Source organism: Dermacentor albipictus, chromosome 1 (genome assembly GCF_038994185.2).
Source record: "Dermacentor albipictus isolate Rhodes 1998 colony chromosome 1, USDA_Dalb.pri_finalv2, whole genome shotgun sequence".
In the NCBI taxonomy this organism is placed as follows: domain Eukaryota; kingdom Metazoa; phylum Arthropoda; class Arachnida; order Ixodida; family Ixodidae; genus Dermacentor; species Dermacentor albipictus.
In genome coordinates, this window is record NC_091821.1 from 349,511,826 (window position 1) to 349,583,914 (window position 72,089).

Here is a 72,089-nt window from a genome sequence, read left to right on the forward strand (position 1 = left end):
ATGATGAATAAAAGTGAAAGACCAAGGTGCACAGAGAGGACAGTTACTTCAAGTTTCCAAAAGGGGCAACTACATCTTACATTTTGAGGCAGCATACTTTTGTTGGCATGTCGTGAGCTAGAGCAATACAGTTCTATATATATATATATATATATATATATATATATATATATATATATATATATATATATATATATATATATATATATATATATATGTATAGAACTATATTTCTCTCGCTTAGCTATGATCAAATGATCATTCTCAAAAACGGGGCAATGTTGAAGTGTTTCCAAAATCATTCTTGTTGAGTGGTAGCTTCCTTGCCTTCTCATAGAATTCGTCTCTCTTTTGACGCCGGGTAAACAGAACGACAATGCTATTGGGCTCTGTTTTAGACGGAACGCGGTGACAAGCCTCTATGTCCTGAGGCATTACAGGTACACCAGAAAGCGCTCCAAGCTTGCCGACAATGTCACTAACATTTTCATTGGGTTTTCCTTCAATTCGGTCGATTTCAACATTCTTATTACGCGAATACTGTTGCGAAAGCTCTAACCGAGACTCTGTATTGGCGAGACGTTTCCGCATTGCCTCTATCTCGGCCGACAACGCATTGTTTTCATCTTTCAGACTTGCATTTTCGGCTTTGATAGTGACGTGGACTTTTCCCATTCCATCGAACAAACCATTGAATACTTCTAATGCGCTGTCCCATCAACTCGTTGATGTGCTTTTGAGGTGTACCTGTCAGCCAAAATTATATGTTCCTCATTTATGTAAGAATATTTTTTTTTGTTGCATAGAACACCAGTGCAAGTGAAAGATATCGCCTAATAACTTTTCAATTTTAGGATTGAAACAATGCATGGGTATGATGCACAAAAATGTCTCATTTCTTCGAATGAAATGCGTGCTCTATAATATCACATCTGAATATACGTTCTGATGTATGTCCAAAGATGAAAAAAAAGAAAAGAAGACGAAAGTGTATTGATAAAAGAAGCTCTCAAAGAGAAATCGCTTCCAACTGCGACTTCGCAGGCGTGCATGTCGTACTAGTATTTAGTTCGCTATTCTCGTATTTGATTAAAGCTTTCCCCTCGGAATAGACTACAAAATCCGATTTCAACATTACCAGGCTGACATTGCTGAACAACATTGCTGAACAACATTGCTGAAATCGGAACCTTAACAATAGATCAGAAGATGCAAATAACCTAATGCATACGCGGATGTGCACGTATACGGAAACGCCTCCACTTGTCATAATGCGCGCCTTACTCGTACTCGGTGTCCTCTAGCGCATGCCCTCCCGAAGGACACCGTTCGTCGAGTTCTCTGGACGAGCACTACACAAGAAAGGTCGCACAATAAAGTGGAATTCAGTGCTGCAGCAAGAACTCGTCCTCCCTTCTGCCTTGAGGAATCATTATGCACACAATACACTACACGTATGGCAAAAAGAACACCAGGCCCTCTTTCTGAGATATATTCACTCACGTTATAATAAATATATGGCCAACGGACAAATTGACAAAGAGCGAAAACTCCGAGCGACGTTTATTAGCGACCGCCCAAGTTCAGAAAGCCAAGATGGCTTCCACGCCCGGTGGAACGCCCGTACCCGTTCCGCAGCACGAAGCTGGTCGTCTTTTCTGAGAAAGAAGGCGGGAAATTCAAATGTTGCCTCATTTCCTGCATGCATAATCGCGGCAGCTGTGCATTTCGCCCCCCCCCCTGCACTTTTCGATCTTCTTGCACTTCCTTTGCCAGACAATTTTCAGTAAAATTTGGCTAAAACTCACGGCTTATTCATGGCTTAAGTGATGAATAAACAGTGAATAATGCAATAGCAGTGCAAGCAGTTTAAACAACTTCAACGTTGATTGCGCGAGCTGCAGAGAATCAAAAACAAATAGAAAGTTTGTTACGGTATAGTCTACCCGGCAATCCCCCCCGCACCTGTCAGGTATACTTTGCACTCTTTAGTTGTAGTCCTCGGTTGTTGGAAAGTGGCCAAGTCGGGGACTTCGCTACAATAAAGAGCATGTATAGCCATCCTGCGGAATACAGGCCTCAATGATATTCTGTAGATAACTTTGGTGCTGGTTTGTAAGTGTATCGGCACCACATTGTTTGTCAGCATACAAGGGTTACGTAAACTTCCATTCTGCGGACTCACGTAACCTTCGTACATGTAACCACAAAGATATCCGCCGTGACACTGACCAACCCAGCTGCCAGAAACCTCACCAAACCCGCGAGGGAAGGCAAAAGAAAGCTGGGAAGGGGGCATCGAGTTCTTCACTAACAAAAAAAAAAAGAAAGAACAGGGACGTGCAACAATGGCAAACGACCCCGGTTACTTTGAATCAGCCTGCGATGAAATACAATCTTTTCTGAATGCCAAGTTCGTTCGGGGAAGTTGGTTATCGTCACGGTTTTACTGCATTTATATACCGATTTCATTTTTAAATTATAATAACAAAGATGGCAGCGCGAACGATGGTTCGACTACGTGACCACTTCCTCAAAAACAAAAGCTCTGCTGCCATATAGTCAGTTGCCTTGCCAGCAGGTTTCGTTGTACGTTACTTTCTTCATTATCATTGTTAACTCTCAGCTGGAGAGCACAGTTTGCACAGTTTAGGTCTGGAGCCCCATTAGATTAAAAAAAAAATCTTGCTTTAGCACAAGAAAGATACCACGCTTTTCTTTGAAGCTGAAAAATGTGCAGGACGACTGAATAAATACGGCCGACCCGACATCGATGAAAAAACAACTTTAGGCAACGACGGGAATTCATTATAATTGTAAATTTATCTGCATATATCTGTGATCGCGCGAGGCCTGCGAACGAGAATAAAGAAAACAAATGATTCAGTCGAACTTTGACTTATCCTGTCTTTCGTTTGCATTTCTGGATTTCCAAATTTCGCAATTCCTCGTGAAAACAAAGAGGGGGATTATTAGAGCTTTTAATATTTTCGCGAGCTGACATCCTTTTTGAATACCCATCCTTTTTGGATGGGTATTCTTTTCAATGCTTTCTTTCTTTTTTTCTTGTGTGTGTGTGCTAGCAGGGGTTTTAAATTTAAATTATTTCTGGTTGGCTTGTTACTGCATCTTTTCCTTCGTTTTCCTTTTTTGATGATGAAAAACGTTTGCCTGCGCAATATTACCGAATTGTTGGCAATAAGTTGCTTGGCGTGAGAATAAGGGGACCTCGACGACTAAAAACTTGAAACAATTTGTTTATCTAGTCTTGAATACCTGTCCCGATTTCCGGCTGTCACAATCAGGCGTGCTCAAAACCAAAGCATGTGGGCTAGTATGGCCAGAACTAAGTTGAGCACCCAAGTTTCTGTTATATAGAGGATAAAAATAAACGAAAAGAAAGCGTATTAGCAAATAAAAGCAAGGTAAACCATATTAGAGCAAAATCACTGCTTTCGAGCCCATCTGATTGTCCGCTGCTGCTTGTTCATATAGTCACGTACGCTCGCTGAAAGCGGTAAATTTTTTCTGGCCATTTTTTATTACGGTTTACTGCTATTTGTAGAGGTCTTATTTAGGATGCGATGGTTTAAACAAGAGTAGTTGATTAAAATATATATATGCCCAAACATTTTAGTTATATGAAAGCCTTATACAAGCCCGAACGCCACCGATTTTGACGCATTCACACTAATATATATTTTTCATGCCAGTTGCGCTCTAAAGAGACCAAGTTCTTCTGGCGGATAAATGATATCGACACTCTTCAGGCCTTGTTTTTCAGAGTTTAGTTTAATAGCAACAGTATGTTACAAGTCACGCAAGGCGAAATCGTTCACAAACTGGGGAATGCGATAATAGCAGTTGTCTATACTCCGTTCCATACATAGGGGTCAACGCTGTGGGAGCTACGCAAGTAGTTCGGTCAAGAAACGGTATCGCTCCGCGCGTTTCGTCCACGCTTCGCTGCGCGCTAAAGCGTTCGCTCGCTTGAGCATGCACGGGAGGCTTCCTCGCGACGGGCTGCAAATAATAAAAAAACGAGACGAACAATAAGAATAAGAATGATCTAAAGCAATGCATTAGTAGCAGTATACCACAGTGCGTTTGTTTCTAAGGATTAAAACTTGTTTCATTCAACACTGAGCCTAGATTAAAGAAGCAGCGGCGCACAATAAAGAGTGGTCAAAAACATCGAGCTATATCAAAGTGCGAACGAAGCAATTGAAAGAAGTCTCTCTAGCCTCCACAGCGTTGACTGCTATGTAAGGAACGGAGTATAAATATCTCGCTCCACAAGCGGAGAGTTTAGCGCCAGGCTAAGATAGCTAAGCTATAGTGTTGAATAGGAACCTTTTAAAGCGCCTTACAACATAATGAACATATATGAGTAGTTCTAATTTCATTACACTCCGCATCAAAAACAAAACGGCTTTCCCGCGCACTATTTAAGCTTGACTGTTACATATGTCTGGCTATGCCATATTGAGAAGAGCGAGAACAGAGTGGTGGCATCTCATTGCCCATCCCAGGACTGCACCAGTCAGGAAATTTGTAAATTTTGTGCGTCATAATTCACAGGGTTCGACTCTGTCGCATTCGGCATCGATTTAAAGCTGCAAAAACATATATACATTTTTTCAGTACTTACAGAAAATGGGCATCCCACCTGTTCCCACAGCCAAAACTATGACCTCGGTGTACGATTCCAGCGTGGGTAAGTTCCGTGGCCAAGGTGATTTCGTCACCTTGTTCATTATGGGTTGTCATTGATTTCGAGAACCGGTGTTTTATTGTTTTGTTTGTTTGCCATGTGAAGCAATCAGCTCTTTCGGCAAGTATCGCTGACCTCGTACGTCGGTTCGCCATCCGCACCGCGAAATACGCCACATTGAAAGAAAGAGGATGGCTGAACGTATATAGGGACCAACTGGCCTGGCTCTATTCGCCGCAGGCCACTTTCTTGGAAACGAGGCAGCTGTGCGTAAATATAAATAAGCTCGCTAGTCTGTCCGAGCATGGAAGGGGTGGCTACGGTCCCTACAGGAAGCCGATTCTCAGTAGCAAAGTGGTAGGTCGGGCCCCTTTGAACTCCTATTCGCGTTTTCCGCGGAAATTAGGGTTGTATTATTTGCTATGATTGTATCATTTGCTTATTTTGCTATGACCGCGGAAATTAGGGTTGTATTATTTGCTATGGTTGTATCATTTGCTTATTTTGCTATGACCGCGGAAATTAGGGTTGTATTATTTGCTATGGTTGTATTATTTGCTTATTTTGCTATGACCGCGGAAATTAGGGTTGTATTATTTAGTATGCTTGTATTTGCTTATTTTGCTATGATCGTGCCACGCGACCTTGTTCGTCCTGGTTACGCCGACACTCTTACCTTTTTGCACTTTAATGTTCAGTCTGTCCGGAATAAACACGATCAGATAGAAGCATTTTTTTACGAATTCACGATCAGGTTTGCCATAATAATGATAAGTGAGAGATGGTACAGCTCAGCAGATGATGTCATTTCCTTTCCCGGATACGAAAGCTTCTTTCTAAATAGGCTGTAACCGCCATGGCGGAGGTGTGATGCAGATGGTGCCAGAAAGGCTTTCATACATGTGACTTGAATGCAGATCTCTCAAAAACGACATCAGACTGCGAAACGCTTACAGTACAATGTGGATCCTATGTTCTCGCTATTTTGTATCGACCACCTGATGGTAATAGCGAAAGCCTTCTAGTCTTTTTAGAAAAATTACTATGTTATGCTTACCAGAATAGACTGTGCATAAACATAGGCGGTGACTGTAATATAAACTTACTGCAATCGAATTCAGGTTCCCGCAACCTGATCTTACTCCTTGATTCTTTCGGTTGTGCAAACGTGACAAAAACACCAACTCGAATCACATGCCTTTCTGAATCCCTTATCGACTTATTTATTACGAACAGCCCAATGAAAGATATCAATGCTGGTATCATTGTCGCCGATCTAGGTGTTCACTTGCCGATATACATGTTTTCTAAATGAAATAACACACTTAAAGCGAGGCGAAACCAATGTAAATTTTTCGCCATGCAGGAAATAAATCCAAGAACAATGAATGACTTTCGAAACCAACTTAGAAGTGTAAAGTGGACACTTGTATTTGAGTGTAACGATGCTGATGCGGCTTACGATACTATCATAAAAAATACGTACACTAGTTGTTTCAAATTAAAAAAGGTAAATACATCTAGAAAGATACGCAAACCTTGGTTAACAAATTAGTGTTTAAAGCTAATCCAAAAAAAAATCAATTATCCTCTCACTTTGTGCAGTCTAGAAGCCCGGATGATCTTTTTGCATTTAGGAAATACAGAAACTTTGTAACTAAGTTTCTTCAAGATACAAAAAAGAATGTCTGGAAAAGCTACTTAGTAATGCGGATACCGAAGGCGACCTAGTTTGGCGTGAGCCTAATAAGCTCCTAAATCGCGACAGAAGTCGTTATGAAGAGCTCGAGATTACAGAGAAAGGGAAGCAGCTAAAGGGTATAGAATTAGCAAATGGTCTCAATGAACACTTTACAAATTTAGTGATTAGCGCTGACAATATAGATGCTCTCACTCTTTTTGGTGTGCTCAGCGTAAATACAGCGTTTTTTGAGCCTACGACACCTGACGAGGTTAACTCAGCTTTTATATACTTAAACAACAGTAAGGCACGTGACATCGATGGTCTCCAGATTAAGCCAATTACATCTGCAATAGACTTGTTAGTACCCGCCTTCACCCATGCAGTCAATGTTTGCTTGTCTACTGGCGTTTTCCCTACAAAACTGCAACAGGCAAAGGTAACTGCTCTGTTCAATTTAGGGGACAGAAATGACATGTCAAATTATCGGCTGGTGTCAGTGCTCCCTGTCATATCAAAAGACTTAGAGTAGCTTATATGTAAAAGGGTTGTGTCGTTTTGTGAAAAATATTATCTCCGCATCAATTTGGGTTCCGTAGGGGCCTATCGACTGAATTAATTCTATTAACACAGAAGGATTTAATCTTGAACGGTTATGAAGAAAAATAATTAACATTAGGCGTATTCATCGATTTTTCCAAAGCCTTTGACAGGATCAATCAGATTACCCTACTAAAAAAACTCGAACATTACGGATACCATGGATTACCCCTGGACATTCTAAAGTCTACTGAACCCATAGGAAACAATGCGTTTACATCTCAGGAGAATACTCAGAGCCCCTGAATTTAGAAGCCGGTGCTCCCCTAGGGAGCATATTAGACCCTATACTGTTCAACATCTATATAAATGATCTAACAAACATCAGTAACTTACCACACTATTTAGTATACGCAGATGACACCAGTCTTTTTTTCTAATCATGTAATGCTAATAACTTATCCCAACTAGCAAACACCGTCCTTGATCAATTATATTGGTGGAGCAAAGCAAATTCTTTACAGATCAACTCTCAGGGCTTACCCGGAATACTGTTTCCAAAATAAAAGTTTATTCCTCATCCTCTTGTTTTTGCAGCCGCCCAAAACATGTAAATCATAATCTAAACATATTATATCGATCAGAACGAATTGACCTCACCACGGACGTGAGAACACTGGGAGGGATTTTTGATCAGCATTTAAGGTGGGACAAACACGTAGAACGCGTGGTAACAAGTATGGCAAAAGCATGCAGTGCGCTTTGTAGGCTTCGAGGTGTTCTTCCGTTAAAACTGCGGCTATTGCTGTATAACATCATATCTATTTCTCATGCAAATTATTGCAGTCTTGTTTGGGGGACAAGGTCACAAAAATATTCAGACGTCATCTCGTTAAGAAAAAAGCATTGCGCCATGTTGCTTGTATTTCTTACGGCAGTCATACAAGTACATTCTTTTCTAAGTTTCATGTTCTCCCATTTCCTTATAATTATCAGTTTAATCTTGCTATGAAATATAAAGAAAGCGTAAAACGAGGCCACACGCGATTTACTGATCTTTTTTAATCTAAGCAAACCTCATCACCTCAAATACGACATTCGGGAGCGATAAACTTGGGCCGTGCTTTTTTCACGACCTAATCATGGAAAGGACAAACTACCGTGTTGTATATCGGTATTACTGAACAGTCTTGAAAAAGAAAAGATGGATCGTAAGACTGTTTTACGTCGAATTCTGAAGGAATATTTCATTAGCCGTGCGACTGCATGTGATTAGTCTATGTTGTATTTTTGCGCTTCCTTTTCTTGCTTGTAACTTAAGTATGGAATTATTTTGTATTTGTCTTGTATATGAAAGTGCTTTTATATATTGTTATGTGCCTGGAAGAATGTATTGCTTATCCATTTTACATAAATCTGCAGTTTTCTGTTAGGAGAAGGCGGTGTATTGCTGGTAAAAAGAAATGTTGGTTATATTGTATGTTTTAAAAAAACGCATGTTATCATGCCATTAGAAATGTTTTTCTAAATATATTTTATGTATCGGTGTATTGTTGCGTGAAAAGAGTTCACAGACTGTCTGCTGCCAAATACTGTATGGGCAGGCGCCTTTGTCAAGCGCACTGATAAAAGCTCTCAAAGAGAAATCGCTTCCAACTGCGACTTCGCAGCCGTAAATGTCACCATAGCGTTTAGTTTGCTAATCCCGTATTTCATTAAAGCTTTCCCCTCGGAATAGACTGCAAAATCCGATTTCAACATTACCAGGCAAGCTGCACTGCTGAAATCGGAACCTTAACAATAGAACAGAAGATGCAAATGACCGAATACATACATGGATGTGCACATATGTACGGGAACGCTCCCACTTGCCATAATGCACGCCTTCACTCCGTGTCCTCTATCGGCATCCCCTCCCAAAGGACCACGTTTGTCGAGTTCCCTGGACATGTACTACACACGAGAGGTCGCAACATAAAGTGGAATTCAGCACTGCTGCAAGAATTCGTCTTCCCTTCTGCCTTGAGGAATCATTATGCACGCAAAACACTACACGTATGGTAAAGAGAACGCGAGGTGCTCTTTTTGAGATATATTAACTCAAGTTATAGCAAATATAGGGCCAACGGACAAATTGACAAAGAGCCAAAACTCTCGACGACATTTATTAGCGGCCGCCCGAGTTCAGAAAGCAAAGATGGCTTCTAAGCCTGGTCGAACGCCCGTACCCGCTCCGCAGCACGAAGCTGATCTTTTCTCAAGAACAATGGCGGGAATTTCAAAAGTTGCCTGAGTTACTCCGCGCATAATCGCAGCAACTGAGCATGTCGCTCTTTGTGATCAAGGACGCACCTCTTCTCCCCCTCCCCCGCCCCCACTCATGCATCCTTCTAATAGCACTCCCTTCCCTAGACAATATTTAGTCAAAGTCATGACTGTACGGTGAATAATGCAACAGCAGTGGAGGCAGTTTATCGCACTTGAAAGTTGACCACCCGAGCTGCAGATAATAAATAAATAAATAAATAAATAAATAAATAAATAAATAAATAAATAAATAAAGTTATGTTGCTGGTATGGGCTTTCGAGCAATTTTGGCGTTTGCGTATGTGTTAGTGGGTGGGCGCACATTTTTTTTTATCTGACTTTCGCTTTTTTTATTTCCTCGCATTCTCACCTGTATTGTAACATGCTAAGCCTGTCGCTATAGGCTAACTTGTGCAGATATCCTTTAAAGGTATTTTTCTGTCTCTCGGTTTGTTCGGTGCTACTATCTTATGCATTCTTGCATCACAAGAAAGAAAGGATTTGGTAAAGTGGCTTCACTTAGCTGAAAGCCCTTGTATTGCATCGCAACATTATGCCTGAGCAGACAGCCTTCATTTCTGGTAAAATCAACGTCTCACGGCCATACGCCAGTGTTCCATCTTCGCAAACACTGCTGAACGCGCAGCATAGGCGCCGCCCCGATCACATGCAAACCCATTAAGACGTCTGCATAAGGCAGGAACCTTTTGACGGTTATAGATCATCGCTAGACTTGAAAGGGGCTAAAGCTTAAAAGCGTTGCTCACTCTAAGTGTAGAGTTTATCCCTCAGAAAATTTCACTCGTTTATTTTCGTACCTGTTCGGCCCTCCTTTCTCGGTAAATATAAATTTACTCATTCATTGTATTTAAATTCCTTTGCAGCGTGTGCGTGTATAAGAGTAAGCGACGAAGCTCAGCTGGATCACATCGGGACGCCAAAGCAACTCATTGAATTTCGTAAGGAAGACTGGTTTCGGTCAATTTCGTGAGTTTAAGCGACCGTCACAACTTTAAAATATTTTTTCAGGATGGCTTCTGTATATTAAGAACTTAAAGAGACAAACACAGGCAGGTGGCCTGCGCCACTGGCCTAATTGCAAGCGCCAACGCCGGCCACCGAGCTTGTAAATGAAACGTGCTGTCCGTTCCACATTAATTAAAGCGCTAAGTGACGTCTGAACTCGACGGGTAGGTCGTTATTCAGTCCACACAAACTCCAGTTAATTAGCGTGGAGGGTAACGTGTTCACCTTTAGATAGCAAATAAATTGGAATAAGTTCCTTCGAGGTATCAACACTTTTTACCCTCTTCCACCATGGCTAGCAATGATTTACACATGTATAGTAATATCATCATACGAAACCAAAAAAGGACTCCAAGAACAGCATAGAGGATATATATATATATATATATATATATGTAAATTAATGATGTACTTGTGTAATTATGTGCAAAACATTTGTTAACATCCATACATCCATCAAATATTGTGCTGTTCGTATTTTGCACTTTTCTCAAAAACCAAAGGCGAACAGATGTCATTCTCTGGTCGGTCGTCTGGGGGCGCTGAAATAGTGGTGCTGTCACGTGGCTGTTTTTGTATATCGCGGCTTTCTTTGAGGGCCAGCACAAGCTATAAGCTCCATGAATGGCACTTAATTGCGAACACTTCAGTCGGCTATTTTTATGTGCGATCTACAACTTTAATATTGGCGGTGTCTAGCTGAATTCAAACTTGAAAAAGTTAGGTAATTAGTTTATACTAATTAATTTACTTTGCAAAACGAAAAAGAAGATAGCACGGACTAGGTCGCGCGATCCTCAACAGCACTGAGTCCGTTTCAGCCCATTAGCTCACTTTGTCGTTTTTGAAACCTTGTTTAGTTTCAGCTGGCACACCCTGCATATAATACATATAAGGTGCCGGTGCCAAAGTAATTCGTTAGGTTGACAAATTCTGGTCCACCAACCGAAACGTCAGAAATATATCATGCAAAAACAACGTCGGCCGTACTCTCTTCTCTGAAAAAAAAAGACGAAAAAAAAACTTACCACAGTTTTTCTTAGTCTCTATGTCTCTATAGTTCGCATATCCGAATGCCTGATTAGGTTTTTGAATCTTAGAGCCGATACATGCCCCTAATTTGTCTTGCTTCCTACGTTCTCCCTACACCTACGTTTAAATTAAGACCGGTATTTTTCCGCGCTTCGTTTTGCTTGGGATGCTATTTTGTTCAAGACAAATCCACTGGCAACGTTGTGTGAACATGTTTCCTCTGCTGCGAAGAAAATGCACACGGCTGCCTTCGCGATGACAGCGTCATTGCTGAAACGTTTACGGCAGCAAATGAATGGAAACAAGTATGGTCATCGCCACGAAAGTGCTGCGTGCTTTTGCTTAACACGGTGTCGCAAGATGTCGCCACCACTGCAGGACCCAATGCCTACATTTCAAGGTACTCGGTTATAAAACTCCGAAAATTCTCTTCGGCTTGCTGTTTGTCTGTTAAAAAACAGACAGAAACCAATGCGAATGCAGCGCTGACAGAAAGACAAGCTGGGCCTCCTGCTTGTACTAGATGGACTCCAGAAGTTGCACTTCTCAGAGTGTATAGATTTCACAAGTTCTCGCCACTTCACCGCCAGTAACGCTGTGTCGTTCTTCGGTCTTACGATGCAGGCCGCACAGGAAGCGTGCTCTACAGCCGCCAAGGAACGGACGCTGGTTTCAACGAAGCGCGCACCTTTCGTTGGCGTCGCCTGTCAGTGGCGGTGATGCAGATGAGAAAGCTTGATGGAATGGCGGAAGTAACGAGCACGGCAGGAGAGAGTAAACTTATGCTGGGCAGCTACAGCAAAATTCCGCGCATTATATGCCATTTTCTCTCTCACCATTCTTTTCTCTTTTTTTATTGATGGACGTTGAATCTGCATCTTGCATTATTTGGGGGTGCCGAAATTTCTTAAAGGAGTTGGAATGTGTTTTTGGTGTTATGTGTCGGTTACTCAAATATTGGGATTTCTTGTTCTTTCTTTCTTTCTTTCTTTCATTGGTTCGTTCATTCAGTGGTGCGTGTGTGCGTGCGTGTGTGTGTGTGTGTGCGTGTGCGTGTGTGTGTGTGTGTGTGTGTGTGTGTGTGTGCGTGTGTGTGTGCGTGTGTTTGTGTGTGTCGACACCAGTAGACAGAATCCACCGTGTCCTACATCATGACAACATCTAAGAAAGCCATCAACATCCCGAAGTACTTTTGCCTAACTTTCTTGTTCTCAATGTTGGTTAATTAATCTTGACTAATTATGCAATTAAGTATAATACAAAAAGATTGCATTATTACTCCATACAATAGTCAGCAAAATGCATTTGGTCGCGTTGTCTCGGAGTGCAGCATATATTTAACCTCTTGCTGAAGTTAGCTGGGACACCGTGTATATTTCGCAGTCCCAAAAATGTACACAGTATTCAGGTTTGCGATGCTTTCCTAGTTGGGAGTGTGTGGGCGCGCTCCACAGTCATTCGTGCCTTTGTATTCCTCGGCAGCAAAAGGATATTGAAGAGTGATTTATTAACATTCATGGCTTCTCCGACCCGCGGGGTGAAAGCGATAAGATGCGTAGAGCGGCAACCACGAGAAAGTGCGTTTCAGTTTTGTCTGTTGATCAAAAGGCGTGAAATGAACCACTGAGCAAACAACGCAGCGTTCGGCGCGGCAACGAAGTGTGCGCCTGAGCAAGCGACGCACGCCTGAGCCTTAGAAACAGCTCGTTTCTAAGGCAACACCGCATTCACTAGAGGCGCTTTTGTACCGCTTTGAAGCATCGTACTCGTGGCTCAGTGGTAGCGTCTCCGTCTCACACTCCGGAGACCCTGGTTCGATTCCCACCCAGCCCATCTTGCAAGAGTTGAGCCAAAGCCACCTAGAAACAAGCGCAGCTGCTTATATACCGCCGCGAGCGACGGCGCGAGTTGGAGCCCCGTTTCTCCTCTGTCGTGACGTCACGGTGTCACGTGGTATGGCATGGGGTCAAAGGTCATTGAAGGCGACACCGCCGCGCCTGAGGAGCTGGGTTGAGCTCTCGTAATATGCTTCGCATAAAAAGCCAGCGGTGTCTGTAGCAGCGAAACGGCGTCCGTTGGCTGCGAGGCCACGTCACGAGCGCACTCGTGACGTCATCTCTGTGGTGACCCTGACTCGCACTTGCTGGCTCGGGCCTCGACAGAGCGGAACGGTGAAAGGGAACACCTGCTGCCGCGGTATTCCGTGAAGTGAGAGAGCATCGCCGCTCCACCACGTCACCCTCGCTCTCGGAATCGTGTGTTATGCACGCGTTCCTTGTCCTCGCAAGCTCTCGCCTGCGTTTTAACTTCTCGCGCTTGCCCGCGAGGAGGTCATAACTCGAAGGATCGCGAGATTGCCGCTCGAGGCACTTTGCGTGTATTCGAGGGCTTCTTTCATGTACGCTTGGAAAAAACATTTTTATGTAACACGTATTGAGCAACAGAATGCTGCATCGAGTGTTTTTAATGTCGCTCTACACTATTATCATTGACACTTGTCATCTAACTATAATATTTGAAAAGTTGATTACTTAAGGCTAACTAAAAAAGCGGAAAAAAAAGTATTTGAGTATCTCCAAGTGACGGCAAACAACAATACCTTGGTTCTGTCCAACTACTTGGCATTCGCATATTTTTCAACTCTGGCTAAATTTAGCTGAGACACCCTGTGTATTCAGACACGCGCCACTGGTGGACTTCGCACGCCTCATACATGATGCGTTTCGGTGCATGGTGGCAATAAGGTGTGCAGCCATTTCACCTCAGTGCTAACCGCGTTAACGTCGACGGCCACCCTGAGATAGTTTCTCCCGGAATTTGTTGTGTGCACACGTTGTTTCATTCGTTTTCGTCGCAGATGACGTTTTTGTGTGGGTCCTTCCACAAGTATACATGTGGAACTGCCCAAGCTTCACAGGCGAAGCTCCATGTAGTAAGTCGCTTTCACGTTAGCATGTCGTCGGCCGCGGTTAACGAAAGATGTCATCGTCTCAGCCCCGTATATAATCCGGAGTGTCTATAGTCCTTTCAATTTTGGCAAGACGTCATTAATGTTCGTTATCTGTCCTGCGAACGCGTAATTTTTCTGCTTATGGCCATGCATGCCTGCTCCCTTCTCTTTGGCCACTGCGCGAAACAGACCTCGGGCAATCATTTTCATAAATTATGCATCTTAGTGCGTCTACTAGTGTTTGCGAAGCAAATAAATTTAGCAGAAGTAGAGAGCACTGGATGTTGAAGAATGGTTTTATACAAAAAGTGCCATCGGAATGCCGTAACACGGCACGACAATAACTGCTTACTCCTGATTCTGCTTCCCTTTCATCGCTCTGCTTTCCCTTTCTACTTCTTGCCCACTCCATATTCCTATCTATTTAAAGCTTCATCTCGTTATTTCTTCCAGCCAATATCCGAATAAATCTTTTGCAACTCAGTCAAGCTGTCCGTAAGACTACGAAGGCACTCTCCGTCCACTCGTATAAGTTGCTCTCAACTTCTCACGCGCCTGAGCGCCATTCAGCGGCCGGTATACTATCAAGACGGATGGTCCCTACTTAGCCGAGCCCGCAGCCTTTTGCCGGTTTAAGCGTTCGCGGCCTCGCCACTGATTGGGCTGGAATCCCGCGCGCTCATCAGTGCCGTGCCAGATGCGCTGTCAGATATGACGGATCTTCGCCATCCGCCTGAGATCAACGTGAGTGGGCGAACAGAAAGAAAACGTTGTCTGTTCTCGACATTGTGCAGAATCGCCAGAAAGTAGGAGCAAAGAAAGGAAACCTGGGGGTGAATTCTGTAGCGATTATTTTTGGTAAGTTCCACCCGTTTCTTATCAGCTGTCGCAGCAAATGGCCGATACTGGCGATAACGAACATCTGGCGTCGTGCCAGTCCATGACGAAGGACAAAAAATAATAGAAAATCAAAGAGACGCTTACACAATGCGCGCCCGGTAGTCAGCTGCCTTAAGCTTTGTGGGAGGGTAAAACGAAAAGCTACAGCGCTGGAATCAGGGGCCACATTTTCTAACGTTCCATTTCATTTTCAGTCTTTTTTGTTTCGCTCTTCGTCACTGATTCGGACGTGACTCGCATGCCACCGCGGTGTCGTTATACCACTAAGATTAGCTACTTGATGCGCCGCAGGACGGGAACAAATTAATAAAAAATGAAATAGATGGTTACGATATTCAGCCTTAGATATAGGTATAAGACATCCTTATTTGCTCGTGTTTCTTGAGAGCTTCAGTGGGTGCACTTATCCTTAGAAATCTATCCCGCGTGTTCTCCAATGATTCTCGACTCGAAACTTTCTACACTTCATGAGAGTGATGATGATGTTGATGATGATGACGGCGACGACAATTTATTGGCATACCCTTCGAAACGGGGCTATGACGAATAGGCACCTAGCTTGCTTGATTTAATCAGGTACGCTGGCCATGTTTCTCACTCTAGCACTTTGTATGCATTTCCGGAATCTTTCCCTCAAAACTTCTCTAACAGCTTTGTATCGCTACCTATTCCTCTTATGGATACAGTCGTATCATTCTTTTCCCTGCTCATTTCCCACAAATACTCTAAACTTCTCTTGCTTATGTCGACTGCTGACAAGCTTATGCTCCTGTTCCCTTTAAATCCAAGTGCTTCTGCAAGGTGTGCGTTACCTACGGGTCTCACTGTGTGAATCCCTTGGCATTCCATTAGGATGAGCCGAGTCTCCGGATTTTCGCTGCAGCATACACATGCCTCGTATTGTAGGGAGTACATGTTTGGAAATGTTTTCTCCTTAGGCAAGCAGCTCCAGCCTCAATTAGCAAGGCCCTGCCCTTTGTGTTATCGCCCAGATTTCCCTTCTAAGTTCTTCCCAGTCTTGTAAATATTCATGGTCTTTCTTGTTTCCATTATTTGCATCCAATTCTCTGTCTGTTTCATTCATTTTATATCTGATGACTTCTGGTTTACGCTTACAATTACCTTGTAGTTGGTTGCCAACTTTCTTGAACTCGTCATCCATTCTGAGTCCACCCGCCGTGGTTGCTCAGTGGCTATGGTGTTAGGCTGCTGAGCACGAGGTTGTGGGATCGAATCCCGGCCATGGCGGCCGCATTTCGATGAGGGCGAAATGCGAAAACACCCGTGTACTTAGATTTAGGTGCACGTTAAAGAACCCCAGGTGGTCAAATTTCCGGAGTCCTCCACTACGGCGTGCCTCATAATCAGGAAGTGGTTTTGGCACGTAAAACCCCATAATTTAATTTTTTTTCCATTCTGAGTCCACACTTTTCAGATACAGATACTTCTGCACTTTAGCCGCCCATTTATTTTCATCAATGTTCCTGAGTCCTTGATAACTAATTTACCTGTTCGCTTCTATGACTTCAAAGCCGGCACAAACAAAGGCACCCTTCACTGCCTCATTTGTGGTTTTGCCGTGGGCTCCCAAAGTCAACTGGCCTACCGACATCTGGATAACTTCCAGCACTGACAAGCTATCCTATTTGAAGCACAGAATGGTATTGACGAACGTTAGAGCTTGTACCATTGCGCCTTTCCGGATACTACGCACTATCTCATATTTATTGTGGCTCCAAAGTTCTCCGTGTTTCATTATAGCTGCATTCCGCTTCCACTTAACTTTAAGATTATATTGGTAGGTGCTTTATTTAGTAAGTCTTTCCTTCGTTTATGTACACGCCAAGGTATTTATATTCCTTGACTATGGGTCTGACTTGCTGTTGAATTGACACCACGTAATCACTTGTCTCTTCATTAAAGGTCATAATTCCCGATTTCTCTGTTTCTAAACTTAAGGCCTATATTTGGGGCTGCGTTACCATGATGACGATGATTTATTGACATTTCCTTTGACACAGGGCAAGAACAAATCGTCTCCAGGCCTGCTTGCATGAGTTAATAAGGTCATCAACTCTTTTCCTTCTAGTATTCGTGTATATATCTCTTTAAACTTCTCTATCTACCTTGTACCGCTGCCTATACCTATAATGGATTCATTCGTATCAGTCTCTTCCCTGCTTATCTTTCTTTCTTTCTCTACGTTACCTAGCCAGGTGACGTGGAGTTTGCTTACGTCTATTGTGGACCAAATAAAGCTGTTTCACTCACTCACTCACTCACTCACTCACTCACTCACTCACTCACTCACTCACTCACTCACTCACTCACTCACTCACTCACTCACTCACTCACTCACTCACTCACTCACTCACTCACTCACTCACTCACCCGCTCACTCACTCACTCACTCACTCACTCACTCACTCACTCACTCACTCACTCACTCACTCACTCACTCACTCACTCACTCACTCACTCACTCACTCACTCACTCACTCACTCACTCACTCACTCACTCACTCACTCACTCACTCTTAAGCGTTTCTTGCTTATCTCGTCTGCTGACCAGCTGATGCTTCCGTCCATTTTAAATCCAAGCGCTTCTGGAAGTTGTACGTTGCGTCCTGCTCTCGCTGGGTGAATATCTTCGCGTTCCATTAGGATGTGCTGAGGGGTCTCCGGATTTTTGCTGCAGCCTGCACATGCCTCATCTGTTTGAGAATATTTACTCCAGTATGGTTTTTGTCTCTAGGCAACGAGTTCGAGCCTCAAATAGTAAGGCACTTCCCTTCGTGTTATCGTATAGATTTTCCTTCCTACTTACGTTTTCCTTTTTTTTATCTCTTTTTAGGTGTCACTAGTCGCCAACCAGTTGCCAACGGGATGTCAACCAGTTGAGCACATGTTCTCAACTGCAGTGGCACGTTTCGGCTGAAGAAGACGCTACGTTTCCCAAGAATTACCGTGGGTTTCAATGAAACACAGTTACCACTTCTGTCGAGGGGAGTCTCTTTCGTCCACTTTTTATGTGTGTGTGCGTGTGCGTGTGCGTGTGCGTGTGCGTGTGCGTGTGCGCGCGTGTGTGTGTGTGTGTGTGTGCGTGTGCGCGCGTGTGTGTGTGTGTGTGTGTGCGTGTGCGCGCGTGTGTGTGTGTGTGTGTGTGTGTGTGTGTGTGTGTGTGTGTGTGTGTGTGTGTGTGTGTGTGTGTGTGTGTGTGTGTGTGTGTGTGTGTGTGTGTGTGTGTGTGTGTGTGTGTGTGTGTGTGTGTGTGTGTGTGTGTGTGTGTGTGTGTGTGCGCGCGTGCGCGTGCGCGTGCGCGTGTGTGCGCACGTGTGTGCGCGTCATGGTGGAGTGTTCTAGAATACGGGTCTTTAACACAGCGATTCAAGGCAAAATACTGCAGGAAAAAAAAGTTCGGCAACGGAGGTACCAATCGCAGCTGCTGCAAGCAAGCCAGATAACGATTGTAACTATTTTGATTCACTGTAGTGCCTTTCATGCTCAAATAAGCTAAGCGAGCGCGTAGAATCGCGAAGCTCCATTTGACGCAGTACGTGAAGTATAAATGGATAGACTGAAGCGTGAAATGGTCCCACACTCAAACGCGCGTGACATTTTGTGCCCGCGAGGACAATGGATATTTATGAGAGAGGTCCCTGGGCTCCACCTAAAGTTCATCCGGCACACAGAGCTAGAGTGTGAAGGGGGTGCCACGTGGGACGATGGCGAATAGATAACGCAGTGCCTTTTGCACTCTCTGTCAAGTTCCTTGTGTTACCACGTGCTGCTATGTTACCAGACGGAATATGACAGGTGTCGGAGCCTATGCGCACTTGATAAGTCACGCTCGGGCGCAGCAATCGCCGGCAACTTTCGCAAATCTACGTAGGTCGGCCTGCAGCAAGTACCCCTACTCCTCTTCCTTCTCAGGAAACTCTGATTAAAAAGTGATTACGCAGATGTGAACGTACGTGCAAAAAGTATACAGATAGCGAAGAGTATGTCTGAGGGTCCGTTAAGAAGAATGGCATAGCAAAAAATGCCAAGATGAGAAATAAATACGCCATACGTGGGTAGTTTTCTTTATCTGAGTGGCGACGCCTCTACACGACACAAATTCTAATTCTCCAAGTATACGTATCTGTCAATACACGCGTGCGTGTGCGTGGCGAGTGCATGTGGAGATTTCACGTGCGTGCTGGCCTATTTGCCTAAGAGGGTGTGTCGCCATCCTAGCCAAGCATTTCAAGAAAAAAAAAGTAGTTAGACGGATCCTTGCGATAGTTTGAATCACAACACATTTCTTTTTTTTTTTCTTGTCGACAGAGGTGTATCTTATGCGACCCGTTGCAGGTCTAGTTTTGTCTGCGACACTGAGACGATTACACGCAGTAGGGAAACACCGTTCAACATATAATAAACGGGAGTTTTAGAAATAGCGTACAATTGCTTCTTTGCAAATCCGAAGTCCCACGCCCTGCTTGCGTTGCACTGTGCTACTATTGCGATCTTTCGCACGCCCGGCGGTTTGTGTCCATGCACTTTCAATGCAAAATCACTAAAACTCCCTATTATCTGTTACTGTGCAGGCGACATACCGTACAGCCCTGCTTAGCACACATTGGCTTCAGCGGCTTTTGTGTCCCCAATAGGTCGCTAATTAATGAAATGCATATGGACACTGAGTGTTGAAGGGCGCTTCTTAAAATTGAAGTGAACGGAATATATGGTGAAAAATTCAAATAAAAAAAATCAACAACCTTATCACAACTTCACTGGATGTCTCACCCTTTAAAGGTGAGAATACAGGGGTTTCAGACTTCGCGTTCTTTGAGTCTCTGTCAGCCGGCGTACTGCTACCAACACGGGACAATGTAAATTCACATTGGGTCTACAGAAGTTTGAATTGCTGAACTGCAATTTCTGTCCCCATCATAAACACGTCTCTCTCTCTCTCTCTCTCTCTCTCTCTCTCGCTCTCTCTCTATTACAATTTTATTTCATTTCCCTTCTTCAATGGTGAGTAGCAGGTCAGAACTATGAGGAAGGTCGACCTGGCAGCTTTTCTATCATAACAAATGTATCCTACTATTGAGCTGCTGGAAATTTGATGGCAACATTTTCACCAAGCAATTCTTCAACGGGCTCAGTTTCAATAGATGATTCATTCAAGGCTCAGTCAATTAGATACAATAATATACATGCTGATCGAAGGCAGAGACTGCAATGAGACGTTTGGTATTAGCTACACATAAAAAAGCAAATAAAGAAGGCACCGAAATCTAAAGGACAGGGTGAGAAAAATTAACATACGCAGTAATACGAATGCTACCAATACTACATATATATATATATATATATATATATATATATTCTTGGAAACAATATACAACATTGCAAATAATATGTAACGAAGATTGCATCCATACGGAATGTATGGAACAACACAGCTTGAAATATGCGAAGTTAATTAGCAAATCGGGTTGAACTGATATTTAAACGAATTTAAGAAAGATTGATCGCGATACAAATGGCAACACATTACCGGATGTTCTTACCTTCCCAGACAGCCAGCTTAAACCCCGTCATGGTGCACGGCAGGATAAACAATGAACGAGTACTTATTGAACTCTACGATTACCATTGTAGTCGTACAATTTCGCTTAGCACAAATAACCTTTGCTCGCAGATTACATATTCTTTTCACGTACTCTAACGAGTCAGAGGCAGTTTGCCTTAAGTGACAACAGGCATTTTTTAACCCTCTTGTGACATTACCAGTACTTGAATGTGGCGCCGAGGTTTTCAAGGCGCCGTTTTGGCGCCCTCTTCTAACGGGTCAGGGAGTCGAATTGCGACTCCTCCACAGCTCCAGAGAGGGCGACAGCTCGCATGCTGTGAAGTGTGCTGTGAAGGTAACACCGCAGCCAGGACTTCATTTTCATGGACGTATTGAGCGTGCTCTTAACCTGTTTCTTTTACGTAGAAGAGTGTTTTCAAAAGCATTGATTAATTAATTTATCGAAGGCGCGTAGGCTCTTAGTGAATGCGTAGGCTCCTTGTGATACTACCGTAATAGTAGTTTGGGGAGGAGTTATTGCTATCACATGTGCAGGTATTGACGCTTCCTGAAAAAGTTTCTCGACTAACGGCCGATTTACGCTCGAGCCGCCCATCGCCGCAAGCCGCACCACACGCGTGCGGTCGCGCGAAAGATTGCACGTATCAAACACTTGTGCACAAATTTCGGTTTACAATGTGTAGGGTATACACTGTGCACACAGTGTAAATGGTAATTTGTGCACAAGTGCTGGATACGTGCAATTTTTCGCGCGACCGCACGCGTGCGGTGCGGCTTGCGGCGATGGGCGGCTCGAGCGTAAATCAGCCCTAACAGATATCAAAACGTAGGCGTGCGCACTCCCCGCACAAACGTCCCGCATAAGGAAGACTACTGGGCAGCAGGCGTCCCGGTCCATCCATGCAAAAGAAGCATTCTTAGTTTTGGAGAGGGGGGGGGGGGGCATTAAAACAGAGCACATGGAATGCATAATTTGCAGGTTTTTTTTTATTTACACATTACGATGTATCCATGGTTTAGGTTTCTCTCTCTTTTCTTCTTGTTCCGCCACTGTCTGGATGTTCCGAGGGGGCACCGTTCACAACTGAAAGGCTCTTCTGCAGTCTCTTTTATCTATGTATGATCACGTTACTTGCCTATTTCTGATTGGTTAGCTAGTAGTTCAGAGTAGTTTGTCCTAAGCGTTTGTGAAACACAACTGCTCTTGCACTGCCAAAAGACCCCGTGCTGACCGTTTTCTCGCATCTATATCGCTATACATCTTTTCCTCGCAGATCAGGCCAGCGAACTAAGAACATAGGAAGAGCACCATCTTTAGTCAAATGCCACAGTCTACCGATGTTGATTAGATATATATGAGAGTTAATAGGTGTGGGAAAGGTGAAGAACGTGTGGTATAAATTAGGCGCAATATAAATCGATACAAAGCTATGTATATTGTGGCGCGATTACGGTAAGTTGTGGAAGCGGAATACTTTGAAGTCATTGTTTACCTGCTCAGTCGATAGAGGTTAGATGAAAGATACCTCCAAAACTGCAGAAAGGCGGCTAAGAAAACTTCGCTTTTTTAGTGAGCGACGGCCTTTCTTCACGTCAAAACGTTAATTCTGCGAGTTTGAGATTTCGCAGGACACCTCATTGTATCCTAAGTAACAGTTACCGCCGATGAGAGTTTCATTATAATGAAGTTTTCTAGTTCATTACTGCCAGAAACGACAAAGGATATGTCACTTAGAAAATTTGTTCATACGACGCAGGACAATTTTACTTCAAGCTTTCGAAGCTCAGAGGTGATAAACGGCCACCGCATAAGGGAACACCCGTATACGTATATTATCAACGCGGAACAGACTTATTTACCTGAACGGAAACTGTGGAAAATAGGTGACGTGCGTGCGCAGCCATGGCCGAGCACTCATCAGCGCATGTTCTCTCGAGAGTACGTATCTCACTCACTCACTCACTCACTCACTCACTCACTCACTCACTCACTCACTCACTCACTCACTCACTCACTCACTCACTCACTCACTCACTCACTCACTCACATATTAACAATATACCGCAGGCGACTTATGTGTGATCCAAGCACGAATGACAAAAATGATTCAAGACAAATACAAGTAAAGAAAATATGAGAGGGCAATACACTCTGCTAGGCAGAAGAATACGTAGGAAAGGTTAGCAATAATTAGCAAACTCGAATGGTCAGTGAGACGTATACGCAGCGATGTCACAAGGACGAACGCGATGTACGATGTTTGTTGAGGGAAGAATGGTGATGACAGGTCTATGCAGAGAAAAGTGCGACATATACTGGACAACATTTAGAGATTTATGTAGAGATTCTGCGCGTCGTGTGTAACATTTGGACATACCACTTCTGGAGGATTGGCAAAGGACATGCACACTCCCACAGTATCACATACCGACTGGCAAAAAATCATAAATCAAGGAATCCGTTAAATATTATTCATCACACTGTTAACAAATCGGTGTGCTTTAGAGATATTGGTTCCGGGGGGGGGGGGGTGCATTCCGTAAATGTCGACCTAGTGGACATGGCCAATTCGTCTGCTGCTGAAGTGCTGATGATGGAACTGCGCTCAATGTTTTCTTATATGTTTCATTCGTATCAAATAAAAGGCTGGCGCAGGGATGAAGACGCTCAGTCACTGCCGCTTGCATTGTATTTCCTTGCGAACATTGACAATAATATTTTTGCGAAATCTAGCTAGAATACTGGAGCTACGAGGACTGTTTTGCAAAACAAGGTACGCATGGCGCCATTCGCGATTCGTTCACTTTAGTCGCAGAACTATTGATGTGTAGGCTTCTCTCAGCGAACAGCAGTCACCCAACACACTTTCCGTATGTTTGACAGCACGGTTACATACATCATCATCATCATCATCATCATCATCATCATCATCAGCCTGGTTATGCCCACTGCAGGGCAAAGGCCTCTCCCATATTTCTCCAACAACCCCGGTCCAGTCCTAACAAGGGAACTAAATTGCATGCTAACCTGTGTCGATCAGATATCCATCCCGGTTATCAGAGAACGCGCGCAGTCGCGCAAATAAGGTTATAGTGCAGTGTGGCCATACCGCACTCCACATGAGAGTGCGTTCCAATACCGCGAGGAATTTGCTCTTGCACGAACAATTCTAGAAGAGGCTGGGTTTATATACGCATAAGGATCTTCTCGCGAGAGTCCGAAAGTTGTCACCCAGTGTATACAGGATTTGTCATGACAAAAGACAATTGTATTACGAAAACTTTCATCCTTGTCGCTCAACAAAGTTTATCTGTAGCAACTTCACGCACGATTTTCTTACGGGGAAAGTGTTTCACAGAAGAGGCCATCGGTCTCCATATATTTCACAGTTCCTGCATTTTACGCAAATGCAGTACCACAATTCCCAGCCACGCGCAACAGGTCTACTCACATACGCTTTGTTCCGTGGCATATGCGACGTATTACCATGCGTACATTGTTTTTATTTTGGCTGGCCGGTGACAGCTATTGAAATTATTTAGTAATCAAGCTGATATGCAGTTTTATTTTCTTCATTATCATTTTACGCTGTGGAAGTTAAACAGCATTTCCTTTGTTATTAACAGCGAGGATGTCAATCATCACCTGCGCTGCCTGCTGTAAAGGGGGTGGGGACCTCGCGAAGCGCTTTCGTCTGTTTTCCCACTTCCCCCATCTCAATGTACCGATGAAAATAAAACTGTATTGTGTTGTAACGCTTCGCGCAAGAAGCGTCTACACTTGTGCGAATTTTCTTTAATTTTCTCGAGTGCGTCTTGTCTATTCAGATTGCGTACGCGGCGCGAATAGCATTGCACGCGATTCGGATGTACGCAAGCTTCCTCTATTGCTCTGGAATGTACACGGTGACGCATGTTTAAGTAGCAGGTGGATGTAATCCGCGAATTTAGGATTTCTACGGCCACGACTGGGGGTGTCCGCGGCTATCCTAGTGCTCCGAGCGTTTGTTTTTCTGGGCAAAGGTTCCTCCTTGGCACAGGACAATAAAAACAGTCGCACGACGGGAACCGATGATGAAGCAGAGCAAAGCACAGATGAAATAACGAGGATTTCCCGATAAATTTACAATAGTGCTAGTATTACTTAGCGTACGACTATCGACTATCATCTCAGCCTTACCGATACAACGGTAACTCCACTCTGACTGCAATGCGGCATCGGTGCACCGTTCGTGGGGCAATAAATCAAGCAGGCGCCTGGCCGGGTGGATAACGGTTGCGGTTGGGCGGTATACGGCCATGATAAGACGCCGCGTTTTACTGCAGCTGCTGATGTCGCTTGTCTTAATTTGCAACAACGAAATGGAAGGGCCAGACAATACGAATCGCAGTCAAGCAAGAATCGTAGTCAAGCAAGGAACTATAAGCTTGTATCTGCAACACATGCCGAGTTCAAGAAATAACGTATGCTTTCATCGAAAATGTGCCGTTTTCATGGTTCCTTTATTTCCTTTTTTATGTTTGTTATCTTGTTTCTTTAGCCAACGCCACTCAATTAACAATCAGACTGCATTACCTTCCTACACTTGGTATCTGAACGTCGTGCCATTTTTGTTTGCAAACCGACAACAAGAGTACTACTTTTCTGAGAGAAACGGTCAGCTAGCGGGAACCTGGCGCCGCTCTGCGGCAATTATTGTCAGCCCAGCGCCAAGTTTGTGGGACATAGCAAGAGGTGTCAGTACAGCGCTCTGCCCGATACTTCCCCAAGGTCAGAGGAGTAGCTATATCTGCAATCTTAAACATTGAGTTGCAATAAATTCAAGTGTTGCTCAAGAAGGCGAATATTTGGGCCTTGACATCATGCCCAAACGAGATTTAAAGGAATGAATGGATATATTTTATAAATGGGACCTCCAGTGCACTGTTTTTGGCTCGCCATTTAGGGAAGTTGCCCAATACGTTCTCCTGAAAAAGAAATTATATATATATATATATATATATATATATATATATATATATATATATATATATATATATAAATATATATAATTTTTTAGACAACTATACGGAGCGCGTGGAAATAACGGATATCAGGATAAATTTAAAAAATCATGTTAAGCTTACTGAACTTCAAAAAAAAAGTTCGCAGTTGCGAGCGAAAGCCGAAGCATTGATTGCGATAGCAAATTAGTAGACAGTTATATGAAGTGAGGTTAGTAGCGTTATCGGCTGTCTAAAGTTGCAAGCATTCGCTTACTAAAAGTAAATTAACAAGCGCGGTGTCATGTGCGCACAGGTAAACATGAACACATCGCGTTCGATGAACGCGAAAACTGGCTGTCAAAACGTTGGAGTGAGTAAATGCGGCGGCAGCAGCAGCGAGCGAATCAACCTACGTGTTGCCTTTCGCTTGAACGCGAATTTAACGCCGAAAGCACAGCGCATACGAAGCTACCGCACTCAGCGAGACGCACTTTCTCCACAGCGCAGATCGCTTTCAAGATACGGCGGCCGCGCGGCCGCGCCGGAACCAGAAACCGCCGGAGTAGAACGCCTCGACCCCCCCTCCCCCCCATTTTATCGCATCCCTGCGCCCCCTTCCCCATGCCTCGCGCAGGAAAGAAGACGGCGCGCTTCCGCTCCGCGTTCCTAAGTCGGGCGCGCGAGATTGAGCTGGTATTGTTGGTGAGCCTCGCAAGCTTTCACTCACACCTACAGCGTACAGCGCGCTGCAACGATGTTATCGTGTTTGGACTTTATACGGAACATCCCGGCGATGACGAAGGCGACGGCAGAAATTCGTTTAGTGTCCATGTATTTGTTATCGCAATAAAATAAAAGATATGTTGTTTATCCATCTCAATAAAAGGGAAGTGGTGCCCGCTAAAGAGAAAAGTTTAATCTGAGACTAAAGAGCGAAGAGACTGGACGCAAGAGGGGAACTTTTGATCCCTCTATCCTTTATACTGCGAGAAAGATGTACGGCAGCCAGATATTCATTTATGCCTGATAACCGCGCTATAAACCTGATGCGTGCAACAATATCGCGTAAAAAAATTTAGCGTAAAAATCTGCGCCGAAGTAAATGTCCCTCATTGTGCTACTTATATTCTTCAATTCGAAAATTTGCTTTCCTGCGAATTGGCCGAGCTTCTCCTGTGGAACACATCTCGCCCGTCTCTGTGCGGTTCTGGAGTTCTCACCGCACTTGTGGGGTCTACCATCCCCTGCATCGCGTGATTTATTTATTTATTTATTTATTTATACAATACTGCAGGCCCAAATGAGGGCCCAAGCAGGAGGGGCAGAATACATAAATATCTGCATATGCACGTGCTTATATATACATACAGACATGAAAAGAAAATACAAAAGCAATGCAACATATGTAAATATTATAAGAAAACAGGAGGGGCCTACAGATGTACAACATCTGTAGGCCCCTCCCGGTTCCCGTTCACCGGCGACATCGCTTCGAGGAAGCGAGGAAATACATCGAGTGGTAGCGAGGACACAGAGCTGCACTCCGCAACAGGTGACGAGTCCTCGGAATACAGCTTTGGACTTGTCCTGTACCACAAGGCTAAACGAAGAATTATCAACGCATCTGCAGCGTCAAGTTCGACCACCGTGAAAACTGCACCTCAACGATGGCCTCACTCCATGCTGTTTGTGCCACAGAATGCTACTGGCAACCTACGCGTCCTCAACAGGCAAGCAATCTCCGTGTATCCGGAAAACACTGTGCCGAATGAGATCAAGGATGTCAGGATAAACACAAGGAGAAACATCCTGGCAGTCGATTTCATGAACCCGAGCGCGCTGAACACAGTATAACGTGTAATGCAGTTGAGTAAGATCAATATCGGATTCATCGTGCCAGCGAATGGTGCCGCATTAACAGGAGTCATCTATGACATTGACAATGAAATACTTAACGCAGACCTCCCAGTTCTCATAAAACGAGCAACACAACGTCATTGTGCACGTTGGTCACCTCGGTAACACAGGTTTTGTGGGGATAACGTTCAAAGGAGACTGTCTTCCCTCCTACGTGAAGGTTGGCTACTTTTGCCACCAGGTTCGACCATTTATTCCAAAATCAATGCAATGCTTCAAGTGACGGAAGATTGGCCATGTGAAGGGTGTCTGCAAAAATTCCGCAGTTTGCCCTCGATGCGCCGACCCCACTCACAAGACAACTGCAGCGCAACCACGTTGAAGTGTCCTAAGTGTCAACGTGATCACTGCACTTCTTCCAGAGACTCCCCCAGATCAAGAAAGCTATCTACATTCTCAAACAAATTGTGAGAGACAGCTCTACCCACAAAAAGGCCGCTGAGAGAGTTCGGCGAAGACGACGTTCCCATCGAAGCTCCTCATAACGTAAAATTTCAACTTTTCAAGAAAAATCTACTCGTCAAGCAGCGCCATCAGCGGAAGTTTCCAGCACCCCAAACACCGATGTTAGAAAGGAGAAAACTGCCAGATCTGTCACTACAATAGAATGGCTGCTACTTAGGCGTAGACGACCAGCAGAAGAGCCACAGCAGAACCCCCAGTACAGCAAGGTGCTGCATCCGAGGAGTCGCAGAAAACAGATGAGCAAGGAATAGCTCTTCTTAGGCCTTTAATAAACGTCATTCGCAAGTTGCTAAACAACATGCACACACCGTTAGCCAGAAGTGCGCTTCAAGTACTGGACGCTCTGAGTTCGGTGCCGGCAACACTTGAGTAGATCATGGCTTCCCAGCTGCTGTCTTTGAGGGATGAGGTCTTAAAAGCCGCTATTTTTCATTGGAATGGCCGCAAATTTACAGCGCGCATTTCGGATTTCCGTCGCTTTCGGTATGCCAATATGTTACCGATTATCGTCATTTGCGAGCCGAACTTATCGAACACGATCAGGCTTTCTGGATAAATATCGTTTACGTCATCAACTGTTGGAGAAAACAGTAAGGTTTTGGTGTTTATTCTCCATGACCTCACTTACATTCGTCAGTCTGTGCCACCTAATGACAATAATCATTATATCTGCCTAACAGCAAAGAAGAAAAATTTTATCTTTACTGTTGTGACCGCCTACCTACCTCCGTCAAGTCGATTTAGTCACAAAAGGCTACGAGACATCCTGTCCTCAACCACCAATTCGTGGGTCATTATTGGAGACTTCAACGCCCATCATACACTTTGGGGAAGTTCGAAGATCAAAGCGAGTGGCAGAGCTCTGGTATCTTTCGCCTCCAGTAATGAACTTTCGCTGTTGAATACAGCAGCTCTCTTGACTTGGCTTTTGTCTCACGAAGCCTTGTCAGACGTGCTTTGCGGACATGGAGAGGCAGGGAAGCGACCTTATCCCCACGTACGTCAAGATCAGAGGGTTGTCTGCTTCCAAAATACTGGATACGACCTAAAGAGTGGACTGGACTAAATTTCAGTCTGTCATGGATAAATACTGCGAAGCCAGTCCATCTTTCGACATGGAAAAGGCAATCAAAAGGGCGGTGCAAGCATTAGCGGCATGCAAGTACATCATGCCACTAATCTACTGCGGCAGGTGAAATCAAAAAGGTAGACTAAGCTGCACGCAGTGAAAAATGTCGCTGGGTAAATTTCTTCGCGCACTTGTAAGATAATCGTAGCATTTATATAACGCTACTCTAAGGCTTTTAATGCTGTTTTATATCATTATGCGGCTAATGTACGAGAGGTAACGCAACGGGTAGTTCCGAGAAAACAGTGTACCACTACACCACGCCCTTCATGTGGGATCCCCTGAACCTTTTGCCCAGGTACAACGAAGAACAACTGGCTTTGTATGAAAACAGAATCTGCTCTTCCGCCGCTGAATAGTTCAGGTGTCAGCAACGAGTGAGTCAGCTATGGCTTCCGGAGCAGAAGATTGGGAAATACCATCCATGCTACTGCCGCTACAGAGAGCATTTGCTTTAGCAATACACTCTAAGAACAGTTTACACCCTTTGGCTTGCCCCTTCTGCCACACAAAAATAATCGTCATCTGCCTTGATGCGTTTCCTTTCTTTATCGCTGCGAGCCCGGAACTTTCCAGTGACGAACGGCACGCGCGTTATCAGAAGAGGCACTCCAAAAGGTGTAAACTGTTCTATGCTGATAACGCGCGTGCCGTTCGTTACTGGAAAGTTCCGGGCTCGCAGCGATAAAGAAAGGAAACGCATCAAGGCAGATGACGATTATTTTTGTGTGGCAGAAGGGGCAAGCCAAAGGGTGTAAAGTGTTCTTAGAGTGTATGAAATGAGTTCAGCGTGAAAAGTTGGTGGCGCATATACGGAAGCTTACCATAGTCTGTTCAGTTGCTTAAGTACAAAAGACGTGGATGACAGCTAAGCGAGGAAGACCAAATCAAAATCAACCAAGAATTCTTAAGCTGCAGTACCGACCGTACTTAAAAAAAGTCCTCATACTTCTAAACGAGAGTAGAGAAAGGCAGTATCCGGATCTCACATACTGTTAGATTCATATAGATAGAGCTTTTCTGACGTAAAAGTTTGTGCGAATGGTATTTTTTTGGCGTTACGTCATATTACAATTATTTAGATACTATAGCATGTTAAGTAGATGCCATTTCTGCGTTATTTAGATTCTCCGCGGATGTCATGCATGTAATAACATTGGTTGTTTTCAAGCCATACACGAAAATCGATTATGTTGACTTCTTTATTCCTTGATTCCTTGATCTACTTAAACGTGAATTTCGTTTTGCAATCTAATATTGTCCTTCCGAGACTTAAGAATTTATATCTTCGCTGCTTTGTTAAATTCCCACAGTGGTATTTTCTATGCTGCTTTTATTTCTATTCCTAACTTGACTTTATTATTCTGGCATATTTATTGAAAATCAGTTTATAATTTATTGTGCGTATTTGATCGTCATTTGTTTTTTATTTCTGTTTCCAATTTACTGCTCTCTTTGTGGCACTTTGTACCTTGGTATTCTTTGTATACTCTCTAACAGGAAGTCGGCCAGACGGTGTGATTTTGCGACCTGTTTCTGTAAAAACATATGCGACACCTGCAAGTAGAAAGAAAGAAAGAAAGAAAGAAAGAAAGAAAGAAAGAAAGAAAGAAAGAAAGAAAGAAAGAAAGAAAGAATGAAAGAATGAAAGAAAGAAAGAGAATAATAAAACTGAACTAAGCGAATGATCGTCGTTTCTCATTCGATGGTTAATCTAGACGTTCTTAAATCACCGTTTACCGCCGTACTAAATTATACAAATGCTATTTCTGATATATAAGCTTAGCTTCAATACCAAAGTAGTTGCTCATAACGTTATCGCAGCCAGTTTTCTAACACCGCCTCGTCAGCGCAAGAAATGTTTGGACAGTGGTCACAACAAACATGTGCGCTAAAGGCAGTCACAGCGCTAGTTCGCGACCTGAGGTTTACCGGCCTGTGAGATAGTGACTGTTATAATGACGTGTGTCGCTTCAGTTTTGCGCGCTCATCCCAGTTTATATACTCGTCCATCTCCCTTGCTGTCTCTCCAAAGGGCCACGCAGCAGGTCCCATTGGAAATCGTAGATAATTTCTAAAACACCGTCTACGGATCATTTTGCCGAAATAATATTGCAGATCGGTTCATTATTAGAGGAGATAAAAGAAATTGAACGCACTGTAACCGTACCATCAGGAGGCGAGCACGAGTGCCAACAAAGTTCCCGGATCTTCAGAAAACTAGCGATGTCAACCGGCATCTCCTCGTGGTTAACGCCACCAGAAACATATTTAAATTGTGTGCGCCTGATGCACAGCGTTACATTAGGCGCATGGTTTACATTATGAGAAAAATCCGCTAGCTTGTCGTCTCTTTGACAGTTGTTCATGCGTAGGTTTTCTTTTTTTCTATCGCTTTGCGTGAACAAGTGGAGAAGAGCCCGGCAACTTAAAAAGGGCGGGTCGCCACGCGCCAATCTGTGTATGTTTGCGTTCGTGGCAGCTGTGTAAGGACGTTTGCTGATTGGTCGCGAATGGAGAACAATTGCGTGCGTGGCCCGCTAGGTGCTCCTGGCCGACACCAGGGAGCGCGCTGAAGTTAGCGTCCATAGCAAATCGCTTTCAAGGTAGGCTCCACGCATGCGCGCCATACGCAACCACCACCGGAGAATGGTTGATAATGAGTGATAACGCTTCGACGCGGACTAATAAGGCTCTAAAGAGCGATGATAGGTTATAATGATCGCAATCTTATCAGTACACCTGGCGCCACCACCTGCGTTAGTTTGCTGTAGTCGTGCATTCACCTTGCACCGCCGTATCCGCAGCAGCTCGTGTCGCCGTAGCGTTGTTCGATCTTTACACTGGACGGATCAAGTTTCATAACATTGATCATGACACCGGGCTGTGTGGAGACGAGCAAGTGGCATAATGATTCGGCATATTTAGACAGCGACTAGTGGAGTTTCTCCGTGAATTGTTCCTTTTTCTTTTCTTTGTTTTTGCTGCGCAATGCATTCACCAGCGGTGGCGATGCGCGTTCCGCATTGGATAATTTACCGAAGCCACGTGTCATGGTGAGTGACACTGCTATGCACTGCGTTTTACGTCGCAGCATTTGTGCGTGTTACCCTGACTGGCTGGAAGGTGCACGGCATTTGGTTTAAAATCTGAGCCGTATTGGGGTGTGCGTGCGCAGTGCTTTAATAATTTGCAGACACTATGGTGAGCGCGTAAAATATACGCGGCGCTTGCCTGTTTGAAATGGCCAAACCGGGGGAGGGCCCCTTGAGACCTCTTCTTCCTTTCCCGCGAGCAGGGTAGCAAACCAGGAGTTTTCTTGTTAACCTCCCTGCCTTTAATTTGCTTCCTCGTCTCTCTCTAAAACTCTCTAACCACGCCCTGGAAAAAGCACTGGTCTTGGGGTGGAAGTTAGTACGTCCAAAGGTTTCACAACAATGCCTACCAAGCTGCTTCCAGAAGATACGATGAAGATTATTTGCTCATAATTGCTTTTTAACCTTTCGCACTCCCGCTATGTCGTCCCGACTGTTGCTTTACTTAGCCCACATTTGGCCGCTGTCCGCTTTGTTAACAAGCCCAAAACTGAAGCAGCGTTGGTGGCCCTTAGCACTCAAGTGCTCTTTGATATCAACTGCGGAAATACACGTACCGTGTCTCGCTTGTTCAGCCTGCACCGTAAATGGGGGCGAGAATGGGGCCGTGAGTAGAGAGAGAAACAGTACGGCGCTAAAAGAGAAGGTTGCGGAGAGAGAGAGACTGAGTGAAGGAAAAGCAAGGGCGTTGCTGCTGTCAGCGCGTGGCCCCAAGGACGCGCGCAGACGCAACTGCCGAGTTTGTGGCAGCGTGGCTTCGTGTTTTGACTTACGAAGGCGTGCGTTTCGGACGTGACGCGGCCCGATGCGCCAGTGACACTTGAGACTGGCCGTCACAGCGTCGCTCTACACTACACGTCGGATCCTACCAGGGGCTTGATTTTCATCGGAGGAACGTTACTGCTGTAAGTGCAACATAGGTTGGTCACATCGGCTGAGCAGAAGGGACGCTGAGCGTGCCTTTTTTTTTTTTTGTTGTTGTTGTTGTTGCCAGAGTTCTTTTTAAGCCTGTGAGTTCACGCGTAACTGTTGTTCTCGCCTTGCAGCAGCTCGGGATTATCAGATGCGAAGTCAGATTTAAATTTCCAGTAGTATTGACGCAATACCCACTGCCTGCTTATTGGGTCGCTTAACGGCGTGGAATGAAGAAATGTATATTTCGACTCGGAACGACAGAATAAGCGTTTCGAAAACGACCGAATGATGGACTGTATACTAGCGACGGCATTTAGCCCATTGAAGCACAATGACGACATGCAAGGTACACAGAGTACACTCTTGTTCGTTTCTGTGTTCGCCTTAATTGCTTGTCTTTGCTGACGCACTGCGCGAAACGTCATCACCTCAACGGAGAGCGCACGGGGTGTTGTAGTGTTTCCTTACTTTCGACCAACTATACACCGTTAGCTGCTTTGAATGTATATCGCCAATCCTAAAAACGCTCCACAAAATATTCAGATGAAAGGAATCGAAATGAATTTTGCAATCAAACACACCTCTAATATAGGGTCGTTCCGTGAAAAAAAAAGTAAGTGTCGGCTTCTAGCAGTTTTCTTTTTGTTTTTTTTTTCGCTTACCATGAAATGATTACGTGCATACTGGCCCTTCTGCCCCTGAAATATGTAGCAATAGGAGAGATTTTTTCTTCGGATACCTATTAAAACTAGAACAACTTGAGTTCATCATTTTACGGCAACTGTCATCGTTATTCAAGGAACGGCGCTGAGCGTATTGGCTTTACACTATAACACGTACACTTAAATATAACACGCAGATATTTGTAAATATTTGAGGCACGTGATTTTCTCTGGATGCGCAGAAGCACACACCATCTGCGATTTTTATTTTCACTGATGCACATAATTATAGCTAATTCTTTTTCTTGCTTTTTAGGGCAAAATCGCGATCGCACGCCGTAGTATTTTTATTTTCACTGATGCACATACTTAGAGCTAATTATTTTTTTGCTTTTTAGGGTAATATCGCGATCGCACGCCGTAGTGAGGACTCCGGAATAATTTTGAACACTTGGGATTTTTTAACGTGTACGCAATGCATGGCACACAAGCATTTCTAGCATTCTGCCCCCATTGGAACGTGGCCGCCGCGTGTGGTATCGAGCCCGCAACCTCGAGCTCAGCCACCCAACGCCCTAGCAACCAAACGGCGGATGAATGCGCAAATTCGCCGTGACCACAATTCTAGTTCACATTTAAAAGTGCCGCATATATGTTGGCTCGAGCTTTGTAGCAGCTAAAACCCTGCGCAACTGTGCCTGATGCAACAAGTATTTAGGCGAATGCATAGGCATAGTTTCAGTATATATGTATTTTATCACCCACAATTGCAGTTGCTGCGTGAAGTTCATTCATAATTATGCAGGAGGGGTGGATGAAGCATCTTACCTCAACGATACTTAAATTATTTCACTCCTTTAAAAAATCAGTGTACGCAAGTTGATGGAAGCAATGTTTTGTTGCTTTTGTAGTTGTTTGGAGGATGGGAGGGCAGATTTCCGAAGGTTCTCAAACGATCTTTCAGAGCAGTCTCGCGGTTTGCTAACGTGCAAAGCATTTGTGAAACTTTAATACGAGAATAAGCTTGTCTATTAGCATTAATTAGGTTCATTATTGCTATTTGAACCCAGCTAAGCATGCTCGCTAGGAAACTTTGTGGCTTCGTGGACACCCTGAAGCGCTGCTGGAGCACTATCAAACAACTAGTTCAATATGCGAATGCTAGCGCAGTCAAGCGAATGTTTATTATGAGTCTTAAAAGGACGTGCGAATTCCCTCAATAACATCGCTTCCTTAAGGAAGCAAATAAACTACCCGTAGCCGTTTCAGGGGTGCTGCGAGCATTCATTACAGCTTGCATATGAAGAATCCGCGATAAATGTTACTATTAAATCGCTATTCCATAGTTTGTATCTTCACCCTAGTCTCCTTGCGGCAATTTAAATCCAGGTTAATGAAGTACCCTACATTTTTGCAGGATGTACTATTAACGTATAACTGAATCGTTGAACATTTGCAGTTATGTATAGTGTTGACCTCTGAGAACAGAAGCAGCCTTTAGGCCGAAGTGACCCGCCATCATGATGCAGCCTTCGCTTTCGCACCTATAGGCTAACGGTGTCGACTACTGTAAGGAGTGGGTGTACATTCCTATAATGGCATAGTGAACAAAGGCCCCTGCGTAGTGGAGAGGCGTTCAAAATCTGGGTTGTCGTAATTGTCTTGAATCCTTCGTTACAGACACTATTCTTCTACCTAGGAACTGCAGCGCTGACTTAGTGGCTATGGCCTTACGCTGCTAAGCCCAAGGGCGCGGGATCAAATCCTGGCCTCAACGACAGCATTTCGATGGGGGCGAAATGCAAGAGCGATCTTGTACGGCGCGTTGTATGCAGGTTAAGAAAACCCCATGCGGTCGAAATTAATCCGGAGTCCCCTATTACGGCACGCCTGATAATCATACAGTCGTTCTGGCATTTAAAACTCGAAAATTAATTTTTTTCTACCTGACATGTTTTTCTTAGACGTGATCAATCAAGACTTGATTGGTTGGTTGTTTAGTTTGGGTTTAATGGCACAAAGGCAACTAAGGCCATGCTGCGCCAGTCACAAGACAAAATGAAACGCAACGTTAGAGCAGGAAAACCTGAATTACATTATAGTCGGTGTGAATAACCAGTTTTCTGTAAAAGTCGACCATGTTAGTAAATGGCACTAGGGGTCATCTGCTAGTAATCGGGCAGGGTGTAATGGAGTGTGCAAATTATACAGGCTCTGTAAAAACCTCCGTCTCAGTGTGTCGATATGCGGACATGTTATTAGGATGTGTATGACTGTAAGATGTTCATGGTATTTTTCGCAGATTGGCGGGTTTTCTTTTCGGAGGAGGAAATTGTGTGTCAGATGTGTGTGCCCGATTCGTAGTCGGCACAAGATAATAATAATATTTGGGGTTTTACGTGCCAAAACCAATTTCTGATTATGAGGCACGCCGTAGTGGAGGACTCCGGAAATTTTGACCACCTGGGGTTCTTTAACGTGCACCTAAACCGAAGCACACGGGTGTTTTCGCATTTCGCCCCCATCGAAATGCGGCCGCCGTGGCCGGGATTCGATCCCGCGACCTCGTGCTCAGCAGCCCAACACCATAGCCACTGAGCAACCACGGCGGGTGTCGACACAAGATCACCTCGTAAAACCGTTGCTGCTGACTGCATTACTTCCACTCGCCAATTACAGGTGTATTAAGATGTAGCTTGTTGTTTAAACATTTGTTCCATTCGTGTTGCCATTTTGATGCCAAGGCCTTCTGAATCGCATTGATACCGTCTTTATACGGAAGTGCTGTATTTCTAATGTTTTTGTACGCTACAATTCATGCGCATCTATCCGCTGCTTCGTTACTCGTTATACCAACATGGATTGGTATTCAGCATAACCTAATTGACCTGCCTAATTGACCTGATTTGTTTATTGTTCGGATTTCATGTGAAGAGCCTTGAGCATGCTTAATGAAGCAATGTATATCATTGTGTTTTTGTGTTTTTCAGCGATGATCTTTTTAACCACAGTTCATATTGCATAGACTTCAGCTGTGTAGACAGAGGCGTGCTGTGGCAAACGAATACTTCTTTCCCACTGTTCTGTTGCGGTCCCCACACCCACGTTCTCTTTTGTTTTAGAGCCATCATTGTAAAATTCCATGTAATTTTGATATTTGTCCTGCAGAAAGCGGAATTTTTGTATAATGTGTTCGTGTGGGGTGTCTTTCTTCTTTAAATGTGTCAATTTCCAATCACATAACGGTGCGAAATCGTGCCACGGGTGCAAACGCTGTGGCTTTCTCGCAACCTGAAGGACTTCGCAAGGAATGTCATAATCCCGAATATATTGCGCATATCGCAGGACAGACGCCTTAATCATGTTCTCTTTGTTTGTATCGTGTAAGCGTGAGGTACACTGTGTGACAATGTTCAAGCATATGTGTTGTGGTAAGGACTGAATTCTGAGTGTGTAAGAAAAAGTAGCACTCTGCGCTGCTGTAAAGGAGGTTCATTACAGTCAACATACAAACTCTGGACAGGCAATGTTCTGTAAGCACCACTTGCCAGTTGTAGTCCACGGTTATGAACTGGATCGAGTCGTCGGACGTAAGACTGTCTGGCTGAACCGTGTATGACGCTAGCATAATCTAATATGCTGTGCACTAAAGTACGTTACTTTGCACCAAAGCACCAAAGTATTGAAGAAAACTGTGAGACAGTATTGCTTCTGTAGAAAGGCCACACGTATCTCGTGTTCTACCCGGACTAGATGATTTGTTTTAGAGTAACCTCTCGTTTACCCACACTGATGGTTATCTAGCAGGTTCTCCGTTTCAAGGACGTATGTCAATCTTATGTTTATAATGGCTTCATAAGATTTTGCAAGACAACTTGTGAGTGCTATAGGTCTGTAGCTGGTTGCTGTTGTGGGAGGTTTTCCAGCTTTCAACAAAGGTATAATGATGGCTTTCTTCCACTCTTTCGGCATTTTTTCCATTTCCCAGATTATATCTTAAAAAACGAAGCAAGGTTTCTACTGCATTATGAGATAGATGAGCGAGCATTGCGCAATGTACTCTGTCCGGAGCAGGTGCTGTTTTTTTGTCAGTGGTGAGTACTCTATTGATTTCCAGTAGTATTAAGGGGCATTATACGATCTCTCTGAACTTTCAGTGCTCGGAAGTTTGAGTTTTTCCGCTGATTGCTTATATTTTAGAAATGCAGCAGAATAGTTTACTGAACTTGATATATCATGAAAATGCTGCCCTAATATGTCTGCTTGTTCTACTAAATTTATTTGTGTGTCTGGGGGTGAAAGTATGGGTATCGAGCAAGGAGCGTAGTCGCCTCTAAACTTACGAACCTGATCCCACATTCTGTTGTAAGTTAATTCTGTTGGAAGTTATCGAGCTGTTTATTGACGAGACATAATAATTTTTCCAGGACTGTCTTTCGGCTTATTTGCGTGTGTACCTGGCTTTGGCTTTCGATTTTTTGCAAGAGAGTAGATTGCTTTGTGCTGGGTATCGCCGAAAGATAACCCACGCTTTGTTTTGTAGTTTTTTTTTGCGTGCATTCCTTCGTCCACCAGGGTTTTAGGTTTTTTCTTAGGAAGCCAGATGATTGTGAGATTGTTTCTGCTGCTGCAGCAAGTATACAGGCGGTGATCTTGTCATTCATTTCGTCTATGTTTAACTCATCTGATATGTTATCCAGAGTGGCCTTTTCAGTAAAGAGAGGCCAGTCTGCTAGATGGAGTTTCCAACGGGGCTGCTCAGTGGGATGGTAGGAAAAGGAGATGTTCTTTTAATGATAGCAGGCATATTGTCACTACCATAGGGGTTGTCAATAACAATCCACTGAAAATCGCCAAAAAGAGACGGAGAGCACAGTGCCAGATCTAGGCAACTCATATCTCCTGCGCTTGGGCAGTAGTAAGTTGCCGCACCGGTGTTTAAAAGGCATGTGTCGTTTGTTAGGATAAAATCTTCAAGTGTTTGGCCCCTGGTGTCAGTTGTTTTACTACCCACAACGTGTTGTCTGCATTACAATCACCGCCTATTGAAAATGGTTCAGGTAGCTGGTTTAAAATTAACTCTAGATCTTTTACGGTAAAATGTGAACACAGCGGAACGTATACTGAACAAATGGTGATGGTTCTATGAGCCAAAACGGTGACACCAACAGTTTCTATGTGACTGTTAATAGGAATTCCTCTCGCTGCAATACCACCCTGCAGAACAATGGCTACACCACCTGGCGGCCGGTTCGTCTACGTACGGTCTGGCCGTACAACAGTGAAACCTCTTAACATATTTTTGTGTTTTTCGCCTAGCTTTGTTTCCTGTAAGCATAATGCCACAGGAGAGAAGTTAAATAACAGGTCTTTGATGTCACCTAAGTTATGTAAGAGACCTCTAAAATCCCAATGGATAATAAAATTTATTATAAAATTGAAAGGTAAAAAATTATATTAACGAGTGAATAGGAGATAAGAAAGATGTTAGGTGACATGGATCTGAAGAAGGCAGCTATAACGGAGCGATAACCCTTAGGTTATCACCTTATTATTGTGGGTGATTATTGGTAATTTGTCCCTCTTTACGCGCTCGAGAGAGCGCTTGCCCTTCGGTGTCGATGACACCGGTGTTTTTGCGTCGACCTCCATCGCTCTCTCCGAGGTGCTGGAGGACCAAGAGTGGAGCGCCGAGACACGTGTCTCGGGCCTTGGGGTTGGCTTGATCTTAGGGCCCTGCGGCAATGGTGTCTGCAGGGCCTTCGAAGAGGGTGGAGCAGTACTGCCTGCATCCACCACGAGGGCGGGAGGGGTCACTGCGGCACCACTGCGCGTGGGCTCGGAGGACTCCGGAGGCCTTTGTGATGCTGCCCCCGCCTGCGTCACATCGGCATAACTTCTTCACGGAAGGTACGATAGCCACTTTCGGGCTTCAAAGAACGAAATTGTTTCTTTCACAGTTAGTGCAATTACTTCCTTTTCCTTTTTCCAGCATGGGCAAGACCGAGAGTAGGCTGGATGGTCTCCTTTGCAGTTAATACAATATGAGGAAGAAGTGCAGTTTCCAGATTGATGATCATTGGAGCTCCATTTAGCACAGGTTATTTGGCCTCGGCATGCATGTGAAGCATGTCCGAACCTTTGGCACTTGAAACACCATCTTGGGTTCGGGATATATGGTCTGACGTTTACTTTTACGTACCTGGCATCCAGAGAGGTAGGCATTACGCTTGTTCCAAATGTAAATAACACGTTTTGTTGGGATTTCTTGGTCATTTCTACCTATGAAAATTCTTTGTATTTTTGTCACGTTTTGCTCGTGGAAATCCTCAAGGAGTTCCTCATTGCTCAGGCCAATAAAGTCTTCCTCTGATATCACACCCCAGCTTGTATTCAGTGTTCTATGTTGTGAAATTGTCATTGTGGCGTCACCAATACTGGTAAGTTCCGACAGCTTTTGCGCTTGATCTTTGTCATTTATTTCGAGGAGGAGGTCCCCGCTAGACATTTTTGAAACTTCATATGTGGTTCCGATTTTGCCTTTCAGACACTTGGCCATTAGAAAGGGACAAAGCTTTCTTACTGGCATGTTAGTTTCACTGTGGACGACATAGTATTTGGGAAATGACGGGGCGTTGCTGCGAACGGAGAACTGGAACGGTGCTTCGGTGCGGCATCTTTTGAGACGCCGATCATAGGAGTTTGCGCTGCCATAAGAAAATGTGTTTGTTCGGCAACAGCGTCAACCGCCCACCATGGAGCCCAACGAAGAGGACGCGGCAGAGCTTGCCTACAAGTCTGCATGACGCCAGTCGTACGCCGTCACTGTAACAAAATATGGTGTACCCAAGGTAAGTAGCCAAACAAGGTTAACCCTTGCCGCCAAGGAGAAAGGAAGTGAATATAAAAGAGAAGAAGACAGGAAAGGCCAGAAAGTGAGCGAGAAAGACGAGGACTCGAGGAGGGAGAGACAGGAAGAGACGACTGCCGATTTCCCCCCGATGGGTCAGTCCGGCGATGCCGTCTACGTGAAGCAGAGGCCAAAGAGCCGAACACGGCTAAGCCGCGCACGGCTACACGCGGGAGTGTCGAACCCTCGTGTGCTCGGGTACGTGTTGTCGCAGCACACCAAACGCCTGCTGACGCAGACGCCCCATGCGGGGGATCAAGACTTGAAAGCCCGCTTTTTCTTTGACGCTATCAGTTTCACTGCGCAGTACTAACTTGCAATTTCCCGTAGGTATCGTTATTTCGCCCGTTCCCGCGCTACATAAAATGCGCAGATGTCACTGCTTTAAGAAGAAAGTTGAAGTGCAACAATTTGTGAGCGGGCGCACGCATCGCGCGCGTTATATACTATATCGCCCAACCGCGACACAACATTGTGTCGTGATCGTTTAAGCCTTCCGCGCAAAAAGACGCGCATCTACGCACTCGCGAAGGCCACGCCAAATGGTGGCGGATGCTGGCGGCGACCTCGAAGCAAGAATTAATGAAAACAAAACGAGAAACCGTGGCACGTACGTACATATGTGGCAACCACTGACTGCTTGCTTTCTACAGACGCGTGGATAGGCTACGGAGTCGGGTGAGGGAACCAGGTGAGAGGCGCCCGAAAGAGCATGCGCACTCGGAGCCTACATACGCCCGAAAAGACGGTATCGCCTCTTCGCGCGCGTATGCAAGCGCATTGAGATGCTGCTAGCACAGCTACTCCTGGCGCTTCCTCGCGCAAAAGCAAACGGTCCGATACACGCTGCCGAGAAGCCACCATTCTAGGGATTGGAAACATGTGCTACGACACCCACCCATCTTTCAATTGAGGAAATCACGATCCGTCGTATCGACTTTTTTAAGCTCCTTAGAAGCGAAACCTACTTTTCTGGCAAAGCCGTGCTATAGTGAATTTGCCGCAGAAGTCGGGCGCAACAATTGAGGACGAAGTCGCGCCTCTGGTCCCTATTAATCGCGTTGTAGCAGTGCCCGCAATGACGTAATGTCTGTCGCAAATGCTGCAGCAGACACACACTCTCTCTCTTCCTTAGTGCTGACCTGCAACCTCACCACGACTTTACTCGGGACAGCGGAGCCAGCCAGCCATGAGCGCTCTTCTCGACGGGCTCTCCCTGTCATCCCTCTGGGACTGGCGGTGGATCACCACTGCGTTGGTCTTTGCAGTATCCTACTTTGTCGGGCGCTTCTACTACCGGGTGTCCAAGTATCCGAGGGGGCCGTTTCCTTTACCGCTGGTCGGAAACCTTCTCAGTAAGTCACGCAAAACATCGCCTATATAAAAGTAGCGGGAGTTAGGATCAGGACAGGTAGAGCCAGTTCTTATATTTACCATCACACGATGCCTTCTTCAATCACAGTGCTGGTGCATTACCAATACTCCATCACCAACTTGGCCCATATTTCAGTCTTTCTGAACGTCTCTTTCGTAATGCGTTCGCAGTTTTCCAAGTCATTTACTGTTTATTACTTTTTTTGTTTTATTATGAGAGGAAAACATAGCTGCATGTGTTCATGCCTTAGATCCATTAGTAACTTCAAATGTTTCTCTGTGGAATTAATTTACTATACTTTGTAATGTTCAGGTATATTGTTTTAGTCTAACGTAGGGAGGTAATTTCCTGCATTTCCAAGTGTGTCACTTGAATGCAGTCGATTTCACTCTTCCATTATTCACGGGAAAAATGATTCTGAACGCGTTAGTTTTCCTATTCTATCATTAACTCCTTGCTAAGGTGTCTCTCCTCTCTTCACACTCACGCTTTCAAGTGGTAGTGAGAGTTTAGTGCCACTTTGCTATTTTTAATGTGCAACAGTAACTCCAATCTCCCTATTGTCTGACGTTAAGAGGAAGCTTTAGCTCGGGTCCAGCTCCGATGCGACCTATTCAAATACACGCAAAACACAAAAACGCTTTTCTGAGGTAACTTTGGACCGATTTTAAAGACATTCGTAGCATTTGAGAGAGAAAATTGTAGTGACTTTTGGAAGCTGAATTTCGATTTAGGGCCCGAATCTTGTTTAAAAGATTTTGAAAATTCGAAAGTTTGAAAAATATAAAAGCACGAAGTTTACAATTTAATAGCTCTGAATCAAGAATTGATATAGCAGTTCTGTTAACTGCATCCACTAGATCACTGAAAGCGGACAAATATGATTTGTCATATTATATCATGTGACTTTGTTACGTTGTGTACAAGCATTCTGGAAAAGCTACATTTCTATATTACTAAATCTTTCGGGATTAATGTGTCACATATCAGTTTTGTTCGCTTTAGATGTACTATTAGGTGCAATTCACATACTTGTGATATCATTTTTGATTACGGAGTTACAGAGTTGTAAATTTGATAGTTTCGTTATGTGAAAATTTTCGTTTCTTGCTACTTTAAAAAAAATGACGACCTAAATGAAAATTAGAAACAAAGAGTCACAAAATTTGAGTTGTTCTTTTAAATGCAACAAACCTCGCCAAATAAGGTGCAGTGGTTGTCAAGCAAAACGAACTCTCCTTTTACATGTATTTAGAAAGGAGCGCCCAAGCTAAAGCTTCCTCATAAGAGAAAGCTTTAACTCAGGCCCAACTCCGACGTGGTCTATTCAAGTACATCTAAAACGCAAAAACGTTTTTCTGAGATAACCCATGGACTAACTTTAATGAAATTTGCTGCACTTGAGAGAGAAGGTTAAATTCTAGTGACTGCCTGAAGCGGGATTTTGATTATAACCTACATTTTGTTACAAGAATTTTCGAAAATTCAAAAGTTTGAAAGAAAGAATAGAAGTACGATGTTTACAAATAAATAGCTCTGCATCAAAAACAGATATTGCGGTTCTGTAAACGGCATCCGTTGGAACATTGAAAGCGGACAAATTTGATGTGTCATTTTATATATTGCGGGAATTGGTTACGTTGTGTACGAGGCTTCTGCAAAAGCTCTACTTCTATATTATTACATTTCTTGAGATTCATGTGTAACATATCAATGTTGTCCGCTTTAGATGTACTATTAGATGCAGGTGAGAGAATTGTGGCATCATTTTTTATTGCTGAGTTACAGAGTTGTAAACTTGATAGCTTCGTTTTCTGGAAACGTTCGATTTTTGCCAGTTTTAATCGACAATTTGCGACTTAAAAAATTCCAAACTAGCAGTCACTAGATTTTAAGATTTTCTTTTAAATGCAACAAACCTCTCCAAGTTTGCTGCCGTGGTTGGCGACAAAAACGAATTCTTCTTTTACATGAATTTAGGTAGGAGCACCGAAGCTAGAGGTTCCTGTTAAGCCAAAATCTGGATTCTGTTTTTTTTCAGCACGAAATTGGGGGAGTCTGTAGAGTGACAGAGCCATTGAGTCTGACCATTTTCTCACATATATTAGCGAGCATCTTAAATTCTTTTCTTCTTTTCAGCGTTCGCAAGTGATAAATGCGTATTCAAATTTTAGCTTAACGATAGCCCCGTATGCTATAAGATTGGTTGCTATGAACGTGATAACTTATTTATTTCGTTGTCCTGTTCTTAAATAACTCCTCGGCCTCTTCACGCCCCTGTTCAGGCAGCTATGGTGCAGCCAGCACTAATTTTCTTTCTTGGTTATTGCATGCACAGCTTAAAAAGAAACCTACTAAATACAGCTGTTAGATAAATGCAAATTCCAGCTAATAGCCTTAGTTATTGCGGCCGCTAAACATTTGTAACCTGTGGCATCAGTTAGCGATGACAAAGAAATTTCTACGGAAACGGCAGAAAGTTTCAGTTACTGATTTTCATATACACAATTTTATCATAGGGAACACTTCGCCGTTTGTCTAACATCTTCCATGTACTTTGTCTAAAGCAGTTTCTGACATCATTAAATACGTAATTCGACTTTATCAGGTTGCAGGCCTGAGTGATCGTTTCGTTTTCTCGGCCACATTTTCCCAGACACAGAGAAAGCAAAGAAGCTCGTCATTCACTCGTGCGTTCTCACGACACTGTAGAACATCAGCCAGAGTTAAGATGACAGACATGCCGCAGACTAATATGATCAGAGAGACGTACATTGTTTCCACGGCCTTCGCAGGCCTTCGCAACGTCAACTTGCCCATCAAGGCGATCGAATGGTCCAAGGTGTACGGAGACGTGTTCACCCTGTGGATGGCCCACAGGCCCATGGTTTTTCTGAACAGCTACGACACCATCCGTGAGGCGTTCCTCGACCGCCGGCACGAGTTTGCCGGGCGCTTTCCAACCAAGATGAGTGAGCCTTCATGCAAATGATTTCGTTTGCAACGTTATATTTTACGTCTAGTCGCTACACGCTTTCCCGGTCATTTACTTCAATTCCACCTGCCTCATGCTTATCTTAATTTCTTTGTTCATGCTTATATTTTAATCGCAGAAGCGGTACGCGGTTATGTTTAAGATTCGATATACTGCTCGCTGTATTCACTGTTCGCCTGAATACATTCATCAGCGATACATGAGCACCACCACCTTCAGGAGAGCCGGTTGTTATGTTTAAAGGGACACTAAAGCGAAAGAATAAATCAGTTTAGACTAATGAAGCATTGTTTGAGAACCCTGCAGGCAGTGATTTCAAAAAAAAATATAGTTTGATTATTGGATAAGAAAATGAAGGTCCAACTATCAGTATTTGAATTTCGCGCTGAAACCCCAGCGCCTGTACGTCAGCGTGACGTCAGAGATTCCTAAGTATGTTCTCGCACTTGGGCCCCGTTGGCTGAATAAAGGTTCCCGAAACTTGCCATGTTTAATATTTGGTTCCTTTAGTACACAATGTAGTCAGTCTGTACCGCTACATATAATTTGTAGACCCTAGAAGATGCCATCAAAATCCAACACATCACAGCCCCCAGGTGCGGGAACTTAAGTAGGCGTCGCCACCCGTATTTAATTCTTGCGCTTTTTCTGGCTTATCAAACGTCTTATCGTTGTAAGAGGGGTGTTTTGGGTGTTCTAGAACGGTACTTTACCGATGCAGAAGAAATCATTTTTCACTTTAGTTTCACTTTCACAACTCCAGTAGAGCCATGGACTGAGGGCCCCACCCTGACCTGCCATAACTCCAATGAACTGCTCAATAATTTTTTTCTTCTTAGGCTGATATTTTTAGCCCCAGTCTATGAGCAACAACAAATGTCAAGGTTCCTAACCATAGCGTCTTGCACTGGAAGTATTATTTCTTTTAGACGTCAGAAATAAGCCCGCGACAGCACTCGAAAGGTGCCGCGCGACAAGTCGGTTGGTGCATTTTTAGTATTGTGGGCTTTTTTTTTGAAAAAGAAAAAGAGAGACAGCTGTATAGCACGTATTGAGCAACAGAAACATGTATCGGGGGTATTTTTTTATGACGGCCTACAATTTCCTGTTTGACAATTTAGCTCTTATTTTAATATTTAGGAAGTTAATTAAATAATAATAACTCATTGTTTGATTTGACTTGCTCCAAACGACTACAAAAACAATTACTTTGGTTCTGTCCAGCTACGTAGCACCCGCATACTTTTTTAAAAATTCTGACACAAATTGCATAGGGCACCTTGTATGTAGTATAACACACATACGCATGCAACCACACACGCACACTTGTGTGCACACAGGGGCAAAACACTTACACATATACACAAACATGCGCGTGCGCAGGCACATACACACGCACTCAACATAGCGCGTACGCCGGAAAAAAAAAAAGAAACCATGCAAGTGTGTCTTATGCTACTACCCAGTTTGCCGCAAATGAATGCAGTGCTTCAGGTTTTTTTCCGCCATCAGCGTTGGTGACGTTAACCAGGAGCTGGTGTAACTTTGCTATGGCAGTCATAGAAGCCAGTGTCGTAAAAACGGGGACCAATATTTTTATTTCTGTTTTCCTACAATGCCTGGTGCAGAACGATTTCCAAATTTCGCTGACAAGCGGTTTATAGGGGTCAGCATTATACGAGAAAGGCGAATGTTGTACTATGTGCTTTTGCCACATTGAAGTATAGGTCTTGATCAATAGGCGAGCTGCCAATAGCTAGTTTCGACATGAAGAAGCTTAGATTTCTTTTTTTCTTTTGCTTTCTTGTTTTGGATTCCAGGTAGCCTACAAACCCAGGGAAATCACGATATTATGTTCGAGGATTACAATCCGCGTTGGAAAGCACTTCGAAAGGTGGCCCTCCTTGCTGTAAAGTTTGTAGTCCTTATTCATGGCGAACGCTTTTGTGACAGCTACTCGGCACGTGTGGAATTGATATTATTACAAAAGGGAAGCTGATCGATGCTTTGAAATTGTCGCAGTGCTGACTCGTTTTATACAATCAACTTCATCAACATGCGATCAACACTCGAATGCAATAAATTATCGTAAATATTTGTGGAGATAGAAATTCTAATGTGCTAAACAACTGCACTTTTCGCACTCAGGATTTAAGGCATGCTGTCCGAAGGCGTTGAAGCATGAGTAAAAGATACATTATTAAATTCGATGTGCTGTGCATACAAGCAACGTGTAAGCAGGCATTCGGATTAGCGCTCTTTCCTTCTTTGTTTTTTTTTTTACCGGACACATTCGTAGCAAGTTAACCGACTATGCCGGAGCCGGCCACAAGTCTGCAGCTCTTGAATCCTTTTCTTCTTCCTGTGACAGCAGCGCGCTCTTCCTCTGTTGGCGACGCTAACCTGCTACACTAAAGAAATGTCACAGGCTACACGCTTCTCCGTGACGGTCGCAAAGTTCGAACTGTGCTTACAACCGAGCACAACTATTTTCCGTTTTACCTGTTCTTTGTTCAATCGCAGGAAGTACGCCGTCAGCGAGTCTCTCGAGAAACTCTGCACGGAAGTTGTCGACTCCTACGTGGACTCCCTGAAAGAGGGTCCGCAGCTTGTAGAATCGAGGGAGCCGTTTCTACACATCCTGTTCACACTCATTGGAGTTTCCGTCTACGGCACAACGTACGAATTATTCTTTGTCATTGCGTTTTGCCTAAAGCTTGAAACGCACTGGCTTTTGTTCGGAATGAGGATGGTGTGAGCGTCTGGTAAGCAGGGGAAGATAGGTTCGCACATGTTCACGAGACCTGTATATGTCGATTGGACAAGCCCGTGCTTCCGCTATTGTGCTCTTAGTTGACCTGCAGCGTGGCAGGCCAAGGCGTATCCGCAGTGCTTGTGCCTGAAGGCTGTCCAGCGTGCGCATACAAGATGATCGCGCATACGAGATACAGCGTGCGCATATAGGATGAGCCCACAAAAAGTGCCTGGTACACTTGGAGCAAACTTCGTTCAGAGATCTCAGTCCAGATATTACACCAAGAACGTGTATGAAGTTGTTCAGTTTAGCCCTAAGCGCAGTAACATGTTTGGTCTAAGAAAGATTGTGATTATTATCACACCAAGAAATCTATGGTGGGTGACTAAAGGGAGTACCGTTCCGTCGACAATGATTGGATACTGTGACATTGACTTGCGCGTGAAAGAGAGATAGAAACAGAGTAAAGACTGAGAGCTACGCTAGCAAGAAAAAAGTACGGTTAGCTACGGTGCATGGGCAACAAGGGAAAATAATAATTTAAGGACATTGGAAGGGAGAAAGATGAGTAGCCGAACGGAAATTGCTGCACAAAATACAGAGTCTGTCCACATCACCATCACAGCCTATCTCGCAGGTCCGCATAGTTCAGGTAGCAATCGCCCGCGCTGCCTTTAGCGTATGCGTTCACTAGCTGTGACCACTGTCCTAATATTTCTTTTTTTATTCGTATAGTGACCGGCTCTCCAGTTTGTTTGATGCGGCACAGAGCACTTTCCTCTGGGTATATATATAATGTCGGCCAACTAAGAGGCAATATTGTTTATCACAGCAGAAAACATGACCGGTACGGCTGTCGGCCTACATATATTAATAAACGAGATAGACTTGGTAAAGCGGACAAGCCACATCCAGTACAACAGTTTCATCGCAACTTGCTAGCCCAGGTGGTAGACAGATCTCCGAGTCAGAAGGCAGTGAATTTAAGTGCCTACTTGTGAAGCTTATTTAGTTCATACAAAGACAATTTGTAAACACGTACTACAGAGGCAAGTGTTGCTGTCGCGTCCGTTCCTGCGAGTGGAATTCAGACATATTTTCCAATTGTCGTGCCACCGAATGGGTAGATTCCTCCACGTGACTTGTCACTGATGACACTGCAGTGTGCCGGTAGCCACTGATAAAGTATATTCCATCCAAAAGACACAGTCCGATAAGAGAACGCTACAAAGGCGACAGCATGCAGCCTGCGGACACTCGAGGCGCGTTTGGGCCGTCGGGAGCGTCGTTGTTGCCGCCGCCGCCAGGCTGTCACGGTGTCGATGGCGAATCCCACGCGTGTAAAGGTTTAGAATGTCTCCAGAGAAACGCAGTGGTCGCAAATGTGACGAAGCCAACCGGACTCTCGATCACGCTCCGCTTTATCGGCTCTGCAGCTGAGCCTGGCTTCCATTGCTGGCATGAGCATTGCGCGCGCATGCGTAGCTATTGCCGCTGAGTAGCCATGTTCGTACCACACAACGGCACATGCGCTGGTCTTAGCAGAACGGACAGTAAATGTGAAGCTATAGCTATTTAATCCTTTCGTTGGGCACTGATAAACGTCGACGGGTTTCCATCGGTATTATGTTCGTGACACATGGCGACGTGCGTAACGCCGACGCTCCTATTTATGCCAGCTGTTCCGAGATACCTGGTATCCTCCAAGGGGCTGTTTCTGCTACCCAGCAGCCATTGCTCGCATGCTGCATCACGCTAATATGAAGCCTCCACCTATTGTTATATCTTATATATAGAGCCCCGTACGAGGAGCTCAAGCGCCACACTACACCTTGCTATCGGTTTCAATATTTCACTTGGCGAAACGGACAACATTCCTTTCGTATTGCCAGTGTTGTTCGTTTTCCTAAGTGGCCAGAGAAATTCATCCTAGAGCATAGACTTGTCGGACAAAAGGGTCCAATATCGTATATTGCTTTCTCCTTACGTTGATGTAATATTTGCCTCAGTTGAAGCTTTACTAATAGGAGTCGTAATATTTCTTCGTAGCTAGGATGGCATAGGCCAATCAAGTGAGACGATATTTGATTTATTGAGTTGGTTTTCCTGCATACATATCGAGCATGCAGGAACAAAAAGCTGACGAATAGCTTGACGAGCTTTTACTCCACAAAAATCAAGAAAGAGGAAAGCAAGTGACAAAACTGCAAGTCGATTACATATGAAGATTTAGATAAATTTTTGCTAATGATATACTAAAGCTTCACATTCACTTTTACTGTTACGCTTTTCTTTTGGAAATCTTTAAGTAGACCATACGCTGGTAAAGAACCAAGCCGTGTGTTCCGAATAACTGACTTGCATGTAAGGAGCCGCGCATTTAGATACTGTTACTGTATGAGACACTGCTTTATCATTAAAGAAAATAAGAAAAAAACAAAAAAAACAAACAGAACGTGCTAAAAGATCGTGCTTAAACAGTGTCAGTGCAGCTCACGTGGTGCATCTGTGCTTGGGTCTGGTTTTCTTGCAGTCCAGCGAGATGAGAGCAGCAGTAAATATATTTTAATTGCCGCCAAGCTAGAACAACCCATTCAGTGGGATTCGATGCAAAGCGAAGCAAAACTTAACTATTATATTTTACAAGCGGTCAGATATTATTGATACCTAAAATAACACACTTTGTTGTCTCATTCAACACGAAGCATTATAAGCATTCATAAATAAATCGATAATAGTGATTCCATCAGCAATTTTCCTAATCCATTATGCCTATGCATCACCTTGTCGTTTGGAGTAGCCAACTAGGCATATGATCCCGCTAACGTCTCCGGCATATATTCATGCGTTCGCATTATAAGTGTCACAGTAAAAAAAAAAAAAGTGCATGCGTGTGAAGCCGGTAATGTTGCAATGGTACGCATATATATATATATATATATATATATATATATATATATATATATATATATATATATATATATATATATATATATATATATATATATCATGATTTAAAGAGCAAATCATGATGGCTATAACATTGTTTATCTTTTTCGTGTGAGCGCCTTTCACCGTCCAACAAATGTTACCGCTTAGCGCGAGACGCACCTGCATGTTTCTGGAATGTTATCGATGGTTCTATCGGCTGTCGTAACCGACCCTTGTGTAATCTGATGGCATGTATGCGCGACGCTAATGCTGTAGAACTCTCTGGAGGACACGCGGGCACCAGCAATTTCTCTGGAACGTTCGATGGCTCGTGTATAAAAAACGATGTGCTTGACCGGAATAGCAGATTTTCAACGATCACCGCCTGTGTTCGCCGCTGTCACAGTTCTTTTAATGTAGCCTGTTTTTGAGGGCACAAGCTCGCCCAATAAAACGATACTTTCGTCATTCCCAGCTTTGCTGCTTTTTTCACCGTCATTATCACGTGACAATATTATGGATACGTGATTTAAAGTAGTTTAGATCATGGATCCTGGACCTCAAAAAGGTACGACGTAATGATATGGCATTTCTGTGGCGTTCACCGCTAAATCTTCATTGAATGTTTTTAAAGAATGTCTCCTTTTTGCTTTTACAATTCAACCTTGTCGATGAATTCGGTGACAGCCACACTGACTATAAGCCTAAACAGTGATCTGAACAATTATTGGGCTTGATGCAACGTAACAGTGAACTGAACTAAACGTCTCCGCATTCATTTGTATATTAGATAAAAGGGAAAGTGAGTTAGGTGTCACGTAATTTAGGCGTTTTGGTGCTCTAGCGCTCGCCTAATCTGAAAAGTTTGAACCTTGGCTGTTGCATGTCGTCTTCAACAAGGAGGCTACATTCAATGCGCAGGTCACGGCAGCCATCTAGCGTCGCGTAATAGTAACACATGACGGCGCTGGCTTCTCTGCGCAGGGTGGACGAGGCAAAAGAGGATATCAATATAATGAAAGAACATGACCGCAAGTTCTTTGAGATCGCCCCTAATGGACTGCCGAGCGACATCGCACCCTGGCTAGGAATATTGTACCGGCACAGAGAAAAGGAGATAGAAGATCTCTTTCGGGATTTCACTGCATTCTTGGACAGGTTGTACAGCGCGGCTGAAGCCACTTACGCACCAGGTACGTAGAAGCATACGTGTTAACTTACGAGCCACTTTTATGTTGCCTTTAGACGAGAACTTCCGGGATTATTAACGTTATCTGACTTTATATCTGCGTTGACGACAACGCCTGCTTCGGTTTGTCAGGATGATGCTGGTGTCCCCACGTTGGTCGGTAAGACGGCGCATCTCGAAATAACAAACAAATAAAACACAGTATTTTTCTTCTCTCTATACCGAGTACTCTTTTTGTGACACTATAGGCTTATCGTTGTTGATAGATTGGATGGGCTGACGCGGCCCTGTGGCTCGCTAAGCTCGAACCCGCGGTGGTCGGTGCTCCTATAAGACTGCAACACCCCACAAACTAAACGACGACTCATTCGTTCAATAAAAAAAGAAGTTTAGCAACGGCTGCAGCACAACGTCAGCAGTGACTCTATAAGTATTAGCGGACCTCTATCAAAGTAACATCTTCAACGAGCACTCGGTCTCAAAAATAAATAATATTTAATTCACCTGTGTTCTGCTGAGCGTATTAAGTATATAGCTCATTTTGTTGCTCTTTCGATTCATTGAGCAAAACAAGGTGTATATGGCAAGTTCCGTTTGTTTTTCCGGTTTTTGTTTTATAAATGCAGTTTATTACTTCTTCTACGACAAACTTGTCTTGATAGCAAAAAAAAAGAGAAAGAAAATGCAGAGGTACGTCCCTACTTGTTAGGTATGTTATTGTTTGTGTCGAAATTCCCCATCATCACAGCGTGACTTACGGTTCTGTTTTCTTTCAGGCAAGAAGGACAACTTCACTCATGCCATGTTGTCCGCTCGTGAAGAAGCTATACTTGAAGAGAAGGGCGACGCCGAATATCTCACCAAGGGGAACATGGTCCAGGTTGTTTTAAACATATTTGGAGGTTGGTACGTCGCGAAATCTTAGATCACGTCACACCATAAGAGTCAGCGTGGGCGTGCTATGTATTACAAGCAACGTCCAAGTTATTTAACATCTTCACAAGGGCAACAGTAAATGGGCTTCTTGTTCAAGTGAATGACTTTCTTATTGCGTGGCTTCATGCTGCTTACTGTAGTATAGAAGTCTTATCGAATGTAGCACAACAAGAAATTACAATGGCATCTTTCTTTTTTTTAACGTCAGCAAGAAATACCTCGGAGGTTTCTGATGTAACACTGCTCTTAAATGCTGCATTTTTTTTAATTTGGGGATTGCGCAGCATATACACCCGAATTTCGTGTTGTTATCCAGTTTAGAGTATCAAACAAGAATGCGCCTTCTTGGTCTTTTGCACAATTACCAATGCTAAAGATAAAGGGATAGTTATATTACTGATATATTGACAGGTGTAGTTATTTATCTTTCTCCGGTGACCTCTTTTAACCGTCTAACAAATGTTAAACGTTATCGCTCGGCACAGGATGAGCCTGCATGAATGTATCAAATGTTTCTGACATGTTATTGATAGTTCAATCTGCTGGCTGTTGTGACCAAACCTTTTGCAATCTAAATGTATACGCGACGCGATTGTCTAGTACTTCCTGCAAGACATGCAGGCACCAGAGATTACGCTGGAACCTTCGACGACTCATGTACAAAAGCCGACGCGTTTGAGCCACTGATACGATTTTCAACTTATGCAGACTCTGCTCACATGCAGCTACCGTTGTGCTTGAGTATTTTTTTTACTAGGCACTAGTTCGCCCAATAAAGAATTAAATTCCTAACTCACAGTTTTAACACTGTGTCGTTCTTCACCGTCACTACAACGTGACAATAGTCTTGAAGCTCAATAGTGGTTTTGCTGTGTTATTGATGGACTCCCTAGAAACCCTCAGTGTTCTGCTTGTCCTGCAAGTTCTGCTGACCATACTGTAATTATTCTCCGCGCTCAAAAAACAACCGTTTGTTGCTGCAGCCGCTACCGGCACTTCGGCCGGAGAACTTCAATGGCTTTTTCTGATGATGGCGAAAGAGCCGTGGATTCAAACAAAGATTCAAGAAGAAATTGAGGCCACAATCGGTGAGGACCTTTGCTAGTCACGACGTTTCTGGTGTTTAGCTTCCTGTGCAGCAGTGTTCGTTAGAATGCCTTTCACGCAATTTTCAACCCTTTAGCTGTGTTGCTATAACTCCAGCAGGTCCCTTACATTGCAAGACGATTTTAAAGATGTGAATAGACATTGTATTTCTAGTTTCTACTCAAGAGATTGTCATTGGTTAATTAGCAGCGGGGAGGCAGTTAACCGCACATTGATTATTATTATTATTATTATTATTATTATTATTATTATTATTATTATTATTATTATTATTATTATTATTATTATTATTATTATTATTATTATTATTATTATTGTAATGAAGAAGAAGAACACAGGAACAAGGCCAGCCAGATCGACTGTTCCATGCCTGCTGTGCAACCAGTGGGCCAGCCGGATCGCCAGTGCTTGGCACGAGTGTGAGCCGTTCGGGCAAACAGCTGCTCCTGCCCTGCGTCACCTGCCTCCTCGGTTACGAAGAGACGTTACCCTTGGAACTGTTCAGTGCACCCGTTACAATTGGTGGAAGGTGCAGGGTACTCAAGAACATCTACACCCTGGAACTCCGGTCTCGGACTCTGCCTCCCGTCATGCCTGTGCTCTTCTTCATTACATTATTATTATTATTATTATTATTATTATTATTATTATTTGTTTCTTTAAGAGTAAGGATTTTGTTCGCCACTATACAGCTGAATTTTGCAAGTTCATCAAGCAATACTCTGTGTATATTTGCGGCTAATAAATTATTTCCAGTCGAGCTACATAACAAATACCAAGAAGAAATGTCATACGCTTACGCGCGTGGGCGTGACACTTTCACAACTTTCTCAGGGAACACGCCGCCTGCGTACAAGGACAGGGAAATGATGCCTTTCACTGTTGCCTGCTTGATGGAGACCCTTCGGCGCTTCCCTGCATCTACCTTCGGATTACCGCACAACACCACTACGGACACCAAAGTCGGTGAGGGCATGCAGTAGGTTCGTCACGGTCACGGTAATGCTCACGCTTAATTACTGAACTTAAATGTCTCAATGACAGAAGGCTTTATTGTATTTTCGGACACACAGATGTCGTCGTGACACTAAAGTTATCTCGTTGGTCTGCCGTCCTGTCGGTACCGGGGAGTCAGTTCCATCTTAGCGACGCCTGTTGCTGTCGAATGCCTAACCTCTTTTGTTACAGCATTTTTTTAAAGCCACTGTAGCTGCGCAACAATAAAATTATGGTTACGTGGAGAAACAGAAAGGCTTATGAAATAAACTGTATTATGGCACATTCCCTATGTCTCCTTTTAACTGGGATCTTCAAGAGGGATCGGTGACGGGAAAGTGTGCCCATCGCAATACGTGGATCAATCCGCAACCAATATATTTAGTTTTATTTTACTTTTAGCTTAGTCTATTTTTATTCTGATCCGTAGGCGATACTGTTTTGTTCCTCGCCTTCCCTGTGGCGGCGCTCGGATCTATTGGCGCAATGTTTTGCATACTAGTGTAAACGCGTGTATAGAAAGTCTCGAATGGTATCGAAGGCTCTCGAGTTGGCAGCCTGTACAAAATCTAGATGTTATCAAGTTGTGTGCCCACGACTCACTGAAAAATGATCGTATTTCACAAACTGAGCCCATATATCCATATGCATACAAGACCCCAACTTAGAGATATATCTGATAACATTATTGAGCAAATAAAGACAGTGAACATGTTAGTTAACTCGAATGGCAATGAAAAACACCGTTATAAATAATAACTTTGATAATCAGGCCCATGGGCCTAAAAGAACAACTGTCGGAAATGGCGTATCCTCAACAATGACCGCAGAAAAGTCGCCGTAGTGTTATACTTTATTGGCTGTGACATTGTGCTGCTAAACTTGAGTGATATCATAAAAAGCCAACAAACACTGACACCAAGGACAACATAGGGGAAATTACTTGTGCTTAATAAATGAAATAAGGAAATGATAAATTAATGGAAATTAAAGTGGATGAAAAAACAACTTGCCGCAGGTGGGAACCGAATCGACAACATTCGCATTTCGCGTGCGATGCTCTAGCAATTAAGCTACCGTGGCGCCATTTTCCCATCCACTTTCTTGGGTATTATGTGTCCTAGTAGAACCTTGGGAGTGTTAGCCAGTGCCACCACTCACAGACCATAGATGCCTTCAGGTAGCATATGTGGGTTTATTGACCGGTTGCCTTCACCCTAAAAGATCACGTTCTCGTGACGCCTGCGGCAAAAGAAACGTTCCACGTCCACCGCCACGAACGGCGCCGCGGTAGCTCAATTGGTAGAGCATCGCACGCGAAATGCGAAAGTTGTGGGTTCGCTTCCCACCTGCGGCAAGTTGTTTTTTCATCCACTTTAATTTCCATTAATTTATCGCTTCTTTATTTCATTTATTATGCACAAGTAATTTCCCCTAAGTTGTCCTTAGTGTCAGTGTTTGTTGGTTTCTTATGACATGACTAAGAAAAATCGGGCCACCCCCTTTCTTCTCGTTAGTAAACTTGAGTGAGTACGTTTGGTTCCCAGCCGCGGCAGCAGCATTCGAATGGGGTGGAATGCAAATGCGCTCGTGCACCTTACTTTCGGTGCACATACAAAAACCCCGTGTGGTCAAAAGTAATCCGGAGCACTGCACAAACGGCGTGCTTCATAGACAACTGTGCAGCTTGGCAACTTTAAACCCAACAATTTAGCATGAGGATATCTCTATAGCGAAGATGGAAAAAATGAAAAAAAAGACCTCTTGAGTGTGGCGCTCGAAGTACACTAGCATCAGGGTATCATAACGCTTCGGCGATGGATCATCACGATGATGATCAACAATCGGAAGGAGCAGCAGCAACACCCTGTCGCTGCCGACGCCGCATCTAAATTTTGGTGTCATCAGCCAACCACAAAGTAAGAGATACTTTAGGCATGTGAAAGCAGTACGTGCCTCATCAACTACCAAAACGTCGACTTATTCACGCATATTACATGAAAAACTACACTTGTAGTTAGGGTTTCGAAGACCGCTTCACGTTTTTTCATGCCTCGAATTGTCTTTACGTGCAGTACGCTCGTTACACGGCTCTGCAGGCATAATAAACACCTCTGAAACCGGCACAAAACGCGTCCAGGTTGGAACCTGACTGCAAAACGCGTTCGTTTTATGCAGGAGAGCTGGAGATACCGAAGGACACGGGCATATTCTACAACTTGTATGCTGTCAACCACGATCCGAAGATCTGGGACGAGCCTGAAAAGTTCCGTCCGGAGCGGTTCCTGGATCCCGCCACCGGCAAGCTTCGCCGAGACCCCTTGCCGCTGCTTACGTTCGGCATGGGACCGCGGACGTGTCCCGGGGAGAAGCTGGCGCACGTGGACATGTTCTACATCCTTGTGCGGCTCTTGCAGCGGCTAAGCGTCAGCGCAGGCGAAAAGCCACCCAACGTGGAGATTGATGGCCTCGGCACGAACATCTTACTGCTTCCTGCCAAACAGAATATCGTGTTCACCAGAAAGAATTAAACACGTCGTCGAATTCGTTCCAAAGTAGCTGCTGCTATTGTTTTATACGCGGGGATACTTTTAATGATCACTACTCGTTACAATCGCTCCAAATTATTTATGGTTACACCTTATTCCTACAAGCGCTACACGCCCTTGTAGACACTCTGTTCTGCTCACGGATCTCACATGAGTTCCTATTTTCGTCGGCGATACACCACAAGCATCAGGAGTGCCGGGTTCAGCATTCCGTTTGAAGGTCAACTGCGAGGATACACGGCCCTAATTCCAGAAGCAACAAGTAATTAAATGGCACATTGAAAAACTAAATTGCAGAGCATGTCGCGCTGAAAATGAGCTTCTTCTGAGGACAATCAAACACAAAGCTGCTTAGGTCGTTTTGAATGCGAAGCATTCTTTGCCTCATATCAGGGCCATTGCGGTAGGTTTCGGTCTTGACTAGTTTCATGCCTCTTCAGGAAAAAAAAGGAACACGTTGGATTGCGGAATTCGAACCAGGGTCCCCCGATGCAAAAGTTCGATGTCACCCAATAGGTCACCAATAGGTCACCAAACAAAAGTATACTTCTTTCTTTCAACTAGCGCGCTATGAGACAACTGGCACATGCATCACATCACATCTCAAAAAGTTGCAGAGTGACTTCAGTCTTCTTACGTGCATGGAATACGAAAGCAGTAACGCTCTTCCGTGCGATACTTTTCACTTGGTCATGTGCTCTAATTGGGCAAAGTCCATTTAAAAGGGGGTCAGGTCGGTTTTTAACGTGGCTCAATTTTCGAATGCGGCAATGTCAATTTTTTTGGTGCCGGCCACGGCACCTGTCCGACGCTGTGACTCTTCACCGTAGGATTTCGCAGTGCGAGCCGTAGCAGGTCCAGCGCCGGGAACGTGACGTCATCACTTGGTCACATGGATTTCGGTACCATCGGATGTTCACACCGGGCGTTCAGTGGGCTTTCCGCCTCATGGGGCATAAAAGGCTTTCGCATTAAACATTTGCTTATAAAATTGAAAGCACTAGCGCCTGCTCCACCTTTCATTGGGCCGCGTATGCATGAACAGAATGCGTGAATAATTGTCAGCCTTAGCAGTGTTGTTCACAGGCGTCGCGTCGCACAGCAATAAGTTGTTTATAAAAACGAAAGCGAGCAAGTTTCCCCGAACTTTCTCCCGTGAAAGCTCACGCTTTCAGAGGCTCTGTGACATTTTATCGCCTTCAAGATAGTTCCAGCGTGGGTATACCATTCTGCTACGACAGAAGCTGTGCTGTCATACTTTGACAAGCGTTAAAACTGTTAGCTGCAGATTACATTGCGTGACTACTTGGTTCGGTGGATGAGATCTCCACCCATGAATAAAGTAGGTTTGGTTAGTAATAACAGCATACGTTACAGTGTGAGCTATACTTGTCCAGCAAAGCGACCGTTTACGAGCTGCGCGAGCATCCTAAGTAGCGGTAGGTGCTGGATTACAGATATCTTTGTTCTGTATAGCGCTTGGTCCAAGCATGCGGCATCAACGTTTATAGATCTATAAACATTGTGCGACGTGACTATGCGAGGTCATACTGCGGCGCTAGCCCGTTTCCTCTTTTTCGACAAAGAGGATGATAGCCGAATTTTTTTTCGGCTGTGTTCGTTCCGTTCTCTACGACACACTCACACGTATTACGGAAATTCTCTCTTCAAAAATAGCGATCACATTCTTTTTATGCGATCCCTCTCAGAGATTATGGCTTTACAGGGCAAAAAGGCACTGCCGAAGCACATAGCTTATATATGCATCATGCTGGTTCACCAACCCCAGCGATCGTTGTGTTGAGCAGCGCCATCGGCCTCATGCAGGAGGCTAGCGTAGACATATAGTGATTTCAAGCCTGTTAGACTTGAAATGCGTGAGAACGATGCCGGTGTATCACAAATATTTGATAGCGCCTGCCGCTTAGATGTTTCGTGGTTGCCTTAGGTTGGCCGTACACGAGTATGCGCTCCTATGTTTTAGTCCTTACGCCAAGCGATCAGATGGTGAGCATATTTACCATTTCATGCTGGTAATACAGAGACACCGGTTCTCTTCGTTGAATTAAAACCGATCTACGCACAACAGTCCACAACACATACACACACGGCGGCTGAGAATGTGCGTCGCATGTCTGCGCCCCCAAGATATATTTCTGCGTAGTGTAGTCACCGATGCACTGAAAGGCTCCCCTGACGACCTTACATGAAAGGACATTCCATAAAGTTCACAAAGTACGATCTTAAACATCTCGAAATCGTTCCGCAGCAATTGACAGCAATACTTTCAAGCAGCTCCGCGCCGGATCGCACAAGCCAGAGAGGAGGAAATGCTCACCTCGCGCCCTTTCCTCGTCGCCCGATGAAAAGGTCTATAGCGAAAGGCTATCGCGTAATGTTTGGTTTCCCCAGCGCATGGATTCTGCATAATTTTCTTCAGACGGCGCCTGTAGCACTGATATAATTTCATCTTCCAGGTCAGGTTCGCAATCGCAGTAAACTGGTATGTATTGAGTACAATGGGTGGCTCAAATGTCGCATAAATTTTCGACACCTTCTCCATTTTAATAAATGAGACAAATCACTGAATGTGTAATATTTAGTTAATCCGGTAGTTATTGATTACCGCGCTATACGCGACATCTCAGTCGCGGAAAACTACTGTATTGTTTCTAAAGGAATCTCTCCTTCATATCTGCTGCCCTTTCAGTGGAATTAATTTTCCGGGACAGTCAACGTTAACCCGCCACGGTGGCTAATTACCAGTGATGTTGCGGTACCGAACGCGAGGTCGCGCGTTCGAAGCCCGATGTCGTTTACCACGCTTTTGGTGCGTTCGTTTATCATGCTCGTTTACCATGCTTTGGGCACTCGTAAAGAATACCAGGGGCTCAGAATTACCCAGGGGCCCTTCATTAGGACACTTTTCATGACCAACTGTGCAGATTCAAGAAGTCGTTAAGCCTTTTTAATTAGCTTTATTACTTTTATGCAAGAGTTGGCGTTCTTCGTTCAATGTTTGGCAGCCTCGTGTCAGTGCATGCGTGATGTGCTCAGTACCGTACTTAAATATATTTAGACGCACGCTACACTGCGCAGACGGAGAAGTTTGTGACGTATTCCGCCGTATTTCGTTGGGGTCAAAATGAAAAGACACCCGTATATTCAGATTAATGTGCACAGTAAGGGGACCCAGCTGTTGAACCTTAATCCGGAGCCTACCACTACAGCGTACGTCATAATCAGATCGTGGTGCTCGCACGTGATTAAAATAATTAAAATAACCCAGGCAATGATAGCAGGGGTGGGTAATAGCCATGCATGTGTACCAACCAGCACTTATTTTAGTTCTGTAGCACTCACTCACTCACTCACTCGCGTCACGCGTTCACTGATGCAACTGACTGTCGGCTTCAGGCAACTGCAATAAATCGAGATCCAGCGAAAAAGAAAAATAATCAAGAAAATAAAAAAAAAATGAAGCGATGGACGGCCGCTTTCATTTTTTTCTTATTTGCTGTAGCTGTGTGTAGTAGTTTACCTGGTAACATAATTTTTCAGTTCTTACATATTCACTCACAAGGCTGTGAAAGATCTCTTCCCTGCTGGCTTGTGACAGAGACGACAAACAAGACGCATTACGAATCAGAAGGTGCTGCGCGTAATATTATCTCGTAGACACTTATTTTTGTTACTTAGCTTGGTACTAGCATAGCGCTAATAAAAGCTCAGTGTGTCAGGCTGTCTTGCGGGCCGCGGGCAACGGGTTTTGGTCAAAGTTAGAGCGCAACCACTTACTTCTGCGTCTCAAAAACAGGTACGTCATTTGCATGAATGAATTGGTTAACTAATTAATTTTTGCGCACTCCACGAGGTGCTCTTACCGGAAAGTATTGTCTAGCGGTTAGCAGGTCTGATGAGCCGTCTGATGAATATTCACAATTTGCGTAATCATTTAGTTTGTAAATTTACATATATGACCGGTGGAATAAGCTCGCTCGGGGAACAATCAAAACGGCAAGACAGGCTAAAGAATAACTGCGCAGAGCATTGGGAAACTTCAGTGAACAGTTTTATCTTCGTGGCCAGGTGTACGCGGATGAGCAGGTTTAATTTTTCAGCTAGAATTTCAACCCCACAGAGACCGAGCTTAATTAGTGTCAGGCTACTTTCAAGTGATACTTGGTCTTTGTGAAGGCTATATTGCTTGACTCAAGTGAATAGCGGTAATGAAGAACGTTAATGGTGGTCCTTCACACTAATGTATGTGAGTCGTCTAACTGTGTCCCTGAGGGGAAGGGCGAACAAAAAAGCGGGGCGTTTGAAACAAGCACGACGACACAAACTTGTTGCAAGGATTCCGTGCTCTTATGCAAGCGCTGTAATCATGTCAGACTTTCGAGTTTCGCTGTGGAAATTGCCTTCCCGCTCAGAAAACTGAATAAAAAGCGGAAAGAAATAATTCGGTACCATGTGTGAAACGCAAGGGGGCGTCCGTCCTATAGGAGTGCACACTCATTAAGGCTAGGATCTTTCATGAAGGCTTGAGAGGTTTACTCGGAGGCTCACCTGTCATGCTATGATCAGTCATATTAGAACGCCTTAAGTTCAGCAGGGATGGGCAATCTTTAGGTAACTCTTAATGTAAATAGTGGTAGCTTCAAGCGGCGTGACTGAAACAGGTCAAAAGCAGGGAGGACAGGAGAATGCGCGGTACAGAACAGGACGTCACGCTGCTTTAGTCGAGGTGCTCTCAGTTGCTATGCGAAGCTTCACTGTCGCACGGCAATGCCTAGCGCAGAAAAATGGGAGAAATATTAAGACGCTCCGTTGGTAACCTATTTTCTTCCCGCTGCATATTGCTGGCTCATGTGTTTGCGTCCTTCAGGCTGTCATTAAGACGTACAGCAATGTCCGGGCTCGAAATATATAAATGCGAAGAGGCACACGGATTTACTAAACATTGCATTCGTGTACTCGTGTGTCCATACGGCAAAAGTCTTTCTTATTTTTTTAGGGGGATGGATGTCGTCAAGCGTGTTGCGCCTCGTGATTAACCCCGTCTCGCTGTTGGTACTCGCGCATATGCGGGTGTTATGATCGACCTGTCAAGTGTAAGAGACATTCAGGCGTACGTCCCCATGACAAGATGATTTGTCTCGTCCCAGAAAAGGCTGTTACGATAAGCCTGGACAATGACCTGTCAAGTGTGAGAAGCGTTCAAGCGGGCGTCCCCATGTCGACATAATTGCCATTGTCTCCGAAACAGCCTCACCCCTTTTATTCTCCGAGTAACGAAATGCCCCCTCGCTAAGGGGCAACAGTAGCAGATGGAATCGGCAAAGCAATATCTCCACATCTCTACTCTAGAGCTGATCCTCACCAGTGATTCCTCTCTAGGTGTTGAAAGAGGTAAACAATAGAATGCTCAAAATAGGAAGAAAGAAACGCGAGGAAAAATCCACTGAAGCTGTAGCTAATATTTTCTGTATAGAGTGTTCACAAACCACGATAAACCTGACCAGGAAAAGTCACACACTCCTCTACTTGATCTGCAATTAGGTACCTGTAGATAACTTAAGATGTCCGGAAAGATAAAAGAGATTTTTAAAACTCTTGCGTTCTTTTTTTTCGTTTTCTTTTCTATTTGGCTCTTCTTGACTTGCCTCCAAGTTGAACTGGCACCTGAGCCTTGAAATAGAAATATTAAACCGCAGCTGCCTGGAAAAGGTAGGAATAAAGCAAAGAACGCTTCGCAATTAAACGTCTTCATTGAGGAAACGGCCTCAATGCTTTATATCCCCCCCTCTTCCAGCGCCAGACACACTTCATTTACCGTACGACAGAAGTCGTATGTTTCTCTTACGCGAAAGCACGTGGGCATCATCTGCTTTGCACATAGGCGAGTCTGTGACAATATTAATGCTACACGAGTTTTGCTCTTAAGCTATAGGCCTTTTGATCAGTTTGTTTCGTTTCTATAGAAAATAGAAAGTGCCGTAAGACGCAACATGTATTTGCACAGTTACGTGCTCTCTCTATATACATATGTACATACCTATATATTTTCTTTCGGGAAATTTTCATGACATATCAAGCGAAAAATACGAAACAGCTCCAATATACACGCGTACGCGACTTCGGGTTATTACTGACAAATTCTCAGCCAAGAAGAGAAAATGACTTTAAATAAAGCAGTTTACTTTTCTTAATTGTGATCTCCAAATCATTTGCACAGAGAGTTATAATTTGGCGCTCCTACGCAGTGCCAGAACACAGAATATTCATGGAAACTGTACCGAATGAAGCATAGTTCACCTGCGGCTGAGACAGATATCCCGATGACCTAGCAAAAAAAAAAAAAAAAGATACACTTGGTTTTTATCGGCAGTCTGGGTGTTCCGAGTTCTCTTTTATTGACTAATGTATTAAACTGTGAGACCTAGGCGTTAGCAAAATATGCAAAAACTGCACTGGAGTTGTCTACACATGCGTAAACATACCCACCAATTTCAGTTGGCTCACCCCTCAATTTAAATTGACGCACATCCGAATTTCAAGTTGGCCCACCTCCAAATTCAAGTTGGCCCGTCGTTCAATTACAAATTGGCCCAATCCCAAGTTTCAAGTAGACTCACCCCCAAATTTCACTTGGCCCACCCCCAAATTTCACATGGCCCACCCCCAAATTTCACATGGCCCACTCCCAAATTTCAGTTGGCCCGCCACCAAATTTCAAGTTGGCCCGCCACCAAATTTCAAGTTGGCCCACCCCTACATTTAAATTCGCCTATTCCCACATTTCAAGTTGTTTCACTCCCAAATTTAAGTTGGCCCACATCCAAATTTCGTGTTGACCAACCCCCAAATTTCAAGTTGGCTCACCCCCAAATTAGAGTTGACCGAGCTCCAAATTTCAAGTTCGCAAGCCACAAATTTCACTTGGCCCATCTCCACTCTAGGCTTCCCCATGCATTCTTTATGGAGCCGTATTTACCCCTGCGGAATTCTCTCTTATCACTATTATTTTTTTTATTTGGTTTCGCTTGTTCCGTATCGCCTATAAAGCTACCGAACATCTAGATTTACGCTATTATACGATTAATTGTCTTCGCATATTACGCGTTTTTGTTCAGATACAAGGGATTACACATTTCGCGTGACGTGCTGGCGTACTTGCCAAATAATTCTTACGCATGAAAAACTGAAGCTGCGTTACATCGTCTGCGACTTGATACACTCGGCGCTCTTATTGCTCAGTGAAACGCGCTTCTACAACGCAGTGCCCTTGTGACCACGCAGACGAGCAAGTGCAGTAGCTCCTTCTCGAGTGCCCCGGGCACAAACTTGCGAGGCGAAACAGCGAGTATATAGATTCACTCTTATTTTATCGTCGGCCACTCCTCCTGATATACTTCGCCTGTGCTCAACAGCAGGGTTCCGAAAAAAAAAGCGCTAGCGGTATTTTCTTAGAGATATAGCGCTATCTTAGGTTTATAGTAAATTTCTGTATCCCGTAGAGAAAGCTCACTACTACAACATAATTTATGCACCCTGCAAGTTTAAGTTGTCTATATGTTGTTATATAGCTTCGAGGTAAGTTAAGTGCGCTTGCTTTGGTCCATCAATCTGCGAAACTGTGCTTCCTCGGGTCTTTTAGGGCAATTTCGAGTACTTTTACCTGGTGATGAACCTAGGCCGGTTTATACATGAAAGGTTGGGCATGTTTGTTGTGGGAGGTATTGTAATATGCTTGCCTCTCGACCTATTCTGTAATTTCGAATTATATTTCGCCACATTACCGGTTGTTTCTCGCCAAATCGACTGGTCAATCTTTCAAGATCGCGTAGAACACACATGCAAGACACATATTGCACCCAGATTAGAAGACATAATTGCGGACGCTATGCAAGATTGTACACGCTGCTTCACACATCCATCGAAGCGTACAGAGAATGACATTGAATTGGAAAGGCTTCGTGCACTACGTCGCCGAGCTGAAAGGAGGTACAGGCGCACGAAGTCAATCCTTGACCTCAGAGAAGCTCGGCGCATGCAAAAGAAGATCAAACGCCGTATGGATAAGCTAGCGAATCAAAGATGGAAGTGTTTTTGTGACTCACTAGACCCCGCAAGCCATTGTCCTGTGTATGGCGTACCCTACGGGGTCTTTGCTCAAGTCCCAGCAACGACACCCATTCCACGCCCTTGCTCTCTATCAAAACCGCTCTGAGATAGACGTCGCAGAGGAATTTTGTGCGAACGTCGCCGGCGGCACAGTTTTAGTCCCTGACATGGCTCTAGGCAACATCCCCGGCCCACGAGATGCAAGTATGGACGCTCCATTCTCTATGGAAGAGCTAGAAGCTGCTATGGTGCTCTGTAAGTGTTCGTCTTCACCAGAGCCCGATGGCATAACATATACTGCTTTGCGCCACCTAGGCAGAAAAGCACGACGAGAACTCCTCAGCATTTTTAATAGTTCATGGCAAGATGGTGTCGTCCCACAGGAATGGAAACGCAGCCGCCTGGTACCACTTCTAAAAGCAGGAAAGTCACCGCTCGAACTGGCATCCTATCGGCCTATAGCTCTCGCCAGCTGCGTCGGGAAGATCATGGAACGTATGATCCTCATGTGTCTCGAATGGTACCTTGAACACCACAAGATTTACCCTGACTCTATGGCGGGATTTCGACGGGGTCGTTCATCGATTGACAATGTCATCGATCTAGTAACATCTGTGGAACAACAAAAATATCGGAAGCGATTATCAGTAGCACTCTTTCTCGACGTGAAAGGCGCTTACGACAACGTTTTCCATCAAACCATTCTAGACGCACTTTTGACAATTGAACTAGGAGGACGAGTATATCGATGGGTCAGTAACTACTTGACACAAAGGTCCTTGTTCGTACGAACGGAAGATGGTCCGACTACCGACCACTACACATGCCGAGGCGTTCCCCAAGGTGGTGTTCTAAGCCCTATTCTTTTCAACCTCGCGCTTCTTGGGCTGGCCGAATCCCTACCGGAAACAGTGAGTGTTTCAATCTACGCCGACGACATCTGCATCTGGACATCAGCGGTCACTCGCCTGCAGGTTCGCGCACGGCTACAGAAAGCAGCAACACAGGCATCTGACTACCTTCTCACACAAGGCCTTACCATCTCAACAGAAAAATGTGCGTTAGTCGCTTTTACGCGAAGAGCGATGACTACTTATCCGGTATGCATCAATGGTCAGCCTATCTCCTACAAGAGAAATCACCGGTTTTTGGGCGTCATTGTAGACCGAGACCTCACTTGGAGCCCTCATGTTGCCCACTTAAAGAAGAAGCTCACATCTATTGTTCACGTCTTCAAGTTCATCGCCGGCAAAACATGGGGATCGTCAGTAAGATCCATGCTACAGTTATATCGAGCACTGTTCATCGGATTCCTACGCTACAGTTCTCCCGTGCTTGCTAAAACATGCAAGTCAAATCTTCGAGAACTTCAGAGCGTGCAGGCGCAGGCACTACGTGTTTGCCTAGGCCTTCCGCGCAGCGCCTCAACAGCTGGAACCATTGTAATGGCTCAAGACCATCCGATCACGACTTATATTAGTACCGAAACGCTTAGAGCCCATGTCCGTCATGTTTCATGGATGCAGTCAAGCTCTCTTGCGTGCCTGCCGGAACGACGACCACAGGCGTCCTTCTCCAACAAGGTCAGCATCCATCGTGCCTCCTTACCATCGGGTTTCACACCCTCTGCACGTTCAACCTCAGCTTTGTGGTGTTTGAAACAACCTCAAGTGCGTCTTACGATTCCAGGAATAAGAAAAAAGACCGACCTGCCTACCTTGGCCTTGAAGCAAGCAGCTCTGGATTGTTTGTACACTTTCTATTTTGATTGAATACACATATATACGGATGGCTCTTCCACTCAGACCAGCTCCACCAGCGCAGTGGTTATACCATCACGATCACTAAGCATCCAATACAAGATTTCTCATTTGACAACATCGACTGGTTCGGAGCTTGTTGCCCTCCGAGGTGCCGTTGATTATATTAATAACCAACCGGCTAATCGGTGGGCTATATTCTGCGATTCCAAGGCGGCCTTACAATGTCTTCTGGCATCTCTTCGTCGCGGGTCATGTGAACAACTCGTGTCGGAGATACGAGAAATGCACCATCTCATGATCGCGAAAGGACACGACGTCGTGTTTCAGTGGCTGCCTGGTCATTGCGGTATCTCCGGCAACGACCTCGCTGACGAAGCTGCTAGAAAAGCACACGAAGGAGCAACCCTTGTTTCAATACCTTTATCGCGAACCGACGCAGCCCAACACTTAGGCAAGCTAGCGCACTCTTTGACATTGGAGAAGTGGCACACATCTGAATTCACTCACCATCGCTTGCATTCCCTCGATCCCTCTATGCAACTGCGGCTGTTACCAGGTCTTCCGCGAAATGAGGAAACAGTGCTGTGCCGCTTACGTTTGGGAGTCGCATTCACAAATGCTTATGCATTTCTGATTGGAATGGCTGATAGCGCCGAGTGCACTGCCTGCGGTGTCGAGGAAACCATAGAACACCTACTGTGCTACTGCCCATCTTATGAAAACGAAAGGCAAGACCTCTGCACAGCTCTCAATCAGCTGGATGGGAAGCCGTTCACCTTGACGAAGATCTTGGGTCCATGACCTCGCATATCGCAGCTGCAAAAGGCCACAAAAGCGCTGCTGCGATATTTGAAAGCGACCGGATTGAGTGAGCGCCTGTGATTCGGACTGAGTGACCGACTGATATCTCCAGTGGACTTTCTCTTCTTTTCATCTTTCCGTCCCCCTTTCCCTTTCCCCAGTGTAGGGTAGCCAACCGGGCTCAGTCCTGGTTAACCTCCCTACCTTCCTTTTATCATTTTCTCTCTCTCTCTCGAATTATATTTAAACACACACACGCACACACACACACACACACACACACACACACACACACACACACACACACACACACATACGCGCGCGCGCACACACACACACGCACACACACACGCACATGCACGCACACGCACGCACACACACGCACACACACACGCACGCACACGCACACACACACACTCAAACACACAGAAAGACACGAGAAAAACGTGGTGCATTGCTTTCAAGTGACCTTACTTGATTGCCTTCATTGCTTCTCTTTATCAACGAGAGGGTTGGCACAATGGCCTTTCTTCAGTACTACTGTGATTGATAGTCAAATTCTTAATTCCTTGAAACCGTATTGTAGCCTGAGAGAAAAAAAATAAAGACATGCCGAGAGTGATAAGCTGTCCCAGAACCGCAGTAGTAAGGAGAGCCAACTGGCGTGATCGGGTCCCTGAAGTACCCTCTTGGGAGTCGGAAGCAATTGCTTGGCTTCTGCTGGCACGGTCTTCCCGCCACAAAGGGCCCGCAACTGTACAGTGCCAATTGCAGTTGCGGACCTGAACCGTGCACCGTCCATCGAGCTTAGTACCTTGTCAGCAAAGAATGGAAAAACGAAAGAAAGAATGGAAAAACGAAAGAAAGAATGGAAAAACGAAAGAAAGAATGGAAAAACGAAAGAAAGAAAGAAAGAAAGAAAGAAAGAAGGAAAGAAAGAAAGAAAGAAAGAAAGAAAGAAAGAAAGAAAGAAAGAAAGAAAGAAAGAAAGAAAGAAAGAAAGAAAGAAAGAAAGAAAGAAAGAAAGAAAGAAAGAAAGATGGGGGGTATGGGGGTCTGTTACGTTTCGACACAGCGACGACTGAGAACATCCGAGTGTGTGAGCGCACAGTCACACAGATATAGTGAACTAGTGCCAAACACCTAACCGTTAACGATAATGTATGTGGAAATGTATGAAATACTTCCCCTGATGACCGTAATTACAATAAGTCTCGCTAAGTGAGTGAGTAACTTATTTCCATGAAATTAGAAATGTTGGCAACTACTGTCCCCTGCTTCTCCACAACCAATATGTTGTTCAATGATCAAAGGTTACGATGAAGTCTAATAAAGTACTTTCCGACAACAACTTACTTTTTTGGAAATGTGTTAAACAGTAAATAAAAAAAAAACGAAGACAGCTACAGAACGGCAGATCCGTCACTTTATGCAATAGTAAAAATGAAAGAATTTCTGCAGGAACACGCACATGTGCAAGCATGCAGAGGCAGAAATCATTCAATGAATGTTATCAAATAATCGATTAATATACTATTCGACATTTCCTGGGTGCCTTCGTTGACTATGGTCGTTGGTAAAATTCACCTGCGCTTGTTTTAGAGAATATCTCTAAGTAGTGCACGAATCATTTTGCAAATATGGGCAGTAAGTAGGTAAGTAGGTAGACTCGAACCATTTCAGTACACACTTTTTCGCCATCCATGCTTTGCTCGGATGGCGGGCGGCCAATGCTTTCTGTGCGGAATAGTATTAGCATCGAATCAGTGCGCCGGAACCTTGTCAAACGAAGAGAGCCATTACTTTGATTGAAACTCCGGAATATCTGTCGAAGGAGTGCGCGAGAAAGCTTCCTCCTCCGGCATTAGGAAATTTAATACCAGGTGAGCTTACCCTGATATCTTCGAGGAATAAATGGAATTCGATAGCACTGCGTCGCATTGATGCTGCTTGGTCTTTCTTTGCTTCCGCAGAGAAGGATTACACGGTAGTGATATATGCTCTTAGCCCTTAAGCCTCCTATATGCTGCGAGCACCTTCTTATGCACGGTAGTGCGCTCTTAGCAAGCACTCGGCGGCTATGGCCAGACCTGCATCGGGCTGTTATTAAAGGCCGCTGCCGCTTCCCAGAAGAGACGAAACTCCGCGAGTAGAGAGCAGGAAGCAGCACAGAGCTCGCAGAGCGTTGCCAAATCACGGTTGATGTGTGGCTGGGTCATTCAATATCGCCCGTGTTCACAAGATCCGACGCATCGGATGCAAACATCTTTTCACGCGTGCTCTCAGCACAATGCGCGAACGCAGACCACTGTGCCACGCTTATAAGCACTCGAGACAATATTGATTGGCTGGGATGGGCGACCGAATTACTGCTCCACTCGCACGTACTATTCCTTCGGTGTTCTTTTCTTTTCTTTACTTCTTATGAACATCCGACACCTCCTACAGGTCGATGGCAGACAGGATATGCTCTGCCGATATATATTCTTTTCAAGTTCTTTTTTCTTTCTTGATTTTTACGTTTGTCATGAGCAATCTTCATAGGGGATGTAGACACGATGGTAGGTTAGTTAATGTGTCTGCTGCATGCGTGTGTAGCACGGAGTGTAGTTATAGTGGAAGCCCATTTCGCCCGCATGATCCCGGTTGATACTGGAACGTGCGATCTGAGCGCTTCATGTTTCGCTGCAGTTTTGGACGCCCAATATGCAAACGACTGATGCTGACCAAACAGATACCGCAAATACTTTGCGCAACACACTGCTGGCATCAGATACAGGAAACATCGACTATGGGACTACAGTGGCCTGCTAGGCCAAAAAGCTCAGCACAAGAACCCCCCTCACCCCCCCCCCCGGCCCCCCCGCCCCTTGAATCCCTATTACTTGTGTATAAGTTTTGGCCACTCCCTGAAATGGAGCATGCGCAAAGGAGACGCTCACGTACTTGTGGCAGTTTTCGTGTTAGGCTGGAGTGGACGAAGGATTACGAAGTGTATGCGTTTTCCTTTGCCTTCGCCCTCTGTCGAACTCTAGCTACAGTGTTACACGTTTAGTTAATAAAGGGGAATCGCTCAATGTTGTTCAAATAGTCGCATATGCGTGTTAGACTAAAAAATAATCTTCGTAATAAGATATCATTAACAAAATTTGCTGCTGTGCTAGTTGTTTCATGCTTGACAACTGAATACTGGTAAACGCAGTCCTCAGAAAGGACAAAAGACAGAAAAATATATATATATTTTTTTACCGTAAAACCGCATAAATTGGACACGCCCTTAAGGAGCATTGAAAGTAAAAAAAGCTACCCAGCAGCAGTATCTCAGCCACTTTTTGTTAAAACACTTAAATGCTCTGGTCATTGATGACCTATACGCTGTTAGAAATCCTACAGAAATGACAACTCTTTCGGTTCACTTGATTCACGCAGGTTCGCATTTTCCATAAATATTGAAGACCTGTTTTACTCAGTGCCCCATGTGGTCATGTTGCCTGCGGTACGCTCTTGTATAGAAGAAAATGTCGAGATGGCTTTTCAGGATTCTGCACGGATTTCTGTTGTCACTTTTCTAGTTTTACTGGAGTTTTACATATGCTCAACTTTTGTTTCTTTTGACAACGATGTGTATATCCAGCGAAAGAGCATTTGTATTGGATCGTGTGTTGCCGCTGTTCTTTGTAATATTGTGTTAGCTTCCATTGACCGCGATTTGAATGACCTTTTAGACACCGAGAAGGTACAACGAGATTTTA

At 44.4% G+C, this 72,089-nt stretch overlaps 1 protein-coding gene across 1 annotated transcript; it reads left to right on the forward strand.

The window, feature by feature from the left end:
- The first annotated feature begins 33,043 nt into the window (after positions 1-33,043).
- On the forward strand, positions 33,044-57,671 carry LOC135909650 (cytochrome P450 1A2-like). Its single transcript, XM_065441683.2, has 10 exons — positions 33,044-33,231; positions 41,949-42,168; positions 44,984-45,160; positions 47,004-47,097; positions 47,707-47,862; positions 51,854-52,062; positions 52,835-52,960; positions 53,978-54,082; positions 54,936-55,067; positions 57,276-57,671. The coding sequence occupies exons 2-10, from the start codon at positions 42,003-42,005 to the stop codon at positions 57,626-57,628; spliced, it is 1,518 nt and encodes a 505-aa protein (XP_065297755.2). The 5' UTR covers positions 33,044-33,231; positions 41,949-42,002; the 3' UTR covers positions 57,629-57,671.
- The last annotated feature ends 14,418 nt before the right edge of the window (positions 57,672-72,089 follow it).

What these genes read in the sequence shown, in the direction of transcription:
- LOC135909650 (XM_065441683.2), top strand. Translation starts at nt 42,003, where the DNA reads ATGAGCGCTCTTCTCGACGGGCTCTCCCTGTCATCCCTCTGGGACTGG. An exon ending in GTGGCCCTCCTTGCTGTAAA is followed by an intron (nt 47,098 to 47,706) that starts GTTTGTAGTCCT and finishes GTTCAATCGCAG; the next exon opens with GAAGTACGCCGTCAGCGAGT. An exon ending in AGAAATTGAGGCCACAATCG is followed by an intron (nt 54,083 to 54,935) that starts GTGAGGACCTTT and finishes CAACTTTCTCAG; the next exon opens with GGAACACGCCGCCTGCGTAC.